A 72,089-nucleotide genomic window follows, 5' to 3' on the forward strand; every position below is an offset into this window, starting at 1 on the left:
AGATTTATGAAATAGCAAACCTCCTAAGTTCTTGTTAAGAAATAAGGTTCAACAAAGATATCACCCTGGAAAGGTGTGCCAATCTGTTAATTGTTAGGCTAGCTAAGCTCTGAATATATGAAATCATTCGAAGGAATTGAATGTATCAAGATCAAATAGCTTATAAGCTAAAACCTATTTAAGGAGCTTGGCGGATCTCGCAATACGTTACACATTAAGGATTTAAGGACGTGTTTCACCATTAAGTCGAGAAGCATTAACTCATATGATAGGCAGATCTATGATATGATGAGAAACCGGTATCGTTTAAGGACCGCAAGTTAAGAATGCTCGAAAGGGATACATGTACCTAAGATAGAGGTCAACTTGGGAGCTTGGAAAGACTCCAGACATGCTATGAAGGTTAAGTCCGATTGTGCGACAAAAGGAAACTTCCAGCATTTTAGCAAATCTCGAGGTCGAGATTTCTTTTAAGGGGGTGAGGATGTAACACCTCGTAAAATCACGTCCAATGATGTATTGACACGTGTAATAAACCCTGATGAAGTCAAACATCGAAGTTTAGGGACTAAATTTTCGAAAAATCAAAAACTTTGATTTTGAAAGGACTGGAAGTAATAGCATACCTAAAATAAGTTTCTAAATAACCTCTCACGATGATGATGTTCACAAATGTGCCACTTGATGATAAAGTGTAGCCGTTTGCGTAATTAATTGAAAGTTTGCGCAATGAAGGGTTAAAAACGTCAACATGTTAATTCTTACCTCTGAGTGACCTTTTAACAAACCGGGAGCTTCATAATATTTAATTATACTCTCAGGAATGCCAAGTAATGGCCAACTAAGGTTTTATGCCTATAAGTAAAGTTACGCGCAACTTTGCAAGTTAGAGGGGCTAAAAGTGTCAATATGTTTAATTATACCTCTGAATGACCTTTTGGCGGACCCGAAGCATCGTGATGTTTAATAATACTTTCAAGAATGCCTAATATGGATTAGATGAGGCTTCAATGCTATTAATTAATGAAATGCGCAAGTTTGCGCATTAGAGGGGCCTAAAGCGTCAACTTTTGAATCTACGCCATTCGGTGGCCATCTAAGCAAGCGGGAGTGGAGTAATATCTGAATATATGCTTGAGAATGATTATTAAGGGCCATGGAAGGCTTAGATATCATTAAATGGCATTTCGTGCTACTTTGCGCAATTAAGGGACTAATTGCGTCAAACTGCAAAAAGAGGTCGAATCGTATGGTAGCGGACCTTCCGGAATATGTTCATAAGTTAAATATACCCTATGTATCCTTTATGTAGCTTAGATATAGGCCTAGAGGTGTTCGGTGCGCAAAAATAAACTTTTATGTCATGCAGGGACTAAAAGTGTCAAAAAGTGCACAAGTTTGCACTTTTGCGCATAACTCGCATTCTGAATATCCCCGGACATCCAAAAATTTATGTAAGCACTAAAATATTTTATTTTAGTGTTTGGCTTGGTAAAATTCCATTCGTCGCGTAATTTGGATCGTTTTTAGCGTCCGTCCGTGTTTCGTCGTAATTAGCCGAACAACGGGACCGTACGACCAAACGAACCGACATCCGGCATATTTTTGAGCATGTTTCAAGTTCCCTATACTTTAAATTCATTTTAGAGCTTTGAAATGAGGTTAACGGGGCTTAAACGTGTCAAAAAATGCATTGAAAACCAAGTTTGGGGGTGCAGGGGCCTGTTTTGCCATTTTTGAAAGTTGCTGACCTGCAAGGTCCTTACGGTCCGTATGGACCTTTGCATACGGTCCGTAAGGCACCCCCAGAACAGAAAAATTGATTTCCAGCTTGTTCCAGCTGTTCCCCATGTTTGCAAATGGTTTTAACAAGTCTATGGGCTTGTTTAAGGGTGCCCAAGGTATTACAAATCAGGGGGCACACTTGGACGGCTTGGATCGAAGCTCGTTTATCGAGGAACAATCTTAACGGTTGTGTGTTTCCTATATAAACCCAACTCATTTCATTTGCAAACTCACACCTTGATCTAAATGTTCTAAGTTGGGGCCCTTGTGCTTCATACCTGAACATCCAAGATCAATTCCTTCCTTGCTTGGACCTTTTGTAAGTGTCCTTTCATGCTTAGTTATTGGTTTAGCATTTTAAACCGAAAAGTCAAGCATTATCGATAAACACTTTGACTTTTAATCGGTTGAGCCATGGTTCGCGTTGAACATGGCTACGTGATCGTAATTAGGTAGGTGTTTAACCCTCTAAAGGGCATCTCCTAATTACCACGTTTACTTAGTTTAATTGTCGGGTCAAATTAAAGTTAATCGGGTTTGTTTAAATAAAATTCATAACTAATGATATAAAAGCTATGAAATCAGTTTTGTCACTTTAATAACTTGGTAATTATTAGTTGATCATGTCTAAGCATGATTCAACCCGACAATTCTAAGTATAGGCTAGGTTCGCAACCGAAAGTCGCAAAGTTTGACCTTTGCTTTGACTTTCAGTTCTGACCCGAATTAGCTTGAGTTTATTTATGCCTTAGGGTTCTTTGTGACCATGATATATGATAGTATAACCTCCCAAAGTTATACTACTTGGTTCTTTAGAATTAAAGACCATCGCATGTTTCCATAATGCTTAAATATGACCATGACACGACTCGGGCGACTGAATGGTTAACAAACATGTAAATCTTTTACAAGTTTAACTCTGTTTAATTATTCCCAAGTTATAAAATGTTTTGTGCCTTGTGCATTTAAAACCAATTTTTCAAATGTTTTCCAAATGAGTCAGTTAAATTGTATTTACCAGTGAAAACTGACGTATTTTCCAAAAAGGCTAAGTGCAGGTGCTATACGGAATAGGCTGGTTTCTCCTAGCATAATATAGAAGTCTCGCAAGCTTAGATGCCTAAAGTCTGTTGAACAATGTTTTATTTTATCTTTGATCCGCCTGTGGATCCTTTACTTTCCGTTTGTAATACCCAGATATTACTTTATATCGGATTGTATTCATCTTTTGCTTCCGCTGTGCATTTTAAATTGTGTGGTTTGACTATGATGATATCAACTACGTCACGGAACCCCCACCGGGCCCACCGGTGACACGTGGAAATTCGGGGTGTGACACCACGTCTGCTCTATGATGGATAGAAAAGACAGAAGCTGTTCTGACAATCAGCAAATGTGCTGAAGAAGATAAGGTGATGTATGCGTCTAACCTCTTTAAGGAGGAAGCCTTAGAATGGTGGAATACAATTCTTCAAGCAAAAGGAAGTGACATGGCTTATGCCATGAACTGGGACAAATTCAAGGAAGTAGTAGAAAGAAAATTTTGTCCTCCTTATGAAAAGGAACGAATGGCTAACAAGTTCCTAAATCATAAAATGATAGACGTGAATTGTCGTGAATATACGACAACTTTCTTCGAATATGCAAGAATGGTACCAACTCTGGCTTCGCCAGAATCCGTACTAATTTCTCGCTATATTTGGGGATTAGTTAGCGAAATCCGAGACATAGTTAAAGCCGCTAGACCACAGACGATCGAAGAAGCAGTTGAATTAGCCAATATGTTGACAGATGGACTAATCCGCCCAAGAGAAGAAAATAAGAAGAAAGAATTAGCCCAGAAAATTGTCCAAGAACTCAAGAAGAAAGAAACGGAACCGTCATTGGAACAACCTATCTGCAGAAACCGCAACAAAAAGCATTCCGGACGATGTCGTATTAGGAACACTCCCTACTGTGACTTCTGCAAAACGACCGGGCACATAGAGGAAGAATGTAGAAGGAAAACTAACGTCTGTTACAATTGCGGAGAAACAGGACACATTAAACCATATTGTCCGAAACTAACCAAACCACTAAACGACAAGGCCATATGAAAATTCCGCTGCCATATTTTTCAAAATAATCACCGGTATCACTGAACTGCTCGCGGCTCCCGATTCCGGCCAGGGTGGGTCGGGGGTCGTGACATTAGGTTTCGATTTAGTATGTAGGCTTTGTTAAACCATGTCATATGAGTTCCAATACCCATTTGGTTTACGAAACCTCATCCTATCCGATCTTCCGATTTAGGTCCGGTTTATTTACGTAGTTACTTATATTAGGTGCCGATTGATTTCCGTGATCCCTCTAGCTTTGCTTGGTTGTTATTCAAGACTTCTAAGCATTCTCAAGTGAGGACATAGTTCCCCTATTTTACTTTTTTTCGATTGTTTTGGGATGATTCATATGTGTTAAATGATTTCGATGTTTTTAACGATGGTTTCGAAAATGATTAAAATGGTTTATATTAAATTAATAACAATTTCGATAATGTGAATAAACTTGTTGGTTGTAATTACATAACGAATAACATTCATTAGTTTTGGCCGAACCGACCAGTATTAGGTTATGGTACCATATGATCTGACAAATCTCGTTATCAGACTGCACCCATGGTTATGTGTGGGGGTTGTAAGTAACGACTGAATCTGTGATTGTTAATTTACCCTTTGGTGGTTTATTAATGCGAGTTTCGCGATAGTTGAGTTGCGAAGGTTTGGATGTTATTAGCAAGGCGACCAAAAGTAGTTTTCACAATTAAAACGAGAATGATTTAAACGATTGAAGCAATTTTAACGAGTTAAACGATTTGGGTAAACAATTGGTTTTTGGGTTGTGATTAGATAATGGGACGGGTGTGGTATGATAAAAGCATGGTAGATACGCCGCTGGTACTTCTTATATATAAGTGCTTTTATCATATTGCATTACGTGGCATTATTTATTTCACTTGGTTAAACGATTTTAAAACGATGTCACACAACGAGGTTTTTCTAAGTAATATAAACCATACGAGTTTTATTAACAAGTTTTTACGAAATGTTTTACAATTTGATTTAATTAAATAAATGTTTTGGGGTTAAGAATCATGGCTACGAGATTTTATAAACTATAACCTACTTGATTTGAGTTGGTTAATTATGTTGCAATACTATACAATTTTTTCAAAACAAGGTTTTTAATTAGGTATTGCAACATGTAAACTAGCCATGAATCTGACACTCTCATAAAACCTCTGTGCTCGCCAACATTTCTTTGCTGACTTTGTTTTTACATATGTTTCAGGTGTTGTTGAATGATGTTGATTGATAGGATGCATGCTCACATAGGACTGGACGAGGCCTTAGTAACTTAATAACAATGATAGACTATGTATAACTTGTTTGTTTGAATTTCAAGACAATGTAAAGGGTTAATCTTTAAATAAATTTCCGTGTGTTATGAAACAATGATACTGGTACAACACTCCCCGACGATTCCGCCACGATTTGTTGTTTACGCGGTCGGGATATGACATTGCACTTCATAAAACGTAATTTGAATACAGTTTAAAAAGCAAAAATATATCAATTTACCATTATCAGAAATCTCTTTGCGTTTTCTATTATTTTGTTGTTTCATTGTTGATTTTCCGTTAATTTTTCCTTGTTGATCGATGTTTTCTTCATCTGATGTTGTTTTTTGCTTCTTTGATGATTTAGGGTTTTGAGATACAGATTTCTTTTCAGTAACTCGAAGGTAAACCTTCAAATTATCTCTCGATGATGCCATGAACTTCAATGGAGTTTGAATTTCTCAAATTTCAGTATGTGTGTTGTCACACCCCAACCGATGGCGGAATCATCGGGGCGCGGCACTTGGCGAATCAGATTGCTCAAGAGAATCCATAACAACTATATTGCGATAGTATTTATTACATTCGTTATCCCATACTAACAAATAATACAATAACATAAGGCATCACAAATTTCTTGTCCTCTCGAACAATTCAAATCTGACAACCTAGATTTTAGGTGAGTTTCTAGACTTCCTAGCTTGATTTGATGTAGACCTCCACTAAACCTGCAACATACGTTAAAATAATGTCAATACAAAAGTATTGGCGAGTATACAGGTTTGATATGTAGTAGCAATAATAGAAAAAGTGTTGCGAATTTCCACATGCATAAACGTAATACACGAGATATATACTCACAAACTGATACTACCAGCTAAGTCCTCGATGCTTGATTCTTCGAAGGCATATCTAGGCCCCGTCGGGCGCAATAGTACTATACTAGTCGTGGTGGGACGTCACGAGTATAAGTCTTAGCACAAATGCAACTAGCATCACGTATATCTATGCACAACAGTTATTCGCAAGTGATGAATGGATTGATTGAAGAATTCGTTTGATAAGTTCGATTTGTTAGGAACGTGTGTTACACCCAAAATGCGGTAAAAAGGGTTCAAGTATACTCACAGTGCGTATTTGGTTGGTTTGGCAGGATAATGTCTGAGAATGCCCTGATTATAGACTGATCACATGAGCGTTTGATGGCGCGTTAAATGATAACGGAATACACAAAAATGAATGATAATCAGACAGAAGGCTGGCCCGTTCGGATGGGATGTCCGATTGGATGGGCTGTCCGATCGGGTGGGTTGTCCGATCGGTTAGCCTGTCAGATCGGCTAGCCTATCCGATCGGTTGGGCTGTCCGATCGGATAGCCTGTCCGATCGGTTAGCCTGTCCGATCGGTTGGGCTGTCCGATCGGCTAGCCCGTCCGGTTGTATTCGACAATAATTTGAAGGTTTTCGATGGTTTTGGTCGAGACGTTGTTGTGACGTGTTAAACAACTGAAATCCCGTCAAGTCCGACTTATTTTAACGGCCGGGAATCACCCCGTTTCATCAGAACTGGCTGTTCTTGGCGGTCTTTCCATGTTTAACCCGAAACTGGTTGTCTCATCGTTAGGAATCAGATCTTGGACCAACACGACACTAGAAATGAGTAGAAGGTCGGTATAAGTTCCGATTCCACCATTTTTGAGTGCCTTGAGAGTAAAAGAGTTGAAAGAAAATTGGAAAACTATCTTTCAATCCTTTTATTCATGATTAAGTGTAGATCTGTTATGAAAATGCTGTTTATTCTTGTGGAAATAGATCAAAGAAGTACAAGATTTGAGTTGAAAACTTACAAGAAACGCGAGAAATCGAGAGATGAAGGGGTTGGAACGTCTGGTCGAACAGCAACAGTCACAACAAGTGTGCTTGAGGTGACAATGGGGTACCTATAGGCAAGGAGGAAGGAAAGGAAGGAAGGTTGGTCCGGATCGGATGGCCCGGCCGATCGGACGGCCCGTCCGATCGGCTGGCCCCTCCGATCGGTTGGCCCAGCCGTTCGGCTGGCCCATCCGTCCGGACGGCCTGTCCGTTCGGAGGCATCTCGATCCTCGTTTTTGTGCGTTGCGATAGTTTTGGGCACACATTTTCATTCGTATTCAGTTATTATTTATTTATTTATTTTAATTAATCACAAAAAGGGTCGTATATACGTATCTATATTTTAATCCTGCGATGATCGAGTTACGCGTGCCTTCGAGTGCGTTCTTCGATGTGATGTGTTGTGCCACAATGATTAACGGGGTACTACTTGCTCGTATTGCCATCATCGTCACGACGCTGGAGGCATGGTACTCACCCGAAAGTCTTTGTTAGCGTTAATTGTTTACGTTCTGACACTTCGCGGCCATCGAGGAGGGTAGAATAGGTCCTCACTCAATGTCATCGTGAGAGTTAGTATTTGTGAAAATAGCTTTGTAATAGTGATAAAATACGCGTAATTATTCGATTATACTGCGATATAGCGATGTATCTGATATAGTTACATTATGATCTGAATCTCTGGTGCTAGGCGTAACGAGTATAACGAGTAGTAACAACGCACGAAAATGCGGGTTGTTACATGTGTGTTCGTTCAATCGAAGTGTAAAACATAATGAACTTTTTTTCGAAGCTTTTTGTGTATATTCAATAGCGGTTATTGTTGGAAATTGACGATAATACCCTTGAAAGCCCAGAGATCGTGTTTAAATGACATTTTTCTATTTGATTTTAATCTAGACCATTAATTGTTTCTATCCTTCTTAGTGAAATAAACTTCCAATTATATTCTAACCCGTAAAAAATAATCCAAAATAAATCATTTTAATCATGCGGTCTAAAATTAAAAAAAAAACATATACATTATCAAATCTTGGGTCAATATATTATCGTGAGTTAAATGCCTGGTTGGTCCCTATGGTTTGTAAATATTGCAGACTTGGTCCTAGTAGTTTACTAATTACAAAGTTGGTCCTAGTGGTTGCAAATTTTGCACTCGGGTAATCCTTATCACTAACTCATGTTAATTTTCTCAGTTAAATGTATGCGAAATGACTATATTGCCCTTAAACAATAAAAAAACACAAAAAATAAAGATGACCCACATCATCTTCTCCCCCCCCCCCCCCCCCCTCTCTCAAAAACCCACCACCACCATATACATAATCTCGACCACCATTCACCACTATAAATCCAGAACCCACAAATCCAGAACCCACTACCTGAAACAACCCCACACCACTGTACCGCCACCTCTAACCACATCACCAACCACCTCCGACATGCAACCTTGAACCCTATCACAAACACCTGTTAACAAATGTGTACCACCAGCTCAGCCTACACAACCCTCCACCAGAAACACCGTCTCCCCACCTTCGGACCACCATCTCCATTGTAACCACCCACTGCATCTGCCTCCGCCACTCCTCACCGCGGTTCCACTCTCTCACTAGAACGATTCACGATGATTTCACAGTGAGATCAAGATTTGATATATGATTTAGCAATAATTGATAATTGCATTGAAAACTCAACACTGATTTGGTTTATTGGGATATAGAGGCATAGCAGATTCAAATTAGGGGTTTGTTGTTGAGGTTTTTTTTGGTTTATTTTGGGTATACATAAGTTATAAACTTTAATTCAAAGATGGAGTTAGAGTGTGATAAAAAAAAACTGAATGAATAAGAATAATTCTTCTGATATTTGTTTGGGGAAGAAGAAGGAAATAGAATCGATTCACTTGGATTGCTTGTGTACTGGAACTTGGATTGCTTGTGTATTGGAACTGATTCACTTTATTGTGGTGGTGGGTATGAGAGGGAGGGAGGGGAAGGAAGAAGAAGATGTGGGTCATCTTTATTTTTTGTTTTTTATTGTTCGGGGGCAATATAGTCATTTCGTATACATTTAACTGAGAAGATTAACATGGGTTAGTGATAAGGACCACCCGAGTGTAAAATTTGCAACCACTGACTGAGACCACTGCAATATTTACAAACCACATGGACCAACCACGCATTTAACTCTATTATTGTATATATTTATGGGTACTAGGTACATATAAAGAGAAGGATCCAGGAAATTGGTAATCAGAAATCGGTTTCTGCAGCTTCCAAACAATATTCGCTAGGGTTCACTTTTGAGAAAGATCGAAGACGATGGCGGGAGGCGCTGCAGCACTAAAGCTCGTGAAGCCAAAAAACCGTCCACAAGCCACCGATATCCAGGCCGCCGCCGCTTGGGGAGTCGCTGCTTTCACCACCGCCGTTTGGATCGTTCAGGTCCTTCTTTTTCATTTTCTCCATTTATTCATTACCTGATTCCTTAGATTATCAATCCTAATGCTAGTATTATAGATCTATTTCGTGAATTCTGATGGAAATTTAGCTGTTTCTTCATCGATTTGTCTCGGTTCACAATTGTTTGTTTTTGCCATTTGTGGTTAATATTTTGGACTTAATTTTATGCAACGATGTAGATCTGGATCTTGATTTCGTGACCTGATTTTTCATAACTTATTGACTTTTGTGGTCAAACTATAGCTGATTCTTCGATGAAGGATATTTAACGTAAATACAGAGTTTTTTATATATTTTTTTTCACAAGACCTGATAATATTCATGTTGAAATTTAGCAACGTAATTAGTTGCATAAATCAATATCTTAAAAAAAGTATATATTTTGCTTTGTAGGTATTAGGAATTATTATATATATATTTTTTTTTGCATTTTGATGAGTTGTGATATAATGGAAGTCTGAAACAAACTATGTTGATCCATATTGAAGGGTTTGTGTACACCCCTAGTTGTGTTGGGTTATAGCCGTGCTGCAAAATAAGTTAGATTGGCTTGCGAAATGCACAGTTCGGTTTGATAGACTTCTCTTCCTATGGAAATCTAGGTCATTTATTGGTTTTGCCTTTGACGTTGATCATACATACAAACCTTAAAGTCTTCCAAATCTTATAATGTCTTTAGTTGCGATTAAGTGTGAGCGTAAATAACAGAACACGTGAACTACATTTTAAACAAGTACACGCAAATGGTTGTATCCATTTGTCGTTCCTTCCCTTTATATTAGCCAGTCATTGGGTGCAAAGGGCTCGCGTGTTGCATAGGCACACAGAGCAAGAAATAGCACATGGCATAGACAAAACGAAGCGCAATAATAGGAAAAAAAACATGTAATAAAATGACGAGACCCGCGTAAGACAAACCCAAAAGTGAAGCCTAGTGATCGACCATTTTGTATATTTAATGGAAAACCTAAACTAACTGAACCGGGCATTTATTTATGTTCAGTAACCGAACCGTGCACTCTTATCCCAAACTTGGGTTAAATGGTTGGTGTTGATTATTTATTGTGTCTGCTAAATGTCGAGTTTGTTGCGTGATATAACTAACATGTATGTCTTCTGTTTTTGTGGAGTGCAGCCATTTGACTGGGTGAAGAAGACCTTCTTTGAGAAGCCAGCGCCAGAAAATTGAAAAGATCCATATCTTAAGGCTGGCTAAAATATTTTCTTTCTGCTGATGAGAAAACTGTAGGCTGGTTTTGATTTGAATTTTGAATAATGTAATACTAATACTCAATATTTTGAGGTGGTTGATAAAGCCTCCATTGTTTTTGTCACTGTTATTGCTTGTGTTAATTTGAATATAATAACAGGAAACTAGAAAATAATACGACAAAACCACAACTTGTGGATACAGATTACAGGGTACCGACTTCTAAACAGTTTCTCGGATGGCCTTGTCATGGTGCGGTTGCATATTTTTGGTTTTCTTTCTCGATACTGTATGGGTTGGACAACGCTAAGTTTGCCCCACAACGTGAAAATGTATTGGTTGCAGGTTGGGCAACACCAAGTTTGCCCCACAACTTGAAAATGTATGGGTTGCTCATAAAAGGTTGTTGGTCTAGAAAAATGTTTGTTCTGTATCATGTTAACCTCCTGAGTAAGTTTGTTTGATGGAACTTCGAATCCGTTGTCGAGTAACAAGTGGATTAGTGAAATGAGCATCTGACATGGGAATCAGTAAAGGCTTTTTTCTAAGGCAAGGGAATGAAGAGTTTATGTGAATTCAAAGAAATTGAGATAAATGGAGATGATTTATCTAAAGATGAGTTGTGATGTATTATTGGATCTTTCAGTATATAGCCTTGGCTCTTCAACGATTTTGAGCTATCTTTCGTATTCTATTTTGAGGGGACTCATCGCGTCTGATTTGCCTTGGGATGAGAAGGCTTCCTCTTAGATGTAATTTGTTGACTTACATTCTTCTAGGGTAAGCTTAAACATTATTTTTCATTTGTGTCTCTCATTTGTGCAACTATCACCTTCCCAAACATCCCTTCTATAGGTGTTAGACTTGGTTATTATCTTGCCACATGCTCTAGTTGTATGGTTTCGACGACATCTCTTCTAACACAAGGTTACTTAAAGCGGGGACAAATAAGGCTTCCTGGCGTGAGATTAAGCAGGTGTTTCCTAACGTGGGGTCAAGCAAGGTGTCTAACGTTGTGAGGTCGAGCTGATAGGATAGGGTAAGTGTTTATTTTTCGACATAAACCTAATTACTTCATCAATAATCATGGTTTGCTAAAAGTGACGCCTTAGTTACAATCTCTCAACTTAATAATACCGAAAAAGAATTTTTTTTTCGGTAAATTTGAATCATTGACGGACCACTAGAGTATCATTGTGCCACCAGTGAAACCACCCGGCCATATGATACACCAATTCAGGAGGAAACCCAATAAATATAAGAAAAACCTCGTTATGAGAATCGAATGAAGAACCTAATGAAGATATTTACTTTTTTTTTTTACCAGCAAAGAAGATAATTTACATGCTCCCCTCTTCTAGCTACTTGAATCTTGATAAATAAACAAACAATTCAGGAAACCATCAACAATGGCATTCCTCACTCACTTCCCCTTTCACCCAATCCACCATCACTCATCATCCCTCTTCACCAGACTCCTCTTCTCTTCAAAACCCAAAACCCTCTTAATCATCTCTGCACTTTCTTCACCCCAAACATCACTATCCCACTTCTCCACAACATCTTCTTTAGAAACCCTTCAAGATATCTCAATTACAGAACAAACCCACTTGCAGATTGCACAAGAAAAGCTTTTTATCCCTCCGGACACTGAAATATGTTCGGAAAAGGGTCCAAGAATCTTGAAAGGTTCGAACATTGTGTTGAGTAAGTATGCTAGAGATGCTCAGGTGGTTTCAGCAGAGTTTGTGAAGAGTAGTGTTGAAACGGAGGCTTGTCCGGCTGATGGGTTGCCCGAGTTTGCGCTTGTGGGCCGGTCGAATGTTGGGAAGTCTTCGTTGTTGAATTCTATTGTGAAGAGGAAGAAGCTTGCGATGACGTCGAAGAAGCCAGGTATGCACACCAGGTGTTTGATTAAATGTCTCTGTGACCAATTTTGTTATAATTATGACTGAAATGCTCTCATTTAGCTCCTGCTGCTGCGTGAACCTCTTGAAACAAAGTATAATTTCTTTATTATGATCTCTTGAACCGGTGAGAAGTTCATAATTACAACTTTATTTGGAAAAAAACTTGAAACAAAGTAAGTTTCTTTCGATAAATTGGCACCTCTTAAACAAAGGTACCAAGTAAGATCCCACTCGTAGCAAGCTATTGGTAGGGTTTGACTTCTGAGAGGGTGAGATAAGAACAAACCTTCCATCTCAAGACATAGAGAAGCTGCACCACTAAACCCCCCGGCCCAAAATCGATACCTCTTAAGCTTCAAACTACTTTAGAAACCATGTTGGCACCTCTTAAATATGGTTTCTAAATAGTTTGATGCTTTTAACATAAGAGGAAACCTGTTTCAGTTGTGTTTTTTAAATGATATTATAAAAGTATGGCTTTGTTTTGTAGGAAAGACGCAATGCATCAACCACTTCCGAATTAACGACAGTTGGTACTTAGTGGATTTGCCTGGATATGGGTATGATCAAGATTTAAAATTAATTATTTCAAATTTTTAAAGAGTAATACCGTTGTCCGATTATGATAATTGACAGTTCTTTATGTAATGTGATGAATTCTGGAATAAAGCATCAGTGTATCAAAATTTGTTTCCATAATGTTTGATAAATTGATTATGGTTTGGAATACAGATATGCCTCAGCACCGAATGAACTTAGAAAAGACTGGAACAAGTTCACCAGAGACTATTTTCTAAACCGGTCAACGTTGGTCTCGGTCTTCCTTCTCATTGATGCTAGCATTCCTGCCAAAAAGATTGACCTTGAATATGCAAGTTGGTTGGGTCAGAACCAGGTACCGATGACGATAATATTTACAAAATGTGATAAGCGTAAAAAGAAAAAGAATGGCGGAAAGCATCCGGAAGAAAATGTGCAAGACTTTCAAGATTTAATCAGTGAATACTTTGAAGCGGTACCGCCATGGATTATGACAAGTAGCGTTACCAATCAAGGCCGGGATGAAATATTATTGCACATGGCACAGCTTCGAAACTACTGGCTCAAACATTAAGCTCCTGGGCTCGCCTTTTTTTACTGTTTAGGTTTCTTGGGTTCATCGAGAGTTTGGATCCTGTACTAAGACACGGGGTTATGAATACAACTTGTTTTCTTTTTATTTTGGTTGAATATGTTCAGTTTATTTGTTTTAATATAGTTGTTTGATTTGATTGTACCTAGATTTAGTACTGGATCATTCTAAATCATATACTGAGTTACTGATCCGTTACTTATCAACCATTCGGTGTCAGTTTGTCGCTATTGCAGTCACCCTTAGATGAGTTTACTAGCTTGTGTTACCGATCCATTACTTATCAACCATTCAGTGTCCGTTTGGCGTTACTGCAGTCACAGTTTTGTAGTCATATAACTAGAGCTGTTTAATGAGCTGAATTGAGACAGCAACTCAAATCAGAGTTGCTCAGCCTGGCTTGTAACCTTCTATCTGAGTTGATACGTCAACACAAACTAGGAAGTTTTTTGAACCCCAATACGTACTCAGAAGTGGCGTGGTCTTGCGGCAATTCAACGGTAAGTTTTATAAGATTTGAAAACTTTTTAAAGCCATTTATTTATGCAACAACACAACCTTGACTCAAATATCTGTGTTAAAGCTAGCAATTGACTTGAGACTTTTTCAAGCCAATTCTAAGTGACTTGGATGGAAGTTATGTAACAAGTTTCTTTACAAAGCATAACTTCTTATGTGTTTTAACCATGGTTGCAAAAGTCTCTAGGCACTCCATAGTCAGTCGATCAGGGAGTTGAGAGTACTCGGCAAAGACGGAAGTAATCAGACATGTTAAATTATAAAGAAATTAGTTTTTGAAAATTAATATATGACTAACATAAATTTACTAATATTTATAACAAAATACGTGAAAATGATATTTTCATCATTGAATATGATAGTCATATAAATTATGTTTTATTATTTTTTAAGTCAAACTCGGCCTGAATTAACCTACTAGATCCGATTTTGGCCGAGTTTGACCGTGTTTGATCGATTCCAAGTAATTAGGCGGAGTTAGAAAAAGTCGTCTCGGCAGCCTACCTTGTAGCGACTACTCGGGGAGTGTTTGGCCTTGGAAACCTTGTTTTACAAGCATGGTTTTAACTACATGTTTTTCATTTTCTTGAAAAACGTGAGCTTATAAGTTGAAAGAAGACTTGTCAAACAGACCAACATATGTAAGTGCAAAATGCATATGTGGAGCAGAAAATCAAATAGAAAGCATATGGTCTCCTCCCATAACAAAAATAAAGTATCAAGATTCCACTTGTGATAAAAACCAAACAAACATAATTCAGAAGCACTAAAGTACATTAAAATCTTCCTTCAAACCTAAGTGCTGGCAGCAGCAGTTCCTTTGCTCCTTGGGGTTGCTTGAGTTCCTGTTTAAACAAAATAACAATAACGAAATCAATTCATGATCAAACTAAATGAATTGATTGAATGTTAATGTAAAAACAGCAAAACAGGTTTACCCTCTCTAAAGCCGCTCTTGAACCTGCGAGGCACGTTACGAAGGTACCTCATGCGACCAGTTCCTGTTGTCTTCCTTCTGATTGCCTTCACACTCCAGTTGTCTGTACCCAAAACAATCATGATCAAAATATTATTATTTGGTGAATGGATCTCATATGTTGAACAAGCAAGTAATCATCAAACTTGGACATACACTATGATACAAAGGTGTTGAAAAAGCGCCAAATAATAAAGCTAACAATCATTGAAAATTGCTTTCACAAAAAAACATCTGTATTCTTTTAAAAACTTATTAAAGCTAACAATCAACCAACACAGTTTTAAGTTGGCCCACATTTTTCATTAAATTCAGCTGACACAAACAATGAACACCCCTAGTAAGAAAATGTAACATCTTATCCTATGTGTGACGGGAAAAAAAGCAAACACAGTGCAAAAAAGATGTAGCTAGTGTGTTAACCATTTAAATTTTTTATGGATAATAGTGCCCCTTAGTCGAATTTAACAAACTCAAACCAAGGTTTAAAAAAACAGAACCGAGTTTCGAGGCGTTTTCCCTTCGCCTCACGAGGCGTAAGCCTTGAGGCGAACCGAGGCGTAAGCCCGAGACAAAATTTAAAAATAAATATAAAAATTATATATATAAAAAAAATACTAAACATAAAACATATAACTTTCCTAATGTAAATAAACCTGTGAGAATAGTTTTGGATTAAATATGATAAAAGTTTCATGTTTAGAGGTCCTAATGTAAGTGCCTGTAAATGGAATGAATAAAGGGGCCGTCATTTTTCAGTAACCCTAAAAGAGTTACGCCTATATCATCTTCTCGATCTTGAAACCCTAATTTTTCTTGGTCACTCATCGCTACAAGCCAGGAACGTCTCCATCTACCTCTGTATTTCATCCTGATTCTTTCATAATCGGCTCTGTTTTCTTCGGTAATCCTAAAAAACCTTAATTTCTCCTGCCTAAAAGGTACATACGCCTCTTAGTTACTGTTCCGCCTCGACATGAAACGTCCGCCTCATAACACTGAGGCACGTACTTATTAAAACACGCAGTGAGGTGGTGCCTCTTATTCGGGTTCTTGCCGTTTTGCCTCGAGACGCGCCTCAAAACGGACGCCTCGAGCGTTTTGTTAAACCATGACTCAAACCATATATAATTATATAACATTTTATAGAAAATTGGTCAAGCTAACATTCATATTAAACAGAGCATGAACAGCAGCAATGACTGACATATATCAAAATCACAATTTTACGATACTGGCAATTTAATATAGTAGCTAAATCAGCAATTATTCATCATAAAACAGTAGTCACATTCTGTATAGATCAAAAAACAATACCAAAGAAGCTCAACTTGACACAAACAGCAAATCATAAACAAAACCCTAACTGATGTATTCTTCAATATCCACAAAATAACCTCAAGACTTCCAAATAAACACAATTCACCCTATAATTAATCACAAATTCACAACAAATGTTCTTAACAACCAACCAAACAACAGATCAATATCAACAAAACGTAACTGAACACATCAACAGGTTTAACAGAAAAAAAAACTTACATTTCCTGACGCGAGCGGCAGGATAAGCACAGGCGGAGCATCGGCTCTTCTGCAAGTGAAAGCTGCGGCGGCCACACCTCACACACAGTGTGTGTGTCTTGTTCCTCCTCTTTCCGAAACTTCCGGTACCCTTACCCTGCAGTTATCCAAAACAAACACAAATAGTATGTTTTGAATCAATAAACTTCAAAGATATATAGTCAGGAGATGGATTATGAAGCGAAGATTGTACCATTTCTTGGAATGAAGAAGAACACAACCCTAGCGGATCTCACAAGTTGGAAAAAGAAAAGACAGCAGCTGAATACGTTTAGGGTTGTTTGTTATATGGTGGAACTAGGGTTTCTTTTTGGTGGTTGAATGGACCAATAAGCTTTGGGCTTTTTTATACGTTCTTCTTTTGGGCCAGCCTGTTATATTAGCCTTTTAGACTCAAGTTTTTCAGGCATGAAGTTATTCTCTCAAATTATATTACTCGTGGGTGAAATCAACATGGTTGTGACGGGATGTTAAAATTTGTAACGTTTGGTTTCAACGACTAAAAGATATTTATTTACTTTGGGTTTTATTATCTAGGGTAAAATGCCCGGATAGTTCCTGTGGTTTTGTAAAATAACACCTATAATTCTCAACTTTTGGAAATTACACTGGTGCTCCCTGTGGTTTGACGAGTTGTTACTCGGATAGTCCCTGGAGTTGATGTCCGTTAGTTTTCTCCGTTAAGTCCATCTAAAATTACTTATTTACCCCTCTCTTTAAAAAATTAAAAAAAAACAAATATGAATTATTAAAAGTGTGGGACCCACCACTCACCCCCCAACTTCATCTTCAACCTCTATCACCCAACCACTACCATCACCATTTTCTCTGTCGATAAGAGGATTCACCTGCTTTTTTTCAGTGAAGAAACACCAAGAAGTTGAAGTCTTTGTCTGTTGAGAACATTTACTAATAAAAATCCATCAATGTAGGAAACTGTGAGATATAAAGTGTCTGGAAGTAGCTTGTATTCTTCTGCAACTTCTACTAACCAATCAACCAATACACCCCTCATATTAACTGTTACATCTTTTTGCACTTTCTCAATGTAATTTGCTAGTGGTCTTCTCTTTACCTCCATCTGAATAAAAAAAAATCACAACTTTAATTCCCAAATAAACCCATCGATTTAACCTTAAAATCGATTTTCACCGAACAATAAGCAGATTCACTTGCTTCTTTTTTCACTGAACAATAAGCTAATTCATTAATCTGCTTCGATAATTCCTCATCGGAAAATCGAGCGTCTAAACTGGTGGAAACAGATCGTTTGATTGGAATGATGTATTTTCGGTGTTTCAGATCTGTTCAATTTGGTTCCGATTATTGCTGACCGGTAGACGTTTGAGTTGTGATTTGTTTGAATTTAACAAATTACGGAACAGAGCAATGTACCGATCAGCTGGTACGTCACCGGAACGGGATACTCATTGTGCGGTAGGGTGTCGTGGAAGTGGGGTTTCAGGTTTGGGTGGTGCTTGATGGAGAAAATGGTGATGGTATATAGGTTGAAGATGAAGTTGGAGGTGAGTGGTGGGCCACACACTTTTAATAATCCATATTTGTTTTTTTTAAAGGAGGGGTAAATAAGTAATTCAAATGGATTTAACAAAGAAAACTAACGGACATCCACTCTAGGGACTATCCGAGTAACAACTCGTCAAACCACAGGGAGCACCGGTGTAATTTCCAAAAGTTGGAGACTGTATGTGTTATTTTACAAAACCACAGGGACTATCCGAGCATTTACTCTTATATCTATGTAGGCGATAAAATATCGGATATCAGTCAAGGACTGATATTTAAGATAAGATTATCTCGGTGAGATACAGTGGGATATCGGTAATTTTAATATAATGCAGAATTTATATATATAGCAATTTAACACTAATAATTCAGTGATATATCGATTATATCAGTGATATATCGGTTATATCAGTCAAATATCGATCAATACCACTGATAATATTGGTACCGATATTTGACACCGATATTTTACTAGGGGACCAGTATAACCGATATATCACCGATATTAATTGCATAATTTATTATATGTAATCCAAAAAATAAAGTCATGTTTTACATCGATCAAAAGTCGTGAAACAAATACCTATAATGGTTCAGCTTACACTGATCCTGGTACCTATGTTGTTTGGCTGGTATTTTACCATTTCATCACCATACCACTATTTGGAATAAAACTAAAAAAAGGTAAAGTTGCTATTCACCAAAACTTGCAAATGTATAGAAAAAAAATTAAATGCATGCACGTATTTAGTTCTTTTATAAAAAAGTCGAACGCAAACTATGAAAGCTGTAAAAGAAAATTAAAATTGTCGAGTTAAAGACGTATATTATTTATAGTAAAGTGTAAATTAAAACTTAGAAAAGAGTAAAAAAAAGTCTAAGCCACTATTCACAAATTTCTCAAATGTGTTTAATAATAATAATAATTACAATACATAATGTAGGTTCTATTGCGTAATTTTACATTTGACGAGGAACTTCTACTTTCTCATGTCATCTTAACAAAAAGTAGTTGACAAGTAACACTTCCGCTAAGACCATCTGTAGTCGATGATTTATGGACTTTTTTTTTGGAACAAAACACTGGAACACGTTGTCGCACCCCAACCGATAGCGGAAACATCGGGGCGCGGCACTGAGCGAAACAGATTGTCCAGAAGTTTCCATAACAACTATATATTTACAAGATATTTAAAGCAACATGTCCCATACCATGTCATAAATGATAATACAACTATTACAGAAAGATCTAGTCAAATTGTTCTATTCCGACAACTCAGATTCTTATTACAGACAATTGTTTATTGATTTCTAGACCTAGGTCTTTCCTAGCCTCGATTTCACAGCAAAGAAAGCAAATAAGCATTCTAAGCACCTATCACATACGTTAAAGTAAAAGTCAATACACATAGTGTAAAGGCGAGTATACAAGTTTAATAGATATAATAGAGTTCGAAATCGATTACGCATAACCAGCACATACACATAGTGAAATAAGGCATGTTAGTTATCGACATGAACCCATCGATACCAATGACTGCGGGTTGACTGCCCAAGGCAGTTCGCGATACATACCCACCACTGTGAGCCATGTAGGTAATTGTCCTTAACAACCCCCGAGTGAACGGGTGCTGAGTCCAAACTAATAGTACTACCGTTGCTAAGGCATGTAGACAACATTCCATGTGTAAATATAACAAACAAGCATTCATTAAGTCACGTATACATGCGATAGCGGTTAGCGTTTAAAGTATTGTGTAGTGTGTTCGATGTGATTTTGTATAAGTAACGTATGTAACACCCAAAAGTGCGTAAAGCAAAAAGGGATCGAGTATACTCACAGCGATCGATGGATTGAAGGGAGCGCTAGAGAGTAGGGTTAGTCTAAACAGTTTGATAGCATAACGATAAGTGACGTGCAAGACGATGCAAAGTACAAGTGAGTCGGACAGCAGTTCGATCGGATGGTAATCCGATCGGACAGCCAGTCGTGCGAGTGGTAGTCCGTTCGGACGGTCGTCCAGTTGGATGGCTGTGAGAGTGGATTGTTTCTTCCTTTGGGAAGGATGTGTTTGTGTATGATGGCTTGACTTTTGAAGTTTTCGTTGTAGCATTTTGAAAACATTGAAGTATCTCTACCTTTCAGGTCGGTCGATCGAACGATCGTTCGATCGGACAACACCCCGATTGGTTGGGCACTTCAGTGAGAACAAGTTCACAGTAGGTTGTCACGCGATCGGACGATCGTTCGATCGGGTGGCATCCCTTATGCATTGAACATGTTGAAAATTGTTTAAGTGTTGAAGTTTCGAAACATCACATAGTCGGATGGTCGGTCGATCGAGTGGTAGCTCGATCGGACGTCAATCCGTTCGGTGTTCCAAAACTCTTGAGAGTTGATTTGAAAATTAAAGTGGGACCAAGGTGCAAGTCGTTGGGATTGGCCAGTCCTTCGGATTGGCTGTTCGATCGGACAGCAGTCCGATCGGACGACACTCCGTCCTGGTCGACCTGTTCTTCTTACACTTGGTTGTTTTGATTGTTTGTCATTTTATCGAGATGTTTTGATACGTGTTAAGCAACAGAAACCTCGTCAATACTTGGTTCTCCTGATCGGACAGGAACCACCCAAATCCGGTCAGTTAACTGTTCGAGACGGTGTTTCATGTTTAACCCGAAATCGGTAAACCTCGTGGATGGAATTCAGATCTTGGACCAACACAACCACAAGAATGGGTAGGAAGTCGGGACAGGCTCCGATTCTACCGGTTTTGAGTGTATTGAGTGTAAAAGAGTTGAAAGAAAGTTGGAAAACCATCTTTCAATCCTTTTCATTGTGAATATGTTTAGATCTTTGAAAGATCTTTTTTAGTTTATATGGAAATCGGTTACATCTAAGTTGTTCTTGGTGGTTTGAGGAAAAAACATGAAGTTCTTCAAGAACACATGATGACGTCATCCTAGAACACCTTGAATCTTGATGATTTCACGGTTAAAAGTTGAGATTCAAAAGATAGAAAGGTGTAGGAGTGCGTGTAGATTAAGGAAGTACAAGATTTAGGACGAGATCTTACCGGAATTGCGAGAAATTAGAGAAAAAGCAAGGTTAGAGTGCTGGTCGGACGTCAGTTGCCAAAAGTAGAAAGTATGAAAGTGACAAGGGGTATTTATAGGGTTACCCAAAGTGGAAAGGAATGGAGAGGGGCTGGTCGATCGGTTAGGCAGTCTGATCGAACAGCTGTCCGATCGAGCAGTTGCTCGATTGATCGGCTGCTCGATCGACTGGTTGCCTGGTCGATCAGTCACCTTGTTTGAGTGTTCGGCGCGACGAGTTTGCCGTTTCAATTGCGATTGCGAGCGATGCGAATACGATAGAGTTTTCCTATTCATATTACTTTTAATCCCAACTACTATATCAACATACAAGCATCTTTATTTCGTATTCGTTTAGCGTTTGCGATTCGATTGCGATTGAGTTCGATTGCGTTTCGATTGATTACCACTCATAACATAAATAAACATGCACAAGTAACACATAAAGCACACACACACACGTATAACAATAACCAAAATGCGTATATGGAGTTGCGAGTGCGATTGTGATTGCTATAAAGCGATTAAACAGTCGATAAATAGTGATTACCATGCGATTATTAATAGATACTCCACATAATACAACTAAAGCAAAAATAAAATAGACTAATCTACAAGTCAAAGAAGTCAAAACAGGAATTTGAGCAAGGAGAGACAGATCGCAATTAGCAATCTTTTCTTCCTTTGACTTCAATCTTGACTTTGACTTTGACTTTTGAAACACGGGGTGTTACAGCCTCCCCTAGTTGAGGGAATTTCGTCCCAAAATTAGGCCGAAGCCGTAACAAACAACTGCGGGTACTTCGCCTTCATGTCGCTTTCGAGTTCCCAAGTGAACTCTGCGCCTCGTTTGCCTTCCCATCGGACTTTCACAATAGGAATGTGCGATTGTCTGAGCTGCTTGGTTTGGCGATCCATGATTTCGACAGGCTTCTCCACGAAGTGCAGTGTTTCGTTTACTAGGAGGTCATCGAGAGGTACAATTAAATCATGCTCAGCCAGGCACTTTCGGAGGTTCGACACACGGAAAGTCGGGTGAACATTACTAAGTTCCTCTGGTAGTTCGAGTATGTAGGCGACTTTTCCGATCCTTTCCAGAATCTTAACAGGTCCAACATATCGAGGCGCTAGTTTCCCTTTCTTGCCGAATCTGACCACACCCTTCCAATGTGATACCTTTAGGAGTACGTAGTCGCCAACGTCAAATTCAAAGGTTTTGCGTCGTCTATCGGTGCAACTTTTCTGACGACTCCGAGCTTTCAGCAAGTTGTCTCTTATTTGGAGGATTTTGTCAGTCGTTTCTTGTAGTAGCTCAGGACCGGTTAATTGCGAGTGACCGATCTCGTGCCATACAATGGGCGATCGACATCGTCTTCCATATAAAGCCTCGAATGGTGCCATCTGAATGCTGTTATGATAACTGTTATTATACGAGAATTCGATTAATGGCAGGTATGCATCCTGATGTGTGTAAAATGCAACATATAAATCACATCAGTTAAGGCATAAAACTAACCCTTTTTAAGTACTAATGTTGGAAAAAGAGTGTTTTTGTCTTCCTTTTGTATTTTCAGGATGAAATGAGCTCAAAATCACAAAAGAAGCAAAAAGACAACTAATTCTAGCATAAATACAAGAAAAGGAACAAAAGTAGACTGCCCGGACCCTCAACGGCACCTCCCAAAGCAAAGGAGAAGAAACAGAGTCTGAACACGCCCCGTGTCCAGCGAACACGGGGGCGTGCCCAGGAAGCAGCAGAAAAGACAAACCAGTAGAAGCTTCCATTGCCCACCACGGGGCCGTGTCCAGCGGGCACGGGGGCGTGGTGAAAGTACAGCAGGCGCATTAATTGTAATTCGCAATTACAATTAATGAAGTGAGAGAATGTCAGACGGGCACGGGGCCGTGTCCAGCGGACACGGGGCCGTGTCCAGCCTTCTGTTCAGCCTATAAATAGAGGAGCTTGGCTTCATTTTCTCTCATCCCTTGGCACACCACCTCTCTCATACCTCATCCACCACCCACCACCACCATAACACCATCATCCACCACCATCATCCATTGTCCATCGTAGAGTGTGTGAGTCGTCTCGGGATCCAAGATTGATCGTAAGAGTTCTTGACAATCAAGGCCATGTTTGCCTAAGTCTCTTACATCACTTGGTGAAGACAAGTGTTTAGTATAATACTTTTTATTTTTAATCTTTTGCACTTTTTATTTGGTTTTGTATTAATGACTTTAATAACTAGTTACTTATGTTGAAGGTGATCTTTCCTTATCGTTTGTCCGTGGTGTCTTGGCATTATTTTACTGTCTATATAAAATAAAAGATTTTCACCATTCATATCTCCACGGTCTATATGGAGGTATGTTGGCTACCTGGTCGGGGGTTAAGGGAACGGTTTGGTAAAGGTCTTGCCCTTGTTCAGCGTTTAGAGGTCCTGCTTGGGACCTGGGTCAAATTTAGTAGGATCTTCTTCAATGCCCATAGGTATTGGATGGCGGGGATCCAAACTCTTTGACCCCCTCATAAGTTAACTACTATTAATACTATAACCCGGCTATTTAGGACTGTATCCCTGCTGACTCAGACTACTTAGCCGAGGGTAACGTCACCGCCAAAAGCGGGGCCTACCACAATTTGCATTAATAACTTAATTCATTATCTTTCAATAATCCGACCCTTTAGGATTGTATCCTTGCTGACTCAAACTACTGGGTTGAGGGTAACGTCGCCTTCAAAAGAGGGGCCTACTACAATAACTAAGATAATCTCTTAAACAAGTGCAAAAGTGCGAAAATAATCAAAGGTTATACTAATACACGTGTCGGATCCAAGTGATTCACCTTGTCTATCTGTTTTTATTTTATTTTTATTTTTCAACATTTAGTTAGTTTTTATTTTCTTAGTTTAAAAACATTTCTCTAACCTTTTTGATTTGATTAGACGTTGAGGATAAACCGGTATTAAAAGCTCTTATGTCCTTGGACGACCTCGGTATCTTACCAACACTATACTACGTCCACGATGGGTGCACTTGCCCATATGTGTGTTTAGTGTTAGTGAATATCGTGTTTTATAAATTTAAAACTTGGCTAAAAGTGTAAAAAGGGGCTTAAATACTCATCAAAATAATATTACACTACACACGCATCAAGTTTTTGGCGCCGTTGCCGGGGACACAAGGATTTTAAGAAAGCTTAAAATCGACGGCCTAATCAGTTTTTCAAAACCTTTTTAAAACGCGCGCATTTTTTTTCTGCATTTTAGTTTAGTTTTGCATTTACAGTAGCCTGAACACGGGGCCGTGCTCACTGAACACGCCCCCGTGCTGCATATTTTTAAAGTAGATACCCAGATACAGAGTCTGAACACGGGGCCGTGCTCACTGAACACGCCCCCGTGCTTAACGTGACCAGTAAATTTAATTAAAACGCCCAGATACAGACCCTGAACACGGGGCCGTGTTCACCCAACACGGGGCCGTGTCCAGCTTCTGTTTCCGTCTTATTTTTGTTTTCTGGTCCCGAGACTCAGTTGTGGTCTGTTGAGTGATTCTTATGGATCAATACTCAAGAGGTTACAACTACACCTATGATGAGGATGATTATAGGGGTAATTATTGCACTAATTGTCGTAACGCACGCTCGGTTCAATATAATAACTCATATCAACCATCCAATTCATACAACCATTATGAGGAGCCCAGGTACGAGCCATCAACTTCATACACATCCTATGAAGACCAAAGGTATGAACCTACTCCCTCATACTCATATTTTGATGAACCAAGGTATGAGCCTTCATACTCATACTTTGAAGATTCAACATATGAGCCACCACCTTCATACTCTTATTATGAGGAACCATGGCGTGAACAACCCACCTCATATGAGTACTATGAAGAACAAAGTTTCGACCCTTATCCATCATATACTTATAATGAAGAACAATGGTGTGAACCATCTACTTCATATGAGTATCATGAGGAACCAAGGATCGAACAACCGGATTCAAGCTTTGAGGATCCAAATTCTTTTTCTCTCACCGAAGTAACTAATAGGATATTGGAAAAACTTAAAACTATCGAACGTTATATAAAAGAATCTCGCGCAAGGGAAGAGGAATCCCGCGCAAGAGAAGAGCTAAAAAATGATGATAACGTAGAGATAGTTGAAAGTATAAAAATGGAAGAACAAGAAAGTGAAAAACCGACACATGAGTTAAACAACGAAAAAGGTGAGTCCAATAATGTTAAAATTCAAGAAGAGTCTAATTTTGAAGAAATTAATCTCTTGTCACCTACTTTCGAAAATCATTGTTTAATAACCCCTCATGCCAAGTTTTTAAAAGAGTTAAACACTAGTGCTAAAATCAAAGACTTAGTAAGTGTTAAGTTAACTAATGATCAAACCTCGCTAATAAAAGAAGATCCTTTTGAAATTAACATTACACCGGTTCCATGTTTCTTTCAAAATTCATTTATTAGCAATATCACCATCGATAAAGATCTTTGTGTTAACATAATGCCTAACTACATTTTTGAAAAATTAAGTGTTAGTGATTTTACTCCACTTCAAATACCCATTTTTCTATCCAATCGGAAAGTAATGAAATCAATCGGTGTAGTTGAAGATGTTTTGGTTCAAACAAATCAATTGGTAATCCCAACCGACTTCGTCATCCTTGATGACGCCCCTTTAGTCTTGGAAAAACCTTTTGTACAAACTCATAGAGCTTTGAAAAACCGGAAATTCAACAATCTACCTCTTCAATTAGGGGCATTCAAAAGGAGCATAGATCTTGAGCGTTCAATGAAATATCCTTTTGGCAACAATGACCCCCTAATTGAAGATGAAGCTGAACCACCCGATACAACCAACGAAGAGGACCACTTTGTCGAAGAAGAGATAGCCATAGAACAAACCTTTAAGGTTCTTAATCTAGATGAGCCACAAAATAAGGTGTCTTCTAAAGACCCACCCATTGAGCTCAAAGAACTTCCTAAAGGTTTGGAATATGCTTTTCTAGGCAAAGAAGGTAGTTTACCCGTAATTATTTCATCTAAATTAAGTAATATAGAAAAAGAGAAATTAGTTAACCTACTTAAAAAACACAAAAACGCGATCGCTTGGAAGCTTGTAGATATTAAAGGAATAAGCCCTTCCATGTGCACGCACAAAATTTTAATGAATGATGACTACAAAACGGTAATTCAACCACAACGAAGATTGAACCCCAATGTTCAAGAAGTGGTTAAGAATGAAGTCATCAAACTACTCGACGCCGGACTAATCTACCCTATCTCCGATAGCCCGTGGGTAAGTCCCGTTCAAGTAGTCCCAAAGAAAGGAGGTATGACGGTAATAACTAACGAGAAAAATGAATTAATACCAACGAGAACCGTCACAGGATGGAGAGTCTGTATAGATTATAGGCGATTAAATGAAGCGACAAGGAAAGACCACTTTCCTTTGCCCTTCATTGATCAAATGTTAGAAAGATTATCCGGTCATAAATTTTATTGTTTCTTAGATGGTTTTTCAGGTTACTTTCAAATACCGATAGCACCAGAAGACCAAGAGAAAACAACTTTCACATGTCCCTACGGAACTTTCGCATATCGACGCATGCCATTCGGTCTATGTAATGCGCCTGCAACATTCCAACGTTGTATGGTCGCCATTTTCCATGATATGATCGAAAAGACAATGGAAGTCTTCATGGATGACTTTTCCATCTTTGGAGACTCATATGACCAATGCCTCGATAATCTTGAACGAATGCTATCCCGATGTGAGGAAACTAACCTCGCCCTTAATTGGGAAAAATGCCATTTCATGGTAACTGAGGGAATAGTACTCGGTCACAAAATCTCAAGCGAAGGAATGGAAGTTGATCGAGCAAAAATAGAGACTATTTCTCGATTACCTCCTCCATCCTCCGTACGAGCAATCAGAAGTTTCCTAGGACATGCCGGATTCTATAGAAGGTTTATCAAAGACTTTTCAAAGATTTCAAGACCTCTAACAAAATTACTTGAAAAAGATGCACCCTTCATCTTTGACAAGGAATGCAATCAAGCATTTCTAACCCTCAAGGAAATGCTAGTCAATGCACCCATCATGATAGCGCCAGATTGGAAATTTCCTTTCGAAATCATGTGTGATGCAAGTGACTTTGCTGTTGGAGCAGTCTTGGGACAAAGAAAAGAAAAGCATTTCCACCCAATTTATTATGCTAGTAAAACTCTTAATGACGCACAAGAAAATTATACAACTACAGAAAAAGAATTACTAGCAGTGGTATTTGCTTTTGATAAATTTCGTTCTTATCTTGTTCTTTCTAAAACAGTAGTCTATACAGACCATGCAGCCATCAGGTACCTCTTCAAGAAGCAAGACGCAAAACCCCGTTTGATCAGATGGATTCTACTCCTCCAAGAATTCGACATCGAAATCAAGGACAAAAGAGGAGCAGAAAACACTGCTGCAGATCATCTCTCGCGCTTAGAAGACCCAGCTTTGGAGACAACCAGAGACGAGCAAATCAACGAGAAATTTCCCACGGAATCCTTGGAAATGATGGAAAGTAGACAAGAACCATGGTATGCCGACTACGCTAATTTCTTAGCTAGCGGTATAGTCACCAAAGGATGGCCACATCATCAAAGAAAGAAATTCTTTGCTGATGTAAAGCATTACTTTTGGGAAGACCCCTATCTTTTCAAAATGTGTGCCGACCAGCTCATCCGAAGGTGTGTCCATGGTAATGAAGCACGAAGAATTCTCCGTCATTGTCATGAAGGTCCATACGGAGGACATCATGGTGCCACAAGTACCGCACGAAAGGTATTTGATTCAGGATTTTACTGGCCGACCATTTACAAGGATGCACAAAACCTTGTGAAGACATGTGATGCCTGCCAGAGATCAGGTAATATTTCTTCCAAAAACGAAATGCCTCAAAATGGCATTCTCGTCTGTGAAATCTTTGATGTGTGGGGACTCGATTTCATGGGACCTTTCCCACCTTCAAAGGGAAACAAATATATACTTGTGGCAGTCGATTACTTGTCTAAATGGGCGGAGGCCGAGGCTCTTCCAACAAATGATGGAAGAGTAGTGGTAAAATTTCTGAAAAAACTGTTTTCTCGCTTCGGGACACCAAAGGCTTTAATAAGTGATAGAGGTACCCATTTTTGCAATCATCAACTCGAAAAAATATTAACAAGGTATGGGGTCTATCACCGGGTCTCAACAGCATATCACCCTCAAACAAATGGGCAAGCCGAAGTGACTAATCGAGGTTTAAAACGAATACTTGAAAAAACCGTAGGAATAAATAAAAAAGAATGGGCCGACAAATTAGACGACGCTTTATGGGCTTTTCGAACTGCTTATAAAACTACTATAGGCACAACCCCATATAAACTCGTCTATGGAAAAAGTTGTCACTTGCCAGTAGAAATAGCTCACAAGGCCTACTGGGCAATAAAAAATGTAAACTTAGATTTAGAAATTGCCGGTAAAAATCGATTTTGTCAAATAAATGAATTAGACGAGCTAAGGAATTATGCATATTCTAACTCCGAAATTTATAAAGAAAGAATGAAAAATTTACATGATAAATATATTAAATCTAATGAATTTCGGGTTGGAGATCAAGTTCTATTGTTTAATTCACGACTTCGATTATTTCCTGGTAAGCTAAAATCTAGGTGGTCAGGACCTTTTTCTGTCACCCATGTTTTTTCACACGGTGCAGTAGAGATTAAAACTCGAAATGGGACACCATTTAAAGTCAATGGCCAACGGCTGAAACTCTACCGAGGATCCATTGAGGATGAGGAAGAGGAGATCTCACTTCAAACGGTTAACGAATAAACTCATACCCGACATGTTTCAGGTAAGTGTACGTTTAAAAACCGGTAAATCTTCTAGCCATTTTTCGGAAATAAGGGGCATGCACACAAGCACAAATAAAAAAAAAATTTCAAAAACTTTGCCCGGCACGGGGCCGTGTCCGCTGGACACGGGGCCGTGTCGAGGCGACTGTCGGGATAAAACCCTCTTTTCCTATCAGTTACACCATTCCACACGCCCCGTTTAGCCGAAAACTCTCTGGTTTGAGGCGATTTTCTGCAGTTTTTCAACGTCACCACCGAATCTAACAACGTCAAGATGTCGAAATTCACAAGGTTTAACGCAAATGAACTGGACGCTAGGGCACGGTACGAGGTTCTACAAACAAGACCGGAAGAGTACCCAAGGCGGGCGTGTACTGATTTGCTGACCATGGTGAATCAACTTGACCGCTTCAACAACATTGTGAGGGGTCCACTGCATGTCGCATTGACCACCCGACTACGGTCGGTACATCAATGCACGATGGAGTTCTACAGCACCTTCATTTTCAACTCGAGGCGCGAACCGTTTGACCATGAGGCGGTCGAATTTCGATGTGGAGGGACCACGTTTAGAACCTCCATGGCACAGTTTGGAGCCATCATTGGGCTATATAGTGAAGAGGAAGCGGGGAATGAAGAGAATACTGGGGGATTACGAGACTTGGATGCAACTGAACGCCAAGCCGCATAGGATCAAATAGGTGAAGGAATCTACAACCCGAGCAGCACCAAAAGCACCAAACTAAGGGACCCGCTATACCGATACATTCACAGGCTCCTCTCCTACTCGCTGAACCAACGCCACGACAGTAGTGGCGTTGTTGGGTTGAAAGATTTGGTTGTCCTTCACTGCATCCACAACCAGAAGCCTCTCGATGTTCCGTACCTCCTACTGCGAAACATGCACCTAAACCGCCTTGCTCACGCTCCTACACCGATCTTCTTCGGAGGATGGGTGTACCGTCTTTTCAAGCACTTCACGAATATCCCAAGGTCCTTCGAAAGGAGTCCATGGTCGGGACGGGTCGATTATCACATTTGCCGATCCATGAACTTGCTTTATGAAGCGGAGGACGGGACAGTGAGCTTTCAGAGGACGCAAGGCTATGCATGGAACCCGCAAGAGGCTCTAGTTCTTCATGCACCACATCCCCATTTTCAGTACCCACCCCAAGGCGATCCGGGCCAATCCTCCTCTCAAGGAGGTGGTTTTCCTAACTTTCAAAGTTTACATGATCTTTTGCAGGAAAACCTCATGTGCACAAGGAACACCTACAATCTCGCCAACAACACACACCACCGGGTTGGAGCTATCGAACGCAACATTAACGATATACAAGATGATATCGGTAGCATCCGGGAGTACATGGCGAGGCACGGGGGTGGAGATGATGGTAGTGATGAAGACATGGAGTAGGAGGCTTGAAGGAACAAGGGGCTAGTTGGTGATAAGCCCACAGGTTTAAGTGCCCTTCTATCTATCAAACAATTCATGGCCTGCGTGTCATTTGTCGAACAATTTACTTTCTCTAACTACTTTTTATCTTTGTTTTATTTTTACTTTATGTTTGGATGATGCTTGACGATGGTAATTTAGGATGGTTTATGCTTGTTTGGTTGGTATTTAGTGTTTAAACAGGTGCAATGCGAGGGTTAGAGTGCTAAACATTAGCACTTGCAGCCCTATGATGGAGAAACCGGGAGACAAAACCTATTTTTCAGGCTAACAGGCTGTCCACACGGGGACGTGTCCAGCAGACACGCCCCCGTGTTCATCTCCCAGATCTGCTGTTTGGCTACTGACCTGCAATTTTTTGCCAGACACGAGGCCGTGTCCAGCCGACACGCCCCCGTGTTCACCTTCTGTAAGTTTTCGTTACTGGCAGTTCACCACGGGGCCGTGTCCAATGGACACGGGGCCGTGTCCAGACTGCCAGTGACATAAACCTTTGTTTTTAAACCCACTTTTACACATTCTAATCAACCAAAAAATTTTATTTTTGGACACATTGAGGACAATGTGTAATTTAAGTGTGGGGGGATGCTAAAACCTTGAAATTTTGCAAAATCCTAAACACAAGCCTTACACAAAACTCTATTGGAACCGCTAAACACCCCAAATTTTTTCAAAAACTTTTTCATTTTTTTTATTTACTTGTCTTAGTTTAAGTTGGGAATAACAAGTTCTAAAAAGGTTATATTTTTATAAGTTTACAACCGATACCGTCATGATAAAAAGAACCAACACAAGAAAATTATGAAACGGCATGACAAGCTTAGTTAAAAATTCGATTATATATACTTGATCACATTAAAAACCCATTCCCACAAAAGTGAGTTTTGAGCCTTTATTGAGCATAAAAATACACATATTTAGATTAAATGCTCATTTTTCGTTTCTTGTGTGAATAGCCGCTCGGTTCTTACAAATCTAGAACTTGCCACGACGATACATTCCCGGTACTTACCAACTTAAACCCAAGTAAGTAAATGATGGAGGCATTAGGACTAACCATTTTTCTTTCAAAACCATTATTTTTCATTTTTTTTACCTACCCAAAATCCCCCTAGATAGCCCCTTTGAGCCTAAACCTTTCATTTCATTACCCCAAAACCCTTTTTACCCACCAAAAACCTTTTTATTTTTTTATTTTTTTTCACCCTTTATTTTAGTAACAAGCTCGCTTGTTTGTAAACTCACATTTTTATGTGACGATCAAAAAAAAAAATGATGATGAAGTCAAAAACAAACAAAAGCTATAAAAGCTTGTTTGGAGAAATACTTCAAAATAAAAAAGTCACTAAAAACAAGGTACTTCACGAAAACCGACGCTTGTTACGATTTTCGCCCTTTTTACTAACCACTAACCCACCACCCACCTTTAACCCAAGCCTAACCCTTCACCCCAAAAGTCCTCTTGATATTTACAAAGGTAAAAAGTTAAAAAGGAGGAGGATTGATTGCTTGGCAAGCCTATGGAAGGCGTAAGTTCCATGCCGCTCTCGAGTGATTCACTAAAAATATACACCTTCGGCCGAGTGTTGAGTGATCTCCCGTGAGGTATGTGAACTTGTATATAAATGGAATTTTAATAAGGCATGCTATGCCCAAACAAGTAATTTATCTTATGAAACGTTCAAAATAAATCATAACGAATAGGATTGTAAATAAATAAAAATAAAACCTATAAAAACCTTGGATTCCCGACACTCTAGGACAAGCTAAAAACTTCTCTTCTACCTATTCCATTTGGGAGTGTAAGCCACATTTAAAGAGTTTTGCTTGAGGACAAGCAAAAGTTCAAGTGTGGGGGTATTTGATGTGTGTAAAATGCAACATATAAATCACATCAATTAAGGCATAAAACTAACCCTTTTTAAGTACTAATGTTGGAAAAAGAGTGTTTTTGTCTTCCTTTTATATTTTCAGGATGAAATGAGCTCAAAATCACAAAAGAAGCAAAAAGACAACTAATTCTAGCATAAATACAAGAAAAGGAACAAAAGTAGACTGCCCGGACCCTCAACGGCACCTCCCAAAGCAAAGGAGAAGAAACAGAGTCTGAACACGCCCCGTGTCCAGCGAACACGGGGGCGTGCCCAGGAAGCAGCAGAAAAGACAAACCAGTAGAAGCTTCCATTGCCCACCACGGGGCCGTGTCCAGCGGGCACGGGGGCGTGGTGAAAGTACAGCAGGCGCATTAATTGTAATTCGCAATTACAATTAATGAAGTGAGAGAATGCCAGACGGGCACGGGGCCGTGTCCAGCGGACACGGGGCCGTGTCCAGCCTTCTGTTCAGCCTATAAATAGAGGAGCTTGGCTTCATTTTCTCTCATCCCTTGGCACACCACCTCTCTCACACCTCATCCACCACCCACCACCACCATAACACCATCATCCACCACCATCATCCATTGTCCATCGTAGAGTGTGTGAGTCGTCTCGGGATCCAAGATTGATCGTAAGAGTTCTTGACAATCAAGGCCATGTTTGCCTAAGTCTCTTACATCACTTGGTGAAGACAAGTGTTTAGTATAATACTTTTTATTTTTAATCTTTTGCACTTTTTATTTGGTTTTGTATTAATGACTTTAATAACTAGTTACTTATGTTGAAGGTGATCTTTCCTTATCGTTTGTCCGTGGTGTCTTGGCATTATTTTACTGTCTATATAAAATAAAAGATTTTCACCATTCATATCTCCACGGTCTATATGGAGGTATGTTGGCTACCTGGTCGGGGGTTAAGGGAACGGTTTGGTAAAGGTCTTGCCCTTGTTCAGCGTTTAGAGGTCCTGCTTGGGACCTGGGTCAAATTTAGTAGGATCTCCTTCAATGCCCATAGGTATTGGATGGCGGGGATCCAAACTCTTTGACCCCCTCATAAGTTAACTACTATTAATACTATAACCCGGCTATTTAGGACTGTATCCCTGCTGACTCAGACTACTTAGCCGAGGGTAACGTCACCGCCAAAAGCGGGGCCTACCACAATTTGCATTAATAACTTAATTCATTATCTTTCAATAATCCGACCCTTTAGGATTGTATCCTTGCTGACTCAAACTACTGGGTTGAGGGTAACGTCGCCTTCAAAAGAGGGGCCTACTACAATAACTAAGATAATCTCTTAAACAAGTGCAAAAGTGCGAAAATAATCAAAGGTTATACTAATACACGTGTCGGATCCAAGTGATTCATCTTGTCTATCTGTTTTTATTTTATTTTTATTTTTCAGCATTTAGTTAGTTTTTATTTTCTTAGTTTAAAAACATTTCTCTAACCTTTTTGATTTGATTAGACGTTGAGGATAAACCGGTATTAAAAGCTCTTGTGTCCTTGGACGACCTCGGTATCTTACCAACACTATACTACGTCCACGATGGGTGCACTTGCCCATATGTGTGTTTAGTGTTAGTGAATATCGTGTTTTATAAATTTAAAACTTGGCTAAAAGTGTAAAAAGGGGCTTAAATACTCATCAAAATAATATTACACTACACACGCATCACATCCCAATTACCACCGAAGTCTATGACACACGAACAGAGCATGTCTTCAAGAGTATGGATCGTTCTTTCAGTTTGACCGTCAGTTTAAGGGTGGAATGCGGTACTTAGGTTAAGCGTAGTACCGAGAGCAGCTTGAAACGTTTCCCACAGTCGCGAGGTAAATCGAGCATCACGGTCAGAGATGATGTCGCGAGGCGTCCCATGTTAACAAATGATCTCATTGGTGTAGATTCGGGCTAATCGTTCTACCTTGTAGTCTTCCTGTATCGGCAAAAAGTGAGCAGATTTGGTCAAACGGTCAACAACAACCCAGATGCTGTCGTGACCTGATGACGTGTGCAGAAGTTTGGTTATGAAATCCATAGCTATACTCTCCCACTTCCATATAGGAATTGGGGGTTGTTCGAGTAAGCCAGGGGGTCTTTGGTGTTAGTTTGAATGAAAATGGCTCATCAAGAGGTCCGATTAAGTGTGATAACTCCCAATACCTGGATCTACTATGGGATTAGTATGTTTTTTTTACAATAATACATTTTTTAATTATGTTTTTAACTGCTTTAAATGTTGTGATTTTGTTGTGTCTTTTTTGCAGGCTGTGATATCTAAGAATGGGTAATTTGCTCTCGAACTCAGTTTCCAAGGTGAGGATTAGTCATTCAATTTTGTGTAGTTTTTTTCATTTCAATGATCTTACTATTGTATTTTTCCATTCATTAATCAGTGAATCTATGTTTTTTTCAAATACCGTGTTTTATGTGTTTAGTTACAACCACTTAGTACATGTTGCAAATGTCATAAAAAAGCCATAAAAGCTGCAAATGTGATAAAAAATTATGAAACATAGCTATGTATGTGATCATGTGGGTCAAGACTCATAGTCGTGTATGGTCATGTGGGTTAAAGAATCACAAACGTAATAGTGTTTATCCCTTCTGCATTATATTGGTGTTCTCACATTGACATAGCTCACAAAGTGGAAATAACAAATAGGAGTTTATGTGTAACTTGAATAAAGATACACCCCTCTCAGTGCCATTTTGGCATGGTCGTCTTGATTGTGTATCTGATAATTCACTGGTTATAGTTTCTAATGGTGTCCTTTTTTCCCCAGGACGCGCCATTTACTATTTGGCGGATGTGGATCCTCTGATGCATTTTACGGCAAATCTAGATCCATGGTAAATAGGGCTTATAAATTTCGTCCCTTTCTTTTTTATGCTTAGTAGTCTAACGTTTTAATTATTTGGGTAAACCGTAAACGTTATGTGTTTTACAGGCAACATCAAGAAAGAGGTGTAGGAAGCATATGGTCGAGACTGGTGAGTTTGTGGACACAATATTGATGGGTCTCTTAGGGATTCTATTACAATTACTATGGCATATATTAAATGAAGAGTTGGTGTACATTTCAGTGTGAATTTTTCATGACAAAAGAGCTATTTGGTATGCTAAGAAAAGCAAATGAAGAGAAACAACTCTCTGGATTTAAGCATTTCAATTGGTGAGAAAAATGATTTATGGTAGTTAGTATATTTTCTTCTCCTCATGAATTCACTGCTTATAACTAAAATTTGTGTTTTTTTTTATTAGAGAGGTTGGTATTATCCTTTCACATTATTCTATTGAGCTTGAAAGCAAATTTTGTCTTTTTTACATATTGGGAACTATAGTTGAATTTTGTTTTTCTACGGTAGTGAGTTTTTTTCCTTTTGCAAGTTCTTTGACTTCAATTTGGATGAAAATATGCAAATTAGAAAGAAGAACGTTGATTTTTTTTTTTGTCAAAGGTTGGTTATTTAGTAGAAAAGATTGGCCAATAAGTTTTAGTACAAGCATTCGAGGAAGTGAAGATTTGGGCTGAAGGCCACAAGTCTTAAGTTTGAATCCGACCCTAGCCGAATTTTATCGTCGTGGGCCTTCTTGTTGCGGGTTTTCCCCGGAACTGGAGATTGTGTTGTTGGGGTACCCAACGTTGTCTGTAAGCGCAGGCATATGGGGTCGTCTTTGCTATTGGCTTACCTGGGTAGCAAGACTTTTATTCCTTAATCAGAAGTTAAAGCCATTTAGACATGTCAAACTATATTAAAATTATTAATATAACTTTTGATCAACACATCCAATAAGTGTGGATGCATAAGCTTAATCCTTAGTTTAATAAAATTAACTAAATAAGCTTAATGCTTGTGCTTGGGGTGCAACCATTTGCCAGGTTTATTCTCTTCTTCAATTTTTCATATCTAAATCTATAGATATTAAGACTCAAGTATGTTATAAAGACATAATGTTAATATTTTAATGTGTGGTTAGGTATGGTAGCTGCCCTGACACCGTTACAGGTGATGGGAGTTCCTGTACGCACTTCAACATTAGATGGCCTTGACTCCCTTCTCTAAGATCCCGCGAGTTTCGCAGGTGGACTAACACACAAATATTAGAGATGAGGTGGTTATCGACACTTATATCGCAAAGAGGAGTCTACTTGATGTTGTTTTGGTTGTCTCCTGCGATTGTAGCGTGGGTGACATCTTATACATGTTATTACATTGGAATTCCGCTTGATGCCAGCAATGTATTCACGTTTCTGCCAACGATTCAGATCATTCAAGAGCCAATTCGTCTTATTGCTGATACTGCAGCTGTGTTTATAGAACAAGGGTGGTGCTAATGCGTATTCTTAAGTTTTTGGAGGCACCCGAGTTGCAAAAAGAACGAAAGAAGCTGTTAGCCTGAATTGAGAGATTCACACAAGAGAGAGAGAGAAAGAAAACCCAAATCAAGCCTAGTTTAACAGCTTGGGGTTGTTATGCTTATAACTGTCACAACTAACATTCTTACACACATTACAATTCAGTCCCTTAACTATCTAATATTATAATTATTACCTTGAACTATTGTTACTGACTTATTCCGTGACAATACCCCCCCCCCTTTTAAAACATTTTTGTCCTCAAAAATTGAAATTGGGGAAACGGAGTTGAAAATCTTCTAAGAACTCCCAAGAGGCTTTTGAAACAGGAAGACCTTCCCAATGAACCACCACCTTCATTGCAGCTTTGGAATCTCTCTTTACCAATTGTCTGTCTAATATAGCTCTCGGCTGTAATACAAATCTCGATCCTTGAGGAACTGGTCCAGTCACTACAGTGGAGCCATGTGCTTTCTTCAACAAGGAGACATGGAAAGTGTGATGGATTTGAGCATATTCAGGTAAGTCCAACTTGTAGGCAACCTTGCCAATTCGTTGTAGCACTAGGAATGGACCAAAGTATCTAGGTGATAATTTTCTGTTGTGATGAATCTTTAAGGATTGTTGCGTAAAAGGATGTAATTTGACATACACCCAATCCCCAGGTTCAAATACTCTATCATTCCTGTGTGCATCACTCAATTGTTTCATTCTGTTTCTAGCACTTTCAAGATTTGCTTTCAGCTTAACAATCATACCCTCTCTATCTCTGTGATAATCTTCCACTGCTGCAACAGTAGTTTCACCAGGGATATAAGGAATGTGAATATTAGGTTTTACTCCAAATAGGGCTTCACAAGGAGTCATTTTTATAGTTGAATGCCACGTAGTGTTATACCACCATTGGGCTAGAGGGATCCATTTCACCCAAGTTAGGGGAGCATCCATGCTCATAGCCCTCAAGTAGGATTCCAAACATCTGTTTAGAACCTCTGTCTGTCCATCAGATTGTGGGTGATAAGATGATGACATGGCTAATTCAATCCCTTGTAACTTCATAAATTCTTTCCAGAATGCACTTAGGAACACATGATCTCTGTCTGAGACAATAGTAGCAGGACAACCATGGATTTTGAAGACATTATCCATTACAACAGTGGCTACAGTAGCAGCTGAATAAGGATGACTTAGCAACACAAAATGGCCATATTTAGTTAGCCTATCCACCAACACTAAAATTGTATCCTTGCCTTGAACCTTAGGTAATCCATTGAAATGTCAGTGGAGATGGATTTTGGGACTGGCAGTGGTTGTAATAACCCCGGGGTAGCAGTTGTTTCATACTTAGCTCTTTGACAAACTGTACATTCTTTGACAAAATTATGCACATCTTTGGTACACCCTTTCCAATAGAAAAAATCTTTAATTTTGTTGAGTGTAGGGGTCGAACCTGAGTGTCCACCAATGGGTGATGCATGGAATAGGGTCAAGATGTCCTTTTTAAGAGAAGAGCCATTAGGAATCAACAGCTTATCCTTCCTTCTTAAACACTAACCATCCCGACTTCTGTTTGTAACAGTTTCTCCTTGTTCCAACTTGTCAATAAGGCCTTTGGTATCATCATTGTTTTTCCAAGCATTTTGAATCTTTTGCCATAGGGTGGGATCAACAGAGCTTAAACTGATCTGAAATAGAGCCATTCCCTGCACCCTTGATAAGGCATCTGCTACCACATTCTCCACCCCTTGTTTGTAACAGATCTCATAGTCATAACCCAATAACTTTGACAACCATTTTTGTTGTAAAGGAGTAACTATTTTTTGTTCCAACAGATACTTCAAACTTTGATGATCAGTTTTGATTATAAAAGGTTTTGTTATCAAGTAATGATGCCACTGCTTGACTGCCACGATAATAGCCAATAACTCCTTTTCATATACTTATAAACACTGTTGTTTAGGAGCTAGTGCTTTACTGACATATGCAAGGGGGTGTCCTTCTTGCATTAACACTGCCCCCATCCCCTTTGCAGATGCATCAGTTTCTAGGATGATTTTTTTTGAAAAATCAGGAAGTTCAGCACCGGAGGAGTACTGAGGGCTTCTTTGAGTTGATCAAAGGCCAACTGGGCCTCATTGGTCCACTTAAAACCATCTTTTTTTAGTAATTCAGTAAGAGGTTTGGCTAAAGATCCAAAACTCTTAATGAATCTTCTATAGTAGCCTGCTAACCATAGGAAGCCCCTTAACTATTTGACAGTGGTTGGAATAGGCCATTCTTGGATTGCTTTCAACTTATTAGGATCAGTGGATACACCCTCTTTAGTAATGATATGGCCTAAATATTCAGCTTTACCCCCACCAAAAGAACATTTAGACTTTTTGGCTTTAAGATAATTGAGTCTCATCAGCTGCAGCACAGACTTCAAGTCCAACAAGTGCTACTGCCATGTACCACTGTACACTAAATATCATCAAAAAAGACTAATGCACATTTCCTGAGCACATCTTTGAATGTGGCATTCATTAATGATTGAAATGTAGCTGGTGCATTAGTAAGGCCGAAGGGTAATACCAAAAATTCAAAATGGCCTTGATGAGTTTTGAATGCAGTTTTATAGATGTCAGGCTCATAGATCCTTACCTGATGATACCCTGATCTTAGATCCAATTTAGAAAATATGCTAGCACCCTGCAACTCATCCAACAGTTCTTCAATTAAAGGAATGGGAAATACATCTTTAACAGTTGCTTCATTTAACCTTCTGTAGTCTACACACATCCTCCAAGACCCATCCTTCTTTTTGACTAGAACTACTGGTGCAGCAAAAGAACTACTGCTGTGTCTTATAGCTCCGGAGTCTAACAATTCTTGTGTCATCTGTTCAATGATATCCTTCTGGGCAGCAACACAATTTTGTGATCAAAAGGCCTTGAAGGAGGTAAACCTTGTGGTACCTCAAAAATGTCTTCATATTCTTGTAACAAGGTGTCTAGTTTAGCCTTATCTTCAGTGTCCCCAATGACTGGTTGATACATACACTACTAAGTTTCTGAGTTTTGCATGGTAAGCAACTGAGCTTGAGCCAGTTGATCTTGAGTTTGAATTATACTAGTCATTTTTCCATGGAATACAAACTGACACTTTTTTTCTTAGTGCCCCTCAACTCGAAATCTTGACCAGCAGTATTAAATTTCATAGTCAAATTCTTAAAATTCCAAATGATGTCATTCAAAGTCTCCAACCATTGAATACCCAATACTAAGTTATTCAAATCAATGACCAGCATGTCTATAGTGAACCAGTTACCTTGCATAACCCACTGAAAGTCCTTACAAACATTCATACACTCCACCTTCTTCCCATCAGCCACAGTTACTTGTACATTCTGCACCTGTTTCACAGGGCATTTTAACTTCTGAGCCAATGCCTTGCTCATGAAATTGTGGGTTGATCCACTATCCAATAAGATATACAAGTATTTAGTACCAATTACTTGCATTGTTGAAAAAGATGGGATGCCCATTATGGCATTCAAAGAGATTTGAGGGTTTCCCTGAACATCAGCCACATCAATCACCAACCCTTCTAATTCTTGATCTTCAACATATTCCTCTACCTCAACCAGGAATAATTGTTTTTTTCCTTTACAAACCCTACTGTGCCCAGGGACATACTTTTCATTACTGAAGAAACATTCCCCTTTTGCCCTTTTATCATCATGTATTTGTTAGTGACTTTTTTAGGAACCAAAGCATTGGAAGGCATAGAACTAACATGTGTTGCTAATACAGGTTGTTTAGCAATACTAGTTAGATTGTTAGTCTTTGTAATGTGCTGTTTGTAACCACTTGAACTGTTACTAGGCACACTACTCCAACCCAATGTTTTGTTTGTTTGTTCCTGTAATCTTGCCAACGAATAAGTTTCTCTTAAACTCTTTGGTTTGAAGATCTTAACATGGCATTTGATTTCTGGTTTCAAACCCTCAATGAATAAACTAATTGTATATTCATCAGGTAAAGTCACTTTATTCAATAGCAGATCAAATTCATCACAATAATCTTCCAACTCATCGGTTTGAGTCAGTGCTTTTAGTACCCCCATAGCATCTTCTATTAAGGTTGCAGCAAATCTAGTAGCCGCATGCCTTGTGTATTCATCCCAAGTGACATCACAAATCTGTTTCCCAGAAGACTTCATGAACCCTTGATGCCATTGCAAGGCTCTTCCCTCTAAGTGCACAACAACATATCTGACCTTGTTTTTTTCAGGGGTTTCGTCAATTGAAAAGAAATGTTCGCACTTATACAACCATCCTTCTACATCATCACCATTAAATTTTGGAAACTCAACCTTTGTCAAACGATTGTTACTGATTCTATCACCCTCATTTCTTGGAATCAAAGTGCCTTGTTGTTCCAATTTTGAGAATGTTGCCTGCATCTGATCAAAAGCTGCTTTCAAGCCCATTAGTGTTTCTTGATTTTGTGTTGTAAAAGCATCTATTCGGTTGATGTCTTTTGCAAGACGTTCAACTTCCTGATTTCGAGTAGCCATCTTACTGAATCAACAAGAATGAATGAAAATTACAGAAATGAAAGAAGAAAAATGAGAAACAGGAATCAAGAATCAGGCAACTGATTAATGATATGGAATAGAATGATCAACAATTGATCACTCCAAGAATCAATGGAAATGAGTAGGAATTTTGAACGAATCAAAGAATTGATGAAGGAATTGGAGGGAAACTCGCTGAAGAAGATGATCGGAATACTGGTGGTAGCCGGAATCAATGAGCTCCGATGAGAATCGGTTGGCTCTTATACCAATTGTTAGCCTGAATTGAGAGAATCACACAAGAGAGAGAGAGAGAAAACCCAAATCAAGCCTAGTTTCATAGCTTGGGGTTGTTATGCTTATAACTGTCACAACTAACATTCTTACACACATTACAATTCAGTCCCTTAACTATCTAATATTACAATTATTACCTTGAACTATTATTACTGACTTATTCCGTAACAGAAGCATGTAAACGTTGGACACCAATCACTAATAATCAACGCTGACGCTCGTCTCTTAGAATATTCGACGGATGCAAGTTAGTCTCTTACTGACTATGCATATTATTTTTTTCATTTCAAATATTTTTAAATGATTTTGGGTTATTTTATAGATATGCAAGGACAAAGAGGCGAAGCCTCAAGTGTGGGAATATGTCGAACCTTTAAAAGGGTATGGCGGTTGAATCTTTACACCATAGAAGATGAAGGCCCGGGTTTGGGTAATCGTACTGAGATTGAAGGCCTTGGAGTTGTATCGCACAGATCAATTTATTAGTGCTACATGCTGGGCGCTGATGTACCTGGCTCTTGGTTCCAAATATTGCCTCATTCAGTTGCGAGTCAAGAACTGGATGCACCAGAGCCCACATAATCAGCAAAGCCCACATAATCAGCTGGGGCATGGTTTCTTGCGTTTACTGAAGGCCAAAACCTGGCCTGATTGTCCTACAAAAAGAACCTAGGTTTAGGATTTCCAAAAGTGGTTTAATTTTCAAGCGAAGGCCCAATACAGGGTTCTTATTGTGAAGACCAGGGCCCACCCACCTTCGTCGTTTGGGCCTGGTGATGCTGGGCTTGGTTTACGAGTGGTTTAAAAATCCTGCAACATTTATCGTTCCCTGTGTACGACTCCCTCCAAACAATGGAAACCCTAGAAGAACAATGGAAGACGACGGATGATCGATCGGCCAAGAAGACCCATATTTCATTCCCAAATGAAATCATCGAAGAGATCCTCTCCAGACTACCCGTTAAATCCATCCTCCGATTCAGATCAGTCTCCAAACCATGGCTCTCGCTCATCTCCACTCCATCATTCACCAAACTCCACTTCACTCGCGCCACGGCTGCCCACCGCACTGCCTTATTTATTTCCGTTTACGATGATTTCACTAAAAATCATTCCTTTCTCTCAGCCCCTCATGATGGTGGACCCGTCACTCATCTGATGACACTCGGCCACGCTTATTTGTCTTGTTACACACAAGCTGAATATTTGAACGGGTTAATATGTTTAACTTGCGTAACATTGCATTCAGGTAACATTTTCGTTCCGGCTTTTGTTCTTAACCCTAACACACATAAGATTTTTAATGTCCCAGATCCTTACTCCCAATTATATGGTGGGTATATCCGTTACCTATTTGGGTTCGATGAGTCTACAAACGAACATACCATTTTAATGATTAGGAATCTTTTTAATCCTACTGCGGTTGAACTTATGGTTTTCTCTATGTCAAGTTATTCATGGAGAAAGATCGATGTGGAGCCTCCTGTTGGCTTTACTTGGGATGACTTGCACTTCCACAACAACCGCAGCGTTTGTGTCAATAGTGTAGTGCACTTAATGTATTCTTCGTTTGCCATTTTGGCATTTAACTTGAGAACAGAGAAGTTTTCAGTAATTAACCTTCCCTACGAGCATCATGATACGCTGGCAAATGATCCCCGCCTCATAAAAATCAGTGGCTGTATTGGAGTTGTTTCTCATGATCGCGTTGTGGAAAACAACGAAATAAATCTCTGGATATTACAAGACTATGAAAACCGTGTTTGGGTTAGAGAAATTATTACATTCCCCGAGCCTTTGATCAAGTTAGATGTCCCTTTCCATGTAGATTACGTTAATACAGACGAGATTATCCTTTCCCCCAGCAAGTTATCCGGCAATGTGATAAACGTACACGTCTATAACAGGAAGAGTAGACGTTTTAAATCATTACAATTCACTTCGGGTCATCAATTTTCGTTGTCAAGAAACGTGCAGCTCAATCATATTAGGGGTTATGTTGAAAGCATGGTGTCTATATACAGTGCCGTTCCTACGTTTTCGGAGGCCCTAATCGAACTACGAAGTAATGGACCTTTGCAAAATTATCATTTTCAACATATTTAGTAACAAAACCCTCCTCCTTTATCTTCATCATCATCTATGGTTGAGTGTGTCGTGAGTCGTGAGCGTGTCTGACATGTGTCTGACAACAGACAACGTAAGAAAGCAGAGAAAACCTAAGTTAAAAACGATTGGACGACTCTGTATAATTACGAAGGCGGAAGGAATATTGGGCATTTGGGCTTGGAGTTGGAAGCTAATATTATTGAAGAAGGAGGCCCAAAATACAAAATCTTGAGGCCCTTAAAATTTGGAGGCCCTAGGCCTTGCCTAGATCCACAAGCCCTTTGGGCCGGCTCTGTCTATATAGAGGAACATGACAAGACTTGATGCTCCGTGCTTCTATGGGAAAAGCTCTTTGATGGATGTTCTTGATGGAGATTTATGCTGTTAAATATTGTTATATCTACCAACCCCTTTGAATCTTGTGTTCCTAAACAAGTACTTTTAAACCATTTCAAATTCTGTTTTGTTTTGGAAGGATTGTTTTCTAGAAAAACCGATTATGAAATTTGTAGTTTAAAAGCTCAGTCTTATTCGAACCAAATCATAGTTATTAAAAGCGCGAGGCGCACTCAGGACGATTTGTTAATCCCGGGGCTTTATTTGCGCTTGGGCGCTCGCTTTAATAACTATGACGTGAAGTATAGTTACTAAAGGCACGAGGCGCACTCAGGTCGATTTGTTGGGCCCGAGGCTTTATTTGCGCCTGGGCGCTTGCTTTAATAACTATGACGTGAAGCATAGTTACTAAAGGCACGAGGCGCACTCAGGGCGATTTGTTGGGCCTGAGGCTTTATTTGCGCCTGGGCGCTCGCTTTAATAACTATGAACCAAACAACATGAAAATATTTAAAGCATTAGAATTATGTAGTTGGTGTTGAAGCGACACAAGAAAAAAAAAACTATCACAGGCGTATGTGATGGTTTAAAGTTTAAACTACTACTCTCGTCTTCTTAATCACTAGTAATTGTTTAGTGACTACAAGAACTGCTAGAAAGAATTTTAGATGGATTAGTAATTGTTATCCAGCATGCCATTCTAATTACATGAATGTTGAATCTCATGTGGATTTGACTCAAAGCTGATCAAAGTGGTATTTCCTTAATGTTGGGAATCTCTTCTTAAAAGTGAAAATAACATCACATGTGTTGGCACTAGTTCATGAATACCCAGGTTCATGTGTTGATTGTTTTTTATTCACTTCAAATGTCCTTTAAGCTAGCATTTTCAAATTATTGTTCTTTAACTAGAAGAATAAGCAATTATATAAATGCTAGTAGAGAATTCTACAAATTGAATTCTACCAATCACCAATTATATTGAACAAATAACCAAGAATTCAATACAACTTTGGAAGATAATGAGCTCGATACAATGAAATTCTAGTGAGTGTTGAGAGCAGTTTGAATGTTGCGGGAGAGTGTGTAAGTGGTGTTGTGTGTTCTAATTGAGCTCATTATCCCCTTATAAAATTGGAAGTAACTATATAACAACCTATAAGAAAAATGTGCAAATATCCCATGTTAGTCCATAACGGCTACACTTCAATATGCACGCACTCATTTGAAGCACATTCACCGATATTCCAGCATAGACTAAGTCCACTTCGTCAAGTACCTGCGAATACAAGTTAAAGAAATAGAGAACAATTGTTAACATAAGTAATAATAAAGATGTTGGAGTCTCAGACTTTCTGCACCATCCGCTAAGAATAAAGCTAAATCTCAGGATACACATATCAAAAATCAATATCCTAACAATTACCAAACCAAGTCCATAATATCAAAATAAAAATAAAAATTGATCTAGTCAAAACACGATCCATACGACACAAACATAAGTAAAACATTACAAATCTACCTACCATAATTATCAAAACCCTCAACCCTCTTGATGAACCAACCTCCTCTATTGCCCACCAAGGTACCACCATAGTTCGACAGGAGACCGTGAGGAGCACTCGGTGAGGTTCATATGTTTGGCATTAAGTTAATTGGTCGTTGAGTATGTATAATGGATCCAAAATGTGTCTCGTAGCTAGCCTAACTCGGTTCACTAGACACGCCCTTGAAGCCGTCCCGGAAACTCTTGAAAAAATTTCGGCCTCTGGCGTAAAAAAGAATTGGACCCAAAATTTTGGTTAAAGGGAAATGAATTAAAAAATATAACTTTAGCGGTGGCCTCAAGACTTGAACTTGAGACCTTTACATCATCTTGAAGTGGTTTTCTCCACTAGACCATCAACATTTTTTTTACTTAATAAACAGATTACTATAATAAATATATAATTTAATAAATATATAAAAGCTTATAAACATTTTTCAGGCCCTTTGAAATTTTAGTTCTCGAGCGTCGGCACGGGTTGGCCGGCCCAAGAGTCGACCCTGCGTTGAATATCACAAGGGCTTGAGCTCATTACACCTACTTTAAAGAAATAAGGTTTTAAATCTTTTTTTAATAAGAGAAAAGTGCCCGGATAGTCCCTGTGGTCTGCTCATTTTTCATCTTTAGTCCCCAACTTTCTAAAATTACAGTTATAGTCCTCAACTTTTGCAATTTCGTTCCCGGATAGTCCCTGGCATGGATAGGGGTTAGTTTTTGGTGTTAAGTGGATGTGAAATTAACAAAATACCCTTACTCTTAAATTAATACCTAAAAAGTTAAAAATAAATATAAATTAAATAATTTATATAGAGCCTACCACCAACCCCACCTACTTCATCTTCCCCACTCTTTCCTACCACCACCAATAACAGTCATCCCCTCATTTCTTTATCACAATCACATACTTTTTTTTTGAACGGCCAACGAATCCTCCAAATGGGCTACTGGCGAAATTCACCACATCGGGATACACTCGCCTTCCGAACCGGGGAAAACCCCCACCTAGGGCCGAAGCCCGTGAACACTCGCCCGAAGGCACGACAGTGCGGTGAGGTAAAACCCGCTCAGTTCAAGGATCGAACTAGCGATCGCCGCCTACTCGCCTAGTCTCCCATCATCACCAGGTGCCGCAGAAACTAAATGCTAGGGGCAGGAATTGAACTTGAGTCACTTGGAACACAAGGTCTCTCCCTTACCACTCCACCACTAGCTCATTGGCAATCACAATCACATACTAAGATTAAAGTATAGACATGAAACCTATAAAACTTAAAAGTATACTTTACGCTCACCATCTGAGTTTAAATCTATGAACCATAATTATGTCTTGATTATCAGGTTATTTTAAAACTTGAAGCTTTGTTTGGTAGACCCTGTTCCCTATTGTAATGTTTCATGTTAGAGAGGAGATATCTCCCGTAGTTCTGCTGGTTGTTGACTTTGGCGGGTGATACAAAGTTGACTCAAAAGCTTCTAATGGAAACAACACGTCTGACATGATACATTATACGCAGATGCCGTTACGGCGTTACCGCCTGTGGCGACGCATTCCTTCTCTAACGGTCCCGTTCCTTTGTTGCCTTTGGACGTGAACCTTGTTCGTATGCAACTCGAAAGAAGAGCTTTCTCCGTCTACGTGAAGAGAAGGGTTTTGTTCAGCCATACAGAGAGTGTTTTCGAAGAAGAAAGAGATGAAAATGGTTTGCAAAAGATGCGGTTGTAACACCCCGTGTTTTCCAAATGTCAAAGTCAAAGTCAAATGATTGACTGTTATTGGAATTAATCTATTGTAATTTTTGTATTATGTGGAATAAGTGTTGTATAATCAAAACAAATTGAACATTAATCGAATGCGAACCAATAATCGACTTTGAATGGTAGGAAGTAACAATGCAATAAAGTTAATCAATCAATAATCAAGCTAATCGAATCAATCATCGAACTCGAACCTCGAATTAAGCGAATTTTGGTACCTTCTATACGTGTGTGTGCCTTATGTGTTACTTGTGCATGCTTACTTTACATTGTTATATGTGGTGGATCAATCGAATCGAATCGAAACTCGAAAGTAATCGAACTCAATCGAAAATCGAAATCGAATTATGAAGTAAGGATGCTTATATGTTAGATATAATCCCAACCATTAAAAGTAATTTGATTAGGAACTCTATCATACTCCAATCATCGTTCATCGAAATCGAAATATCAAAAATCGTCGCGAAACGCTCAAAAGGTTGTGCCAATCGAACAGGGCAACCTGGTCGAACAGGCCAACCGATCGAACAGTCCTGTTCGATCGGCCAGCCCATTCGATCAGTGCAACCCTACCTTTCCTCTTTTGGAAGTCTATAAATAGGGCTGTCATTGTCATCTTTACCACTTTTGGAAAGCTCTGACCGACCAGCTCCTATTCTTCACTATTTCTCATATTTCTCTCCGAATCGGTAAGTTCTTACTCTAATTCTTGTACGATCTTGTTCATTTAATGATTCTACACCTTTCTATCTTTCAAAACTTGGATTTCAACCATGAAATCACCAAGATCTAGGTGTTCTTGGGTGATGTCATCATGGTGTTCTTCAAGAACATCATGTTTTGGCATCATTCCACCATGAGTAGCTTAGATCTAGCCGATTTCCACATAAACAAACTAAAATCTATCAAAGATCTTAACATTTCACGGTGGAAAAGATTGAAAGACGGATTTTCCAACCATCTTTCAACTCTTTTACACGCAATACTCTAAAAACCGGTGGAAACGGAGCTTGAACCAACTCACAAATCATTCTAAACAATCACATGGTTCAAGGTTCAGATTCTACCTACGAGGCTGACCCGGCATCGGTCAAACGTTCAACTACCGTTCCGAACAGTTTACTAGCCGGACTTGGGTGATTCCTGCCCGAACCAGTAAAACAAGTAAGAACCTAAGTTCCATGGTTTAGCTCGTTGTCAAAGATACCTCAAAATCATACCAAGTTAACCAAAACAACAAAGTGTTAGACGATAGGCTAACCAGGTCAGAAAGGCTGGCCGAACGGTTAGGCCGTTCGAACGAACAGCCCAACCGAACGGACTTCCCAGCCGATCGACCGGGTCAACCGATCGGCTGACACATGGCCCACAACTACCCACATATTCATGAAGTATAGTATTGATGAGATAATGTTCGATCGAACCTACCACTCGATTTGTAACATTACTCTTCGGATCATGAGATACTATGCTTCAACACTTAACCATTTTTCAAAGCATTGGAGTGCCACCCGATCGAGCATGCCGCCTGTAACAACTGTCACTAAAATCCATAATTAGGATGGTAATTAGGTAATAAGGAAACCCTAATTGAGAAACCCACGTGATTCTGCATAAAACCTAAAATTTTCATAACAATCGGAATTAGGATCAGGGCCCCTAAAACTTAGGGGGGGGGGGTTAAACCCTATTGACGTTTATCTTCAAACTTGCTGGAGAAGTAAAATTTTCGTTGATTAACAACTCATCCAAGCTACTGGGACACGAACCTACCCTACCCTAAATTGTTACCCGTCGCGACACGCGACAGGACCAGGTCTCCCTGTCGCGACACGCGGGGGAGTCCAATTTTCAGATATAAATAGGGGGCAGTGGCACTTGAACTTCGGTGTTACTGCGACGTCCAAATTCATAATATACGTCGAGTTATAAGCAACACAGTCCAACACACACACACAATTATCGAAACGCTGCCACAATCAGGGTAATAACTCGATCGCTATTACGATTCAACGTCCGATCGATTATAACTATCCAACGATAGTCCGGGTGCTGCTCAATTGAGCTTGTACTTTGATTATTCGTCGTGATTTCGACTTGAATATTTGAGTGATGTTCGAATTCGAACTATGCTCTGTTATTCGTTGTGAATCCGACTGAATTATCGAGTATTGCACTGATTAATCGTTGTGAGGGTTTAATCTCGTGAATTGACGTAACTGCTGTATTAGTTACTAACCTGTCTGTGTGTGCATTGTGTTAAACTAGGTGTAATCAAGGCTAATCAGTAGGCTTATATCTATTGCTCGTAATCTGCAATGTGAGTCATTCTCCTTTTTAAATTGTTTTCTCACAGTTTGTGAGTAAGTATTACAATACCTCAAATTATTTTCAAGGTTATAATTACAGGGATTAAGTCTTTGTAATCACCAAATTACAGTCGGTATGTGGGGTATTGTGCACATTACTATTTTTATCACTCTATGTGAGTGAATATTACTCTATGTGAGTAATTATTACTCTGTGTGAGTACACCGTCACTATTAGGGCAACGGGACCCAATAGTGGTATGACCACAGTCACATAAATGAATCGAGTGACAAATACCCATTCTTGATAATTGGTTGATAGAAACATTGTAATCGCTCTTAATACTGTAAATTATAACTAACGGGTCGTTTTAGAAAACAGAATGATTCACTCAGTATTTCCCCGCTGACAAAACCTTTTTCAAACATGTTTCAGGTGATCTGTGTGATCCAGGAAAAGTGCAGTAAAGCACTATCAAGCTCAGAGAAGTGGCTCAGTGTAAATAAACCAATAAAACGTGTGTTGAAAAATAAAGATTTCTGTGTGAAATCAACTTATTGTAAATTATGGGATTTATCCCTTAAACTTTGTGTAATATCTTAAACGAGCATTTTCCGGTGAAAAGCTCCTGTTGTAATAAAAGACTTCCGCTGTCGCAATAAATTAAATACCACGGGTACCACTGAAATCTGCATCGCGGGCCCCGACTCCGTCCAGGGTGGGTCGGGGGCCGCGACAGAAGGTGGTATCAGAGCTAATAATTAAATTGAGCCACTGATCGAGCCACTGATTAAGCCTAAATTAAGTATTTTGTCCAAATGCTTAATTTTACTAATTGTTATTCGGTGATTATATGTTTTATTAACTGGCTATTTTTAGTTACAGTATGGGTAAGCAAAAGCTTTCTGCTATTTACCACAAACTAGATGTGGCATCTTCTTCTAGAAACTCAGTAAACCTAGAAGAAGGAATCTTTGTCCGCAAAGCAAACTATGAGAATCCTCTTTCCGCAGAGAAAAGGGATTCGATACTTAAAAAGAGTCAGAAACCCCGAACCAAGAGAGTTAGGTTTAACCCAGAAATCCAAGAATTGGGTAATAGTGCACCTTGGGAAGATAAAATAGACAAGAAATGGGCAAATCTTTATATGCTAGCTACTGTAGCAGAAAATGCAAATCCCTAAAATAAACAATAAGTTGGGACTAGTAAGAAAAATCACTATCCAGTAAATAAATAAAGTCCTAAGTGTGTTTATTTCTGTTGCCCTTTGTATAAATTGGTATGCAATAAAATTTCAGTGTTTGTTTGTTAAACTTTGTTCCAAAGTCTTAACATTACATTCTTGTATTTTGCATATATACTATGCAGCATGAATGAGATGTCAGAAACATTCCAGAATCTCAACTTATATCCAGTGCCTATCGAAGTCTCTCACGACTTTACTGGTTACATTGCTGACATAGAAGAACCTGTGGAATTCAAAGCTCCACCGCTGGAAAAAGCCAAACCTAAAAAGAAGAGAAGATATGTAGGGTGGAGGAAAGTACGCCGTAGGAAACCTACCACTAGGAGACTCCCTAAAATAGAAAATCCTGTGATCATGAGCAAGGCAAAGGAAATAGAAACTGGAGAAAATCCAAAACCACCCGAAAAAGAAATAGGAATAGATCTGAAACAAAAGGGAATAGAGATTGGCGAAAGCTCTAAACAATCTGAGGAAATCACGTTCCAGGACGAAATAGATCGCCTACTGGAAAATTGTGATGTTTTAGAGCCTATCAACGATAATCTCTTTTCTTATCCGGCTACAGTTCAATTCCCACTAAACCTAGGACCAGCTATTCCAGACCCACTAGTTCATACCAGACCATTAGGCCAAATGAAGGAATGGTGGACCAACGACTGGCAATTCCAAAACATAGTCAACAGTCCTTATAGCTTCCTTCCACAATTTGACCCAGAACCACTCCCAAATCCTCCCATGAGTAATGAAAACCTAGCTGAACTCCGTCAGTTCGGTGAAGAACTGATAGGTACAGGTAATAGGATCAGGGAAATGGGGGAGCATCTAACTTGGAAGTACGATGAGAGGGAGCATCGTTACTAGAACCGTCAGTTAAACCACAGAAAGCCGTATTGTATGATAGTAACTTAAAATTCTGTAAAATGGGCAATAAAACTCTGTAAAATATGGTGTGTATGGATGCATATACAATTTACCATAACAAAGTAAAAGTCGAGAAATCGACAATTTTGGTTATATTCGTATGTTGTGATAATCTATGTGTTTATCTATGTGAATTTTGTCATCGATAAGTTAGACACTAATAATTTTACCAATTAGCAGATGGAAAACGCTAACAATGAACCAATTAATGAAGTAAATCAATCTGAGCAAGAACAGGAAGATCAATATATAACTCGACAAGATATCGAGCACTTTATCGCCCAAGGGATAGCTCATGCTATTCCAGAAATTGTAGCTGCTGTTCAGAAACCTGCCGAACCACAATTAATTCCTAGTAAACGTATTCCAGAAGATAACGGCAGTAACAGCATAAATGGAGGCGGCAATCATGACGATCATGATCCGCAGCAGGCCCCACTCCCTAAAAGAATGAAAGTTGCAACGCCTGGTTGCACTTACAAAGAATTTCTTACCTGCAAACCCGCAGAATTTGCAGGTAACGAAGGGGCAACTGCAACACTGCGTTGGTTAGAGAAAACCGAAGCAGTAATCGCAATAAGCAAATGTGCCAAAGAGGATCAAGTAATGTATGCATCAAATCTGTTCAAAGAAGGAGCACTCGAATGGTGGAACACGGTCCTCCAGGCAAAAGGAAGAAGGGTAGCCTATGCAATGAATTGGGAAGAATTTAAGAGTCTTGTTGAAAGAAAATTCTGTCCCGAATACGAGAAGGAACAAATGGCAAACAAGTTCCTAAGTCATCGTATGCTAGGAGTAGATTGTCGGGGATATACTTCGACATTCTTTGAATACGCAAGGGTAGTGCCATCACTGGCTTCGCCAGAACCGGTACTTATTTCTCGTTACATCTGGGGTTTAATTAGTGAAATCCGAAACATCGTTAAAGCTGCGAGACCTCGTACTATTGACGATGCTGTAGAATTAGCTAATACCCTAACAGATAAATTGGTACGCACAAGAGAAGAAGATCGCAAGAAGGAATTAGCTCAAAAGATTACCCAGGGATTTCGTGTGGGTAATGCCAAGAAAAGAGGAACCGGGCAATCCTCATCATCTCCTTTCTGCAAAATTTGCAAAAAGAAGCATTATGGCAATGCAACATGGTTTGCAATTTTTGCAAAATGAAAGGACATCGGGAAGAAGACTGCAGGAAGAAAACAAAAGTTTGTTATAATTGCAGAGAAAGGGGACACTTTCAATTTGAATGTCCTAAGTTAGCTAAACCTGTAGTTAACCAAGCCAAACCAGCTGAAGGAACAACCAAAAGAAATGCGCGAGCATTCCAGCTGACCACTCACGAGGCCGAACTCATTCCCGATGTGATAGCTGGTACGTTCTTAGTTCACAACGTATTTGCAAAAGTATTATTTGACTCTGGTGCGAACCAAAGTTTTATAAATACTTTATTTTGCCAAGATCTTAAGTTACCATTAACCACTCTTAGGCAAATCTTCACAGTAGAAACCGCAGAAGGAAATTCTGTGAAAATAGATAAAATCTGGCAAGAAGGAAAAATAGAATTATTAGGCCATAAGTTTTCTGCAAATTTGTTACCAATGAATTTAGCAGGATTCGATGTAGTATTAGGAATGGATTGGTTAATAGCCAACCATGCTCGAATCCTATGTGACAAAAATGCAGTAGAAATTCAAACCCCTTCAGGAGAAATAATTTTAATTACTGGAGATAAACCTCGAAAGCCACTGAAATTTATCTCAGTAATGAAATTGGCTAGTTATTCGAGAAAACAGGAAATGGTGTATATGATTTCAGTAATCATTAATACTAAAGATAAAGAACTTCAGGACATCCCCGTAGTCTCAGAATACCCAGACGTTTTTCCAGAAGAATTACCTGGATTACCACCTGATAGGGAAGTAGAGTTTAGAATTCATTTAATTCCAAGTACTGCACCAATAGCTAAAGCACCTTATAGATTAGCACCTACCGAAATGCTAGAATTGAAAAAGCAGTTAGATGAATTACTAAGCAAAGGATTCATACAACCGAGTTCATCCCCTTGGGGTGCACCGGTACTGTTTGTAAAGAAGAAAGATGGATCGATGAGAATGTGTATCGATTATAGAGAATTAAATAAGGTTACGATTAAGAATCGATACCCACTACCTAGGATTGATGATCTTTTTGATCAATTGCAAGGAGCTAGGTATTTCTCAAAGATAGATTTAAGATCTGGATATCATCAGTTGAAGGTACAAGAAGAAGACATACCTAAAACTGCTTTCAGAACTAGGTATGGTCATTATGAGTTTACAGTCATGCCCTTTGGATTAACGAATGCCCCAGCAGCATTCATGGACATGATGAATCGAATCTGTAAACCATACTTGGATAAATTTGTGATCGTTTTCATCGACGATATACTTATTTACTCCAAAAGCCAAAAAGAACATTGTGAGCATTTACACGTTCTCTTAACTTTGTTAAGAAAAGAAAGGCTTTATGCCAAATTCTCGAAATGTGAATTTTGGCTGCAAGAAGTACAATTCTTAGGTCATGTGGTAAATCACGAAGGTATCCATGTAGATCATGCTAAGATAGACGCAATTACGAAGTGGAAAGTTCCACAAACAGCTATGGAGATAAGAAGTTTTCTAGGCTTAGCTGGATACTATAGACGATTTATCAAAGATTTTTCTAAGATAGCCGTACCATTAACTAAGTTAACCTGTAAAGCTGTTAAGTTTGAATGGGGACCTAGACAAGAAGAAGCCTTTAAGATTTTAAAGCATAGATTGACGAATGCACCAATCTTAGCTTTACCCGAAAGAACAGAAGATTTTGAGGTATACTGTGATGCTTCAAAATTAGGATATGGATGTGTGTTGATGCAACGCAAGAAGGTAATTGCGTATGCTTCTAGACAATTGAAAAAGCACGAAGAAAATTATACGACTCATGATCTAGAATTAGGAGCCATAATTTTTGCCCTTAAGATATGGAGACATTATCTGTATGGAAGTAAGTTTACTGTTTATACAGATCATAAGAGTCTAAGATATATATTTGGGCAAAAAGAGTTAAACATGAGGCAAAGAAGATGGATGGAGATGCTAAGTGATTACGACTGTGATATCCAATATCACGAAGGAAAGGCAAATGTAGTTGCAGATGCCTTAAGTCGTAAGTACCATGAAAAACAGAAACGAGTCCGTGCTTTGAGGTTAAATCTACAAGTAGATTTAATGGCACAAATCAAAGAAGTTCAGAAAACAGCAATCCAAGATGATGCTGAAGGAATGAAAGGTTACCTAAAAGAACTAGAACAAGGAAATGATGGAATTTGGAAATTCCATAAGAAGCGAATTTGGGTACCTAAGCAAGGAGAGTTAAGAAATAAGATTTTAGAAGAAGCTCATAAATCTAGGTATACCATGCACCCAGGAAACAATAAGATGTACCAAGATTTAAGGAATAATTTCTGGTGGATAGGAATGAAAAAGGATATAGCCGAATACGTATCCAAGTGTTTAACTTGTTCACAAATTAAAGCTGAACACCAGAAACCTTCAGGACTACTACAACAGTTAGAAATGCCTGTATGGAAATGGGAACTCATAACAATGGATTTTGTTACTAAGTTACCCAAAACAAAAAGAGGGAATGATGCAATTTGGGTAATTGTAGACCGATTAACCAAATCAGCTCATTTCTTACCAATGAAAGAAACCTTTAGCATGGAAAGGTTAGCACAACTATACGTGGACGAAGTAGTATCCCTACATGGAGTCCCACTCTCTATTGTATCGGATAGAGATAGTCGATTTACATCTCATTTCTGGAAAAGTTTTCAGAAAGCAATGGGAACTCGACTAAATCTAAGTACTGCATATCATCCACAAACAGACGGACAGAGTGAAAGGACAATACAAACTCTAGAAGACATGCTCCGAGCATGTGTAATTGACTTTGGTGGTAATTGGGATAGCCATTTGCCATTAATTGAATTCTCCTATAACAATAGTTATCATTCAAGCATCGAAGCTGCACCATTCGAAGCACTGTATGGACGCAAATGCAGAACTCCAGTATGCTGGGCAGAAGTTGGAGAAAGTCAATTATCAGGTCCTGAAATTGTACAAGAAACTACTGACAAGATAACTCAGATTAAGGAAAGATTGAAAACGGCTCGAGATCGTCAGAAGAGCTATGCAGACAATCGGCGTAAGCCTTTAGAATTTCAGGTCGGAGATAAGGTACTTTTAAAAGTTTCTCCTTGGAAAGGAGTAGTACGATTCGGAAAGAAAGGAAAGCTAAGTCCGAGATACGTTGGACCATTCCCTGTGATTCAACGAATCGGACCAGTTGCTTATCGTTTACAACTACCAGAAGAATTGGCTGGAGTACATGATGTATTTCATGTATCCAACCTCAAGAAATGTTTAGCAGATGAATCCCTGGTAGTACCTCTTCAAGATGTAGAGGTGAACGAAAAGTTGAAGTTTATAGAGAAACCACTACAGATCAAGGACAGAAAAGTCAAGTTTCTCAAGCACAAACGACTAGTACTAGTAAAAGTCAAATGGGAATCCAATAGAGGACCAGAATACACTTGGGAACTGGAATCGGAAATGAAGCGAAAGTACCCTCATCTATTCTAGTAAATCTCGAGGACGAGATTTTTCTTAAGGTGGGGAGGATGTAACAACTGTCACTAAAATCCATAATTAGGATGGTAATTAGGTAATAAGGAAACCCTAATTGAGAAACCCACGTGATTCTGCATAAAACCTAAAATTTTCATAACAATCGGAATTAGGATCAGGGCCCCTAAAACTCAGGGGGGGGGGGTTAAACCCTATTGACGTTTATCTTCAAACTTGCTGGAGAAGTAAAATTTTCGTTGATTAACAACTCATCCAAGCTACTGGGACACGAACCTACCCTACCCTAAATTGTTACCCGTCGCGACACGCGACAGGACCAGGTCTCCCTGTCGCGACACGCGGGGGAGTCCAATTTTCAGATATAAATAGGGGGCAGTGGCACTTGAACTTCGGTGTTACTGCGACGTCCAAATTCATAATATACGTCGAGTTATAAGCAACACAGTCCAACACACACACACAATTATCGAAACGCTGCCACAATCAGGGTAATAACTCGATCGCTATTACGATTCAACGTCCGATCGATTATAACTATCCAACGATAGTCCGGGTGCTGCTCAATTGAGCTTGTACTTTGATTATTCGTCGTGATTTCGACTTGAATATTTGAGTGCTGTTCGAATTCGAACTATGCTCTGTTATTCGTTGTGAATCCGACTGAATTATCGAGTATTGCACTGATTAATCGTTGTGAGGGTTTAATCTCGTGAATTGACGTAACTGCTGTATTAGTTACTAACCTGTCTGTGTGTGCATTGTGTTAAACTAGGTGTAATCAAGGCTAATCAGTAGGCTTATATCTATTGCTCGTAATCTGCAATGTGAGTCATTCTCCTTTTTAAATTGTTTTCTCACAGTTTGTGAGTAAGTATTACAATACCTCAAATTATTTTCAAGGTTATAATTAAAGGGATTAAGTCTTTGTAATCACCAAATTACAGTCGGTATGTGGGGTATTGTGCACATTACTATTTTTATCACTCTATGTGAGTGAATATTACTCTATGTGAGTAATTATTACTCTGTGTGAGTACACCGTCACTATTAGGGCAACGGGACCCAATAGTGGTATGACCAGAGTCACAGAAATGAATCGAGTGACAAATACCCATTCTTGATAATTGGTTGATAGAAACATTGTAATCGCTCTTAATACTGTAAATTATAACTAACGGGTCGTTTTAGAAAACAGAATGATTCACTCAGTATTTCCCCGCTGACAAAACCTTTTTCAAACATGTTTCAGGTGATCTGTGTGATCCAGGAAAAGTGCAGTAAAGCACTATCAAGCTCAGAGAAGTGGCTCAGTGTAAATAAACCAATAAAACGTGTGTTGAAAAATAAAGATTTCTGTGTGAAATCAACTTATTGTAAATTATGGGATTTATCCCTTAAACTTTGTGTAATATCTTAAACGAGCATTTTCCGGTGAAAAGATCCTGTTGTAATAAAAGACTTCCGCTGTCGCAATAAATTAAATACCACGGGTACCACTGAAATCTGCATCGCGGGCCCCGACTCCGTCCAGGGTGGGTCGGGGGCTGCGACACCGCCCGATCGAGTGACACACTGCCAAATGATCACACTGAGGTGACTAACCGATCGGTTGGGCTAACCGATCGAACGGACCGTTCGATCGTCCGACTGGAAAGGTAAGGATACTTCAATGTTTTTAGATGCTGTAGCTAAAACTTCAAAAGTTCAAACCATCATACACAAACACATCTTTCCCTGAAGGAAGGAACAATCCACTCGAAAGGACCAGCCGATCGAGCCTACCGGCCGATCGAATGGGATAGTTCAAACGGACTTTCAAACCGAACGAACAACCCGTCCGATCGAACCAGTTGTCCAATCGACCGGCCCAATCGATCCATCTTCCGTTGTTTGCATTTCCACGTTACTCATTGTTATGCTATCGAACTATTCAGGCTAACCTACTCTCAGCGCTCCCTTCAATCCATAACCAAATCACTGTGAGTATACTCGATCACTTTTTGTTTTTAGCACTTTTGGGTGTTACATACGTTATCTATCAAATCACATTCAGACACAACCTATTTGAACGCTAACCAAACTGCATGTGCTATTTGACTAAATGATTGCTGTTTATTATGTTTACACGTGGAGTGCTATCTACCTGCTTTAGCAACATAGTACTATAGTTTGGACTCAGCACCCGTTCACACGGGGGTTGCTAAGGACAATTACTTGCATGGATTACGGTGGTAATCATGTATTGCGAACTGTCTCGGACAGTCAACCCGCAGTGGTACCGATGGTCCCATGTCGATAATTAACATGCATCGTTTTCCTCTGTGTACGTGCCTGGTTATGCGTAAACTATTCGAACTCTATATGCTATTATCAAACTTGTGTGCTCACCTTTACATTATATGTATTGACTTTATTTTAACGTATGTGACAGGTGTTTAAGGTGTTAGCTTGCTAAGAAAGCGAGGCAATAATAAAGCTTTAGAGCCCATCTAACAGTTGTAGGTCGTAGCCTACCTAGGGGTCTCTAGAAGCAAATAGACACTAGCCATGGAGCCGTTGGAGTTGTTCGATCAGGTATCTATGGCATTAGCTGTCTGTAGATCTTGTCCGGATGAGTCTAAATGACTCTGGGCAGTATTTAAACATTTGGTCTGTAATAAATTGAATCTGAGTTGTCGAAACAGTATTATTTGTTTAGTTGTATTCTATGATAACTTGTTTATTTATTTGGGATACGGTATGGGACGTATCACTTAACTGAATTTGTAATGATAGTTGTTGTGGAAACTTCTGAACAATCTGTTTCGCTCAGTGCCGCGCCCCGATGATTCCGCCATCGGTTGGGGTGTGACAGATTGGTATCAGAGCCATAACTATAGGGAATTAGGTTAGACACGACCTAGTCCGGGCCGTTGTCTTAGAGACCTAGAGTATAGCTAGGAACCAGTAGACTAAGTTTATATGCTTATTTATGATATTCTTCGCTATCACTGCACCCGAATTCCAATCAAAGTCAGCAATCTAGACAGGATTAGGTGTGAAAGCTGCAAACTCCTGTTTAAATTGCCTGATTTATGATAATTATTTATGAAAATCTCATTATTTCCGCTAACAAACGGGGAAAGTTATACCAAAATAGGGGTGAAACCCGCATTTGTGATGCAAATTCTCCCAAATTTTCTTAAAAACAAGGAAGAAATTGCTAAGCCAGGGGTGAAACCCTAATCTTGGCAATTGTTTCGAACTTTGTATATATCATCTCACCAAGGCATTCGATGGACTCCAACGACCTGAACTCACAAGTATGACCTAGGAAACGCGTGCATAATGCCCGAGAACCGAGGCAGAAACACGACTCCTAGAGTCGAAAGTGATGACAAGTCCACTGTGAATAGTCGAATTACCTTGGCTAGTCAATGTCTAGTAGCCGCAGACAATCTACCCCACGATTTTATGTGATTGACTCGTTGATTTTATGTGTTTTTACCTGTTTACGTGTTTACATTTTCGGCGGATATTCGATTTTTGCTGTCATTTCATTGCTATCCTATCTCGATTCGACTTCCAGTTAGCGCAATCTAGACGATATTACTATGCCACGCTATACGACTAGGTTAGAATATACGATATGATGCCACTCGATATACTATACGAACGACACTCGAGCTTTGAATGATAGGATCTTGAGGCAGTCAGAATGCTACATGTGCTTATAGGTGGATCATGTGAGAATATGTGCTCCTGTGCTAAATGTGTATGTGTTTCTCTGCCCTGTTTGCTTACGTGCTTCCGTGGTTATGTGGATTCTATGCGTTTGTGATTATGTGTTTACGTTATATGTGTTTCGACGTGTTCCTAAGCGTTAGTAATTTAGACGTGTGAGGTGAGATTCGATTTCGTTGTGTTGAATCCTGTGGCGATGTCTGTTGCAGACCATGTCATCATCTGGATCACGCCAACGTCTTACCCGTCAGGAGAAGAGAGACCGACGTCTCGCTGCGATCATCTCTAAGTCTGTAGCGAAAGCTGTGAGCGAAGTGTATGAAAACGCTAGCAAGTCGTCTGAGGTGTCTCATGCTGATACTCCGAAAGATTCCAACAAGACTGCTTTTAGCTTCAAGCAGTTCAAAGCGTGTGGACCAAAGGAGTTCACCGGTGAGGATGGCCCTACAGCCATGTTTCATTGGTTCGACTCGGTGGAAGTCACCCTCCGACAGAGCGGATGCCCCGAAAATCTTCGCACTCTCAATGCTACTGGCGTCTTCCAGTCTCGTGCTTTAGACTGATGGACTGCTGAACGAAACAAGCGTGGGAATGACGCAGCCTATGAGCTGACGTGGGAGGAACTGAAAGCAATTATGATCGATGAGTTTTGTCCTCCTCATGAACGCCAAAAGCTAGAGGATGAATTTTGGGTTATCAAGCAGAAGGAAGGAGACAACGCTGGTCTTACTGCTCGCTTCAAGCAGTTAAGCATCATCTGTCCTGATCAGGTCAAGACTCCAGAAATGACCATCAAGAAGTATATCCGTGCTCTGCCAGACTGTGTAGCGGATTTTGTTCAAGCTTCTAAGCCAGCATCAATCGAGGAGACTTACCTACTTGCCGCTGAGATCAACGACAAGCGGGTGAAGTCTGGGTTTTGGGATAAGCAAACCAAGTCTTTGCATCAAGCCACAACAGCAACCACTGACAACACCACTGCTCAGACCTCCAAGTCTTCAAGAAGGAGGAAGAAGAAAAAGAGCTGTGCTGCCGCAACCACTGCTGCTCCTCTCCAGGCTGTACCAATCCAGCAGCAGCAGCCACAGCGCTCAGCTCCAGTGATCAATGCACCGCCAGCGAAGCGTGCATACACAGGCCCTCACCCACTCTGCCCGACGTGTTCTTATCACCATCCAGTGGGTTTGGCTTGTCGATTCCGCGCTCACTGCAACCTCTACGGGCATTTCACTGCGAACTGTCGCTATGGTCCCCGTCAAGCCCCAGCTCAAGCCGTTGTCAACCAGGCTCTACTCCCTGCCCCGCAAGGCCAACCAGCAGCTCAAGCACCAACAGTCAATGCTCGAGTCTGCTTCGCATGTGGTGACCCTAACCACTTTGCAAACCGGTGCCCGAACAGGGTAGTCAAGCAAGAGCCCCAACAGCCCCAGCAGCAGCAACAACAACAGCAGCCTCAGCAACAGCAGCAAGCAGCCCATGCCAGAACCTTCAACATCAACGCCCATCAGGCTCAAGCTAACAACAATGTGGTCAATGGTACGTTCCTTGTGAATGGTATATATGCATCATGTTTGTTTGATACTAGAGCCGATAACTGCTTTGTGTCGTTTGAATTCGAGAAGCTCCTTAGTCGTAAGCGCTCTTATCTTTCGTCGTCATTTGAAGTCGAAGTCGCTACTGGAAGAACCGTCGCCGTAAATTCTGTACTCCGTGATTGTACTCTCGAGCTCAACAATCACATCTTCCCAATCGACCTAATTCTGATGCAACTCGGAAGTTTCGACGTCATAGTCGGCATGGACTTTCTTCGCGAAAACCATGCTGAATTTGTGTGCTTCGATAAGATGATTCGATTCTTGCTCGCCAATGGTCATCTTCTATGCGTGTATGGTGAAATTGCTTCGAAAGGTCTCAAGCTCATGTCGTGTATTCAAGCCGGCAAGTATCTCCGCAAAGAATACCGAGCCTTCTTGGCCAACATAGTAGTAGCGGAGGAGGAAAAGAAAAAGAAAGTTGAAGTCAAAGATGTTCCAGTGGTCCGTGAGTTTCCTCAGGTGTTCCCTGATGATCTCCCTGGATTACCTCCAAGTCGTGATATCGACTTTCGCATTGACCTTATTCCTGGAGCTAACCCCGTTGCCAAAGCCCCTTACCGACTCACTCCATCCGAAATGCGGGAACTCTCGAATCAACTCCAGGAATTGCTTGAAAAAGGCTTTATTCGCCCGAGCACGTCTCCTTGGGGCGCGCCAGTCCTTTTCGTCAAAAAGAAGGATGGGTCGTTCCGGATGTGCATCGACTATCGGGAGTTGAATAAGCTAACCATCAAGAACTGATGTGTGTAAAATGCAACATATAAATCACATCAATTAAGGCATAAAACTAACCCTTTTTAGGTACTAATGTTGGAAAAAGAGTGTTTTTGTCTTCCTTTTGTATTTTCAGGATGAAATGAGCCCAAAATCACAAAAGAAGCAAAAAGACAACTAATTCTAGCATAAATACAAGAAAAGGAATAAAAGTAGACTGCCCGGACTCTCAACGGCACCCCCCAAGGCAAAGAAGAGAAAACAGAAGACTAAACACGCCCCGTGTCCAGCGAACACGGGGCCGTGCCCAAGAAGCAGCAGAAAAGACAAACTAGTAGAAGCTTCCATTGCCCACCACGGGGCCGTGTCCAGCGGGCACGGGGGCGTGGTGAAAGTACAGCAGGCGCATTAATTGTAATTGCGAATTACAATTAATGAAGAGAGAGAGTGTCAGACGGGCACGGGGGCGTGTCCAGCGGACACGGGGCCGTGCCCAGCCTTCTGTTCAGCCTATAAATAGGGGTGCTTGGATTCATTCCATCTCATCCCTTGGCACACCACCTCTCTCACACTTCATCCACCACCCACCACCACCATAACACCATCATCCACCACCATCATCCATTGTCCATCATAGAGTGTGTGAGTCGTCTCGGGATCCAAGATTGATCGTAAGAGTTCTTGACAATCAAGGCCATGTTTGCCTAAGTCTCTTACATCACTTGGTGAAGACAAGTGTTTAGTATAATACTTTTTATTTTTAATCTTTTGCACTTTTTATTTGGTTTTGTATTAATGACTTTAATAACTAGTTACTTATGTTGAAGGTGATCTTTCCTTATCGTTTGTCCGTGGTGTCTTGGCGTTATTTTACTGTCTATATAAAATAAAAGATTTTCACCATTCATATCTCCACGGTCTATATGGAGGTATGTTGGCTACCTGGTCGGGGGTTAAGGGAACGGTTTGGTAAGGGTCTTGCCCTTGTTCAGCGTTTAGAGGTCCTGCTTGGGACCTGGGTCAAATTTAGTAGGATCTCCTTCAATGCCCATAGGTATTGGATGGCGGGGATCCAAACTCTTTGACCCCCTCATAAGTTAACTACTATTAATACTATAACCCGGCTATTTAGGACTGTATCCCTGCTGACTCAGACTACTTAGCCGAGGGTAACGTCACCGCCGAAAGCGGGGCCTACCACAATTTGCATTAATAACTTAATTCATTATCTTTCAATAATCCGACCCTTTAGGATTGTATCCTTGCTGACTCAAACTACTGGGTTGAGGGTAACGTCGCCTTCAAAAGAGGGGCCTACTACAATAACTAAGATAATCTCTTAAACAAGTGCAAAAGTGCAAAAATAATCAAAGGTTATACTAACACACGTGTCGGATCCAAGTGATTCATCTTGTCTATCTGTTTTTATTTTATTTTATTTTTCAGTATTTAGTTAGTTTTTATTTTTCTTAGTTTAAAACATTTCTTTTACTTTTTGATTTGATTAGACGTTGAGGATAAACCGGTATTAAAAGCTCTTGTGTCCTTGGACGACCTCGGTATCTTACCAACACTATACTACGTCCACGATGGGTGCACTTGCCCATATGTGTGTTTAGTGTTAGTGAATATCGTGTTTTATAAATTTAAAACTTGGCTAAAAGTGTAAAAAGGGCTTAAATATACATCTAAATTATATACACACTGGCACGCATCAAGTTTTTGGCGCCGTTGTCGGGGACACAAGGATTTTAAGAAAGTTAGGAATTAACGGCCTAATCATATTTTTATTTTTTCGGATTTTTCGTAGATTTTCAGCTTCTGCAGAGCTCACCACGGGGTCGTGCCTGCTGAACACGCCCCCGTGCTCAATCATTGGAACTGGCAATCCTGTTTTAAGTCAGACAGTAAGCTGAACACGGGGCCGTGTCCACTCAACACGCCCCCGTGCCCAAGATTCTCTTACTGAAAACAGAACCGTTAGATCCCGGCGGTCGGTAATTTCTGACACAAACATGAGTGATAGTAATTCTTTTTACTTTCGGCACTCTTATGGTTTGTGGTGTCGATTATGTGGGGGCGAACATGAGGAATTAAAATGTTATTTTCTCAATTATAGGCCCCACTATATAGACCCACCGATTCCTTGTAACCTTAAGAGGGGCGAAAGTAAAAATAAGCACTATCTCTCCCTCGAATGCGCCCAGCCAGATATTCTAGGAGAAATGCTCCTTGACGAGTTATTTCAACTAGAAGAACTAATTCTCAATTGGTCAAAAGAACTTAGGAAGGATTTCATAGATCCATCCCAAGATGATGACCATGAGGAAATGTTGGAACCGCATTCCGACAACCTCGTTGCTCCCGAAAATACCTTCATACCTAGAAAAGACTTGGACGATAGTCGTCCCTGTGTTGATTGTGCCGTGAAGGACTCCCCATCGACTTCATTCGGTGCATACATAGACCTGAGCGATTCGGCATACACCTTCTTTAACGAGAGCCCGGAAAAGGGTTGGACTTGTCCACCTAGAATGAAAATAGGAATTACCCTCACCGATAACCTCTTGCGTTCTCGCCTTAGTATAGGACAATTAAGGTATCTTAGGCACTTTGGAGTTGTTCCAACAAATCAAGAACCACCCGATATAAATAAACTCCTTAGTAGCAACAAACTCCATGAAACAGCCTACCGACAGGGGGCCGTGCCTGGTCAACACGCCCCCGTGTTCACTCAGAAGATTCTCTGCTGATTTTGTCAGAATACGGAAAAAATGTCAGGATTTTCTCTGCACACGGGGCCGTGTCTAGCGAACACGGGGCCGTGTCCAGTGTGCTGTCGTTTTCTTTAAATGCAGCCTGATTCCTGCTCATTTTTGACCACTTCACTAAGCAGAGATTCCTGGGATCTTCACATATACCATCCTAGGTAAGTGCTAAAAGAAGGTTCCCAAGGACCATCTTGTCTTTTCCACTTTTGTTCATTTCTCCTTCTTCCAAAAATTTTTCAAACATTCCCTCCATGGAAGCTTGGAAACCCCATGATTCCAATCTTCTATGTAAGGTTTGTAGGATTTTTGGCTGCGGATTCTTGTTTAAAGTTAGTTCTATAACTTTGTTTTAAATTATCTAAGCTTAAAACACGGTAAAAGAATGCTAAAGTAATTTAAAACCCTAGAATCTTTAGACAAAAATCCTGCAGACAGCTGAGCACGGGGCCGTGTTCGAGGTACTGTTCTGCAAAAGTTTAGTTATCTTCGGTTTCTTTCACAGAAAATGGCCAGCAGAAATAGCGGATCATCCTCGAGAAATAACCAAAATGGAAGAAGGTCATCCACGACAGAAGATTCCCTAGTAAACTACGTTTACGCTTTGAGGGAAGCCATAGACGAAATGACGGGAGTGGAGGAAGCATTAGTGGACCATATTAATCATCTGACGGTAGGGTTGGAGGGCTGTCTACGAGAAGTAAACCTCCTGCACCAGAGGTTAAACCTTCTCGCTTCCCCGCCTTTGGTTCCAGTAATAACCCAAAGAGCGTGGAATGTAGTACCCGAGGTCATCATTCCGGCCGAATGGCACACCATGCACCAAACGCCTCAACCAAGGGTGGTGCAAGGAGTTCCGGTGAGCGTTCCTCCTCAAGACACCGAAGAGAATGAAGCTACCTTCTACCTCCCAAGGGAGATAGAAGAATGGCTTTGAACGACAACCGAGGAGCCGTCGGCTAGAGAGTGTTACTACATCGGGAAGCTATTCCCGAAATTTTCCTAAATAAGTAGAACCCTTATGATAACCTCATGTATCCCCTAGTTATTTGGCTAACTTTATATAATGTCTCTCTATGTTTGCAATGATATGATGGTTTCTAAGATTGATGGTTGTTTTGCGAATAAAACACACTCATGGTGGTAATGGATGAAAAGGGGAACGAGAAAAATGGACCCATGCACGAAAAACAGAGCAACTCGACACAAATCTCCGTCACAGAAGGCTCAACACGGGCCGTGCCCAACCAACACGGCCCCGTGCTGAGCCACCTGCAGAAAAACACCCAGTTCAGGTAACTGGACACGGGTCATGTTCAGCGGACACGCCCCCGTGTCCAGGCTTCTGTTTTAATCCTTTAAATTTTGTTACTGGCACCTGACCACGGGGCCGTGCTCGGTCACCACGGGGCCGTGTCCAGGATGCCAGTAACATAAATCTTTGCTTTTTAACCTACTTTTACACATTCTAATCAACCAAAAACCTTATTTTTGGACACATTGAGGACAATGTGTAATTTAAGTGTGGGGGGGATGCTAAAACCTTGAATTTTGCAAATCCTAAATACAAGCCTTACACAAAACTCTATTGGAACCGCTAAACACCCCAAATTTTTTTCAAAAACTTGTTCATTTTTTTTATCATTTACTTGTCTTAGTTTAATTTGGGAATAACAAGTTCTAAAAAAGTTATATTTTTACAAATTTACAACCGATAGCGTCGTGATAACAAAGAACCAACATAAGAAAATTACGAAACGGCATAACAAGTCTAGTTAAAAATTCGATTATATATACTTGATCACATTAAAAACCTATTCCCACAAAAGTGAGTTTTGAGCCTTTATTGAGCATAAAAATATACATATTTAGACTAAATGCTCATTTTTCGTTTCTTGTGTGAATAGCCGCTTGGTTCTTACAACTCTAGAACTTGCCACGACGATACATTCCCGGTCCTTACCAACTTAAACCCAAGTAAGTAAGTGATGGAGGCATTAGGACTAACCATATTTTTCTTTCTAAACCATTATTTTTCATTTTTTTTTACCACCTACCCAAAATCCCCCTAGATAGCCCCTTTGAGCCTAAACCTTTCATTTCATTACCCCAAAACTCTTTTTACCCACCAAAAACCCTTTTTATTTTTCACCCTTTATTTTAGTAACAAGCTCGGTTATTCGTAAACTCGCCTTTTTATGTGATGAAAAAAAAACAATGATGAAGTCAAAAACAAACAAAAGCTATATAAAAGCTTGTTTGGAGAAATACTTCAAAATAAAAAGTCACTAAAAACAAGGTATGTCACGGAAACCGACGCTTTTTACGATTTTCGCCCTTTTTTCTAACTAACCCAACCGACCACCTTTAACCCAAGCCTAACCCTTCACCCCAAAAAGTCCTCTTGATATTTACAAAGGTAAAAAGTTAAAAAGGAGGAGGATTAATTGCTTGGCAAGCCTATGGAAGGCGTAAGTTCCATGCCGCTCACGAGTGATTCACTAAAAAAAAAATCTACACCTTCGGCCGAGTGTTGAGTGATCTCCCGCGAGGTATGTGAACTTGTATATAAATGGAATTTTAATAAGGCATGCTATGCCCGAATAAATAATTTATCTTATGAAACGTTCAAAATAAATCATAACGAATAGGATTGTAAATAAATAAAAATAAAACTTACAAGGACCTTGGATTCCCGACACTCTAGGACAAGCTAAAAACTTTCTCTTCTACCTATTCCATTTGGGAGTGTAAGCCACATTTAAAAGAGTTTTGCTTGAGGACAAGCAAAAGTTCAAGTGTGGGGGTATTTGATGTGTGTAAAATGCAACATATAAATCACATCAATTAAGGCATAAAACTAACCCTTTTTAGGTACTAATGTTGGAAAAATAGTGTTTTTGTCTTCCTTTTGTATTTTCAGGATGAAATGAGCTCAAAATCACAAAAGAAGCAAAAAGACAACTAATTCTAGCATAAATACAAGAAAAGGAATAAAAGTAGACTGCCCGGACCCTCAACGGCACCCCCCAAGGCAAAGAAGAGAAAACAGAAGACTGAACACGCCACGTGTCCAGCGAACACGGGGCCGTGCCCAAGAAGCAGCAGAAAAGACAAACTAGTAGAAGCTTCCATTGCCCACCACGGGGCCGTGTCCAGCGGGCACGGGGGCGTGGTGAAAGTACAACAGGCGCATTAATTGTAATTGCGAATTACAATTAATGAAGAGAGAGAGTGTCAGACGGGCACGGGGGCGTGTCCAGCGGACACGGGGCCGTGCCCAGCCTTCTGTTCAGCCTATAAATAGGGGTGCTTGGATTCATTACATCTCATCCCTTGGCACACCACCTCTCTCACACTTCATCCACCACCCACCACCACCATAACACCATCATCCACCACCATCATCCATTGTCCATCATAGAGTGTGTGAGTCGTCTCGGGATCCAAGATTGATCGTAAGAGTTCTTGACAATCAAGGCCATGTTTGCCTAAGTCTCTTACATCACTTGGTGAAGACAAGTGTTTAGTATAATACTTTTTATTTTTAATCTTTTGCACTTTTTATTTGGTTTTGTATTAATGACTTTAATAACTAGTTACTTATGTTGAAGGTGATCTTTCCTTATCGTTTGTCCGTGGTGTCTTGGCGTTATTTTACTGTCTATATAAAATAAAAGATTTTCACCATTCATATCTCCACGGTCTATATGGAGGTATGTTGGCTACCTGGTCGGGGGTTAAGGGAACGGTTTGGTAAGGGTCTTGCCCTTGTTCAGCGTTTAGAGGTCCTGCTTGGGACCTGGGTCAAATTTAGTAGGATCCCCTTCAATGCCCATAGGTATTGGATGGCGGGGATCCAAACTCTTTGACCCCCTCATAAGTTAACTACTATTAATACTATAACCCGGCTATTTAGGACTGTATCCCTGCTGACTCAGACTACTTAGCCGAGGGTAACGTCACCGCCGAAAGCGGGGCCTACCACAATTTGCATTAATAACTTAATTCATTATCTTTCAATAATCCGACCCTTTAGGATTGTATCCTTGCTGACTCAAACTACTGGGTTGAGGGTAACGTCGCCTTCAAAAGAGGGGCCTACTACAATAACTAAGATAATCTCTTAAACAAGTGCAAAAGTGCAAAAATAATCAAAGGTTATACTAACACACGTGTCGGATCCAAGTGATTCATCTTGTCTATCTGTTTTTATTTTATTTTATTTTTCAGCATTTAGTTAGTTTTTATTTTTGTTAGTTTAAAACATTTCTTTTACTTTTTGATTTGATTAGACGTTGAGGATAAACCGGTATTAAAAGCTCTTGTGTCCTTGGACAACCTCGGTATCTTACCAACACTATACTACGTCCACGATGGGTGCACTTGCCCATATGTGTGTTTAGTGTTAGTGAATATCGTGTTTTATAAATTTAAAACTTGGCTAAAAGTGTAAAAAGGGCTTAAATATACATCTAAATTATAGACACACTGGCACGCATCAAGAACCCATACCCCTTGCCACGAATCGACGACTTATTTGACCAGCTGCAAGGTGCTCAGTGTTTCTCGAAGATCGATCTACGTTCTAGTTATCATCAGTTGCGGATTCAAGAGGAAGACATCCCTAAAACCGCTTTTCGAACCCGTTACGGTCATTACGAATTCATTGTTATGCCTTTTGGTCTAACTAACGCACCCGCGGTTTTCATGGATCTGATGAATCGCGTGTGTAAGCCCTTCTTAGACCGTTTCGTCATCGTGTTCATTGACGATGTCTTGATCTATTCCATGTCGAAGACCGAACACGCGCAACATCTACGTTTGGTTCTCGAGTTACTTCAGGGGAATCAACTCTACGCCAAGTTCTCCAAGTGTGAATTTTGGCTGGAGGAGGTTCAGTTTCTGGGTCACATCGTGAATAGTCAGGGTATACACGTCGATCCCGCGAAGATTGAAGCAGTTAAAAGTTGGATTACGCCTAAGAACCCGTCCGAAGTTCGTTCTTTTCTCGGACTAGCGGGCTATTACCGACGATTTATCGAAGGATTCTCCAAAATCGTTGTGCCGCTTACCGCTCTTACTCATAAAGACAAGCCTTTTGTGTGGGGAACCGCGCAAGAGACTGCCTTTCAAACCCTCAAACATATGCTGTGCAATGCACCAATTCTTACGCTGCCCGACGGAAGCGACGACTTCGTTGTCTATTGTGACGCTTCAAACCTTGGTCTTGGCTGTGTCCTCATGCAACAAGACAAGGTTATAGCTTATGCATCTCGACAGCTCAAGATCCACGAGAAAAACTATACAACCCATGACCTCGAGCTAGGCGCAGTTGTCTTTGCATTAAAGATTTGGCGACACTACCTGTATGGTACCAAGTGTACGATCTTCACCGATCACAGGAGTTTACAACATATCTTTGATCAAAGAGAACTCAATATGCGTCAACGCCGATGGGTAGATGATGTGTGTAAAATGCAACATATAAATTACATCAATTAAGGCATAAAACTAACCCTTTTTAAGTACTAATGTTGGAAAAAGAGTGTTTTTGTCTTCCTTTTGTATTTTCAGGATGAAATGAGCTCAAATTCACAAAAGAAGCAAAAAGACAGCTAATTCTAACATAAATACAAGAAAAGGAATAAAAGTAGACTGCCCGAACCCTCAACGGCATCCTCCCAAGCAAAGAAGAGAAAACAGAAGCCTGAACACGCCCCGTGCTCAGCCAGCACGGGGCCATGCCCAAGAAGCAGCAGAAAAGACAAACCTGTAGAAGCTTCTATTGCCCACCACGGGGCCGTGTCCAGTGAGCACGGGGGCGTGGTGAAAGTATAGCAGGCGCATTAATTGTAATTGCGAATTACAATTAATGAAGAGAGAGAGTGTCAGACGGGCACGGGGGCGTGTCCAGCGGACACGGGGCCGTGCCCAGCCTTCTGTTCAGCCTATAAATAGGAGTGCTTGGTTTCATTCCAACTCATCCCTTGGCACACCACCTCTCTCACACTTCATCCACCACCCACCACCACCATAACACCATCATCCACCACCATCATCCATTGTCCATCGTAGAGTGTGTGAGTCGTCTCGGGATCCAAGATTGATAGTAAGAGTTCTTGACAATCAAGGCCATGTTTGCCTAAGTCTCTTACATCACTTGGTGAAGACAAGTGTTTAGTATAATACTTTTTATTTTTAATCTTTTGCACTTTTTATTTGGTTTTGTATTAATGACTTTAATAACTAGTTGCTTATGTTGAAGGTGATCTTTCCTTATCGTTTGTCCGTGGTGTCTTGGCATTATTTTACTGTCTATATAAAATAAAAGATTTTCACCATTCATATCTCCACGGTCTATATGGAGGTATGTTGGCTACCTGGTCGGGGGTTAAGGGAACGGTTTGGTAAGGGTCTTGCCCTTGTTCAGCGTTTAGAGGTCCTGCAAGGCACCTGGGTCAAATTTAGTAGGATCTCCTT

The 72,089-nt window shown here is 39.9% G+C and overlaps 3 protein-coding genes across 5 annotated transcripts; 2 read left to right on the top strand and 1 right to left on the bottom strand.

Moving 5' to 3' along the window:
* The first annotated feature begins 11,671 nt into the window (after positions 1-11,671).
* Positions 11,672-13,894, top strand: LOC110921721 (GTP-binding protein At2g22870). Its single transcript, XM_022166067.2, has 4 exons — positions 11,672-11,747; positions 12,036-12,601; positions 13,109-13,178; positions 13,351-13,894. The coding sequence occupies exons 2-4, from the start codon at positions 12,118-12,120 to the stop codon at positions 13,730-13,732; spliced, it is 936 nt and encodes a 311-aa protein (XP_022021759.1). The 5' UTR covers positions 11,672-11,747; positions 12,036-12,117; the 3' UTR covers positions 13,733-13,894.
* Positions 13,895-14,928: 1,034 nt separating this feature from the next.
* Positions 14,929-17,180, bottom strand: LOC110921716 (60S ribosomal protein L37-3). Its single transcript, XM_022166060.2, has 4 exons — positions 17,020-17,180; positions 16,788-16,923; positions 15,208-15,309; positions 14,929-15,114 (listed from the first exon to the last, which is right to left on the bottom strand). Exons 1-4 carry the CDS (start codon positions 17,020-17,022, stop codon positions 15,065-15,067), a joined length of 291 nt encoding a protein of 96 aa, XP_022021752.1. The 5' UTR covers positions 17,023-17,180; the 3' UTR covers positions 14,929-15,064.
* A 25,061-nt stretch (positions 17,181-42,241) lies between these two features.
* On the top strand, positions 42,242-44,546 carry LOC110921045 (F-box protein At2g23160). Of its 3 annotated transcripts, none has more exons than XM_022165319.2 (2): positions 42,242-43,931; positions 44,323-44,546. In XM_022165319.2, exons 1-2 carry the CDS (start codon positions 42,766-42,768, stop codon positions 44,324-44,326), a joined length of 1,170 nt encoding a protein of 389 aa, XP_022021011.1. In that variant the 5' UTR covers positions 42,242-42,765; the 3' UTR covers positions 44,327-44,546. The 3 variants fall into 3 exon arrangements, with proteins under 3 accessions (XP_022021011.1, XP_022021017.1, XP_022021004.1); XM_022165325.2 differs by lacking the exon at positions 44,323-44,546 and having other exon boundaries at positions 42,242-43,162; positions 43,365-43,609; XM_022165312.2 differs by having other exon boundaries at positions 42,242-44,546.
* Positions 44,547-72,089: the final 27,543 nt, after the last annotated feature.

The sequence above is a fragment of the Helianthus annuus genome, chromosome 2, assembly GCF_002127325.2.
Source record: "Helianthus annuus cultivar XRQ/B chromosome 2, HanXRQr2.0-SUNRISE, whole genome shotgun sequence".
NCBI classification, from domain to species: domain Eukaryota; kingdom Viridiplantae; phylum Streptophyta; class Magnoliopsida; order Asterales; family Asteraceae; genus Helianthus; species Helianthus annuus.

Bases quoted from the DNA above. Each gene is read 5' to 3' on its own strand.
- LOC110921721 (XM_022166067.2), top strand. From the start codon at position 12,118: ATGGCATTCCTCACTCACTTCCCCTTTCACCCAATCCACCATCACTCA. The intron at 12,602-13,108 runs GTATGCACACCA...TTTGTTTTGTAG, and splicing joins GATGACGTCGAAGAAGCCAG to GAAAGACGCAATGCATCAAC. The intron at 13,179-13,350 runs GTATGATCAAGA...TTTGGAATACAG, and splicing joins GTGGATTTGCCTGGATATGG to ATATGCCTCAGCACCGAATG.
- LOC110921716 (XM_022166060.2), bottom strand. The intron at 15,310-16,787 runs GTAAGTTTTTTT...TTTTGGGTACAG, and splicing joins TGCCGCTCGCGTCAGGAAAT to ACAACTGGAGTGTGAAGGCA. The intron at 15,115-15,207 runs GTAAACCTGTTT...TTGTTTAAACAG, and splicing joins CAAGAGCGGCTTTAGAGAGG to GAACTCAAGCAACCCCAAGG.
- LOC110921045 (XM_022165312.2), top strand. From the start codon at position 42,766: ATGGAAACCCTAGAAGAACAATGGAAGACGACGGATGATCGATCGGCC.